General features: G+C 47.2%; 1 protein-coding gene across 2 annotated transcripts; it reads left to right on the top strand.

Annotated features, from left to right (window-relative positions):
- Positions 1-40,648: 40,648 nt before the first annotated feature.
- On the top strand, positions 40,649-46,349 carry IRX6 (iroquois homeobox 6). 2 transcript variants are annotated; one of them, XM_029925703.1, is made up of 6 exons: positions 40,649-41,232; positions 42,197-42,454; positions 43,145-43,254; positions 43,372-43,682; positions 44,543-45,163; positions 46,117-46,349. In XM_029925703.1, exons 1-6 carry the CDS (start codon positions 41,188-41,190, stop codon positions 46,119-46,121), a joined length of 1,350 nt encoding a protein of 449 aa, XP_029781563.1. In that variant the 5' UTR covers positions 40,649-41,187; the 3' UTR covers positions 46,122-46,349. The 2 variants fall into 2 exon arrangements, with proteins under 2 accessions (XP_029781563.1, XP_029781562.1); XM_029925702.1 differs by having other exon boundaries at positions 46,114-46,349.
- Positions 46,350-71,668: the final 25,319 nt, after the last annotated feature.

The raw sequence follows: 71,668 nt of genomic DNA, 5'->3' as shown, positions 1-71,668 counted from the left end.
ATGGTTTGTGGGTTCAAGCCCCTCTTAGGGCTCTGTGCTGACCGCTAGCGCAAAGCCTGGAGCCTGTCTTCAGATCCTGTGACTCCTTCTCTCTCTGTCCCTCCCCTGCTCACACTGTCTCCCTCTCTCTCTCTCTCTCTCTCTCTCTCTCTCTCTCTCTCTCAAAAATAAAGAAAAACATTAAAGAAAAAAAGTACTAAAGGAGCAACAGGATGCCCAGAGTGGGGAGGGCACCCCCAGAGGGGCTGAGACAAGGGAGGCAGCAAATCATCGTTTGTTTCCTGGGGGAAAATGTGAATTGGCTGAATTTATCCTAAATTGACCAACTGCTGCTCCCGCATCTGGAAGCAACAGAGAAACGGGCGGGTTGTCCAACACCTGAAGCTGGAGACCCCCTCACAGTCCGTGGGGAGAAGAAAAGCTATCAGGCTGCGGCACACCTCACTCACACCTGACCCGCTGAAACTTGACCAAATACCGACATTTTTTAAGATCAAGGTTTAAAAGTTCTGGAAGAAAATGGTAGACTATTTCTTTATCACCTTGGCAGGGCAACGATCTGCCTAACTGTGACTCAAAACTAAGATGTTATAAAAGAAAAGATTGACAATTTTGATTAAATCACAAAAATTTCCGCAAGTTCTGAAAAAAGAAAGAAAGCAAAACACAAGTAACAACTAGGACTAGATAAGAATAAGAGAAAAATAGACAAGAGTAGTATAAGGGATTTTATTAAAAGTACTTTGAGGGACGCCTGGGTGGCTCAGTTGGTTGAGCGTCCGACTTTGGCTCAGGTCATGAACTTCGCATTTGTTGAGTCTCAGCCTGGCATCAGGCTCTGTGCTGACAGCTCAGAGCCTGGAGCTTACTTCAGATTCTGTGTTTACCTCTCTCCCTCTGGCCCTCCTCTGTTGCGCTCTCTCTCTCTCTCTCTCTCTCTCTCGTTCTCTCTCTCTCTCTCTCAAAAATAATAAACACTAAAACTTTTTTTTATAAAATAAAAATTAAGGAGGCATGAAACTTTTGATTCTGACCAAGACAGTAACTGGTACCAGACTTTCCCTCCCATGATAAACAACTAGAAAACTGAGAAGGAAAAAAAAAAGACCTGAATCAACTGTCTTCAGACATTGAAGAAATGGCAAAGTAGACTGAGTGATCTTTGGGTAGAGTTGCCAGATTTAGTAGAAGAAATACACAGGGCCCTGCTAAATATGAATGTTAGGTAAACAATGAATAATTTTTAGTATGAATATTTCCCATCTGATATTTGAGACATATTTATGCTAAAAAAAAATTCACTGTTTATCTGAAATTTGAATTTAAATGGGTGTTCTGTATTTTCTGGCAACTCTAACTCTGAGAGAAGAAAGAGATAGGGGGTTAGCCTACCCTAGCTTTCTACCTGGAAGCCCTTTCTGGCCACAAAGTGGGAAGGAAAAACAAATTAATAATAAAATACATATGAAAAATCTCCAACTATATGGAAATTAAGGAACACACTCTAAGTAACCTATGAGTCAAGGAAAATATTAGAAGTAAACTTAGAAAATGTTTTGAATTAGGGGCGCCTGGGTGGCTCAGTCAGTTAAGCGTTGACTTCGGCTCAGGTCATGATCTCACAGTCCGTGGGTTCGAGCCCTACATCAGTCTTTGCCCTGACAGCTCAGAGCCTGGAGCCTGCTTCGGATTCTGTGTGTCCCTTTCTCTGGCCATCCCCCACTTGTGTTCTGTCCTGTCTGTCTCTCTCTTTCACTCTTTCTCTCTCTCTCAAAAATAAACATTAAATTTTTTTAAAAATAAAATGTTTTGAATTAATTGACAATAAGCGTACAACAGGTAAAAGTCTGTGGCCTTCAGTTGAATCAGAATTTAGAGGGAAGTGTTTAGCTTTATCTGCCTAGATTAGAAAAGCACAGGGGTACCTCCCTGGGTGGCTCAGGTGGTTAAGAGTCTGACTCTTGATTTCGGCTCAGGTCATGAGTGCATGGTTCACGGGCTTGAGCCCCATAGCAGGCTCTGTACTGGCAGTGCATGGCTGCTTTGGATTCTCTCGCCCCGCCTCTCTCTCTGCCCCTCCCCCACTCACATGCACATGCACACCCTCTCGTTCTCTCTCTCAAAATAAATAAACTTAAAAAAGAAAAGCAGAAAGGTCTAAAGCTTATGTTAAGAAACGAGAGGAATAAATAAGACATTAATTCCAAAGGAAATGGAAGGAAATTGTGAACATCAGTAAAATAGAAATATACAAACCAAAAAGAAAATCAATGAAACCAAAAGTTGGTTCTTTGAAAAGATCAAAAAAAGTGATAAATTTTGGGTTAGGCTATTCAAAGCGAAAGGATTATAAGGGAAAGAGAGAAAGAGAGAGAGTAAGCAAAACAAATCACTAATATTGTGAATGAGAAAGGGTACATTCCTGTGGTTTGGTCAGACATTTAAAAACCAATAATGGAAAAATTTAATGACTTTATGATAATTTAGATGAAATGGAAAAATTGCTTGAACATATCACTTAATAAATAGACAAAAGAAAGAAAATCTAAAGGGCCTTTTATCCATTGAGGAAATTGAAATAATTTAAAATTGTCCCACAAAGGGGCTCAGTGGGCTAATCATGTTGATTTTGGCTCGGGTCGTGACCCCACAGTGTGTGAGTTCAAGCCCCACTTCGGGCTCTACACTGGCAGTGAGGAGCTTGCTTAGCATTCTTCTCCCTCTCTCTCTGCCCCTCCTTTGCTTCCATTCTCTCTCTCTCTCTCTCTCTCTCTCTCTCTCTCTCTCTCTCTCTCTCTCTCTTTCAAAAGTAAATAAACTTAAAAAAAAATAAAATAAAACTGTCCCATAGAAGAATTCTAGACCCAAGTAACTTTAATGATTCTCCCAAACATGAAAGGAGGAAATAATACAATTCCACACAAACTCCTTCAGGAAATAAAGAGGAATTACTTTCCCACTCAGTTTATGAGATTGGCATTAGCCTGACACTAAGACCGTTCAACAAAACTAGGTCACAGCACTCCTAAGGAACAAGAACACAGACATTCTTTTTTTTTTTTTAATTTATTTTTGAGAGACAGAGAGAGACAGCATGAGCAGGGGAGGGTCAGAGAAAGAGGGAGACACAGAATCTGAAGCAGGCTCCAGGCTCTGAGCTAGCTGTTAGCACACAGCCCGATTCCGGGCTCCAACCCACGGACCATGAGATCATGACCTGTGCCAAAGTCAGAAGCCAGACGCTTAACCGACTGAGCTACCCAGGCGCCCCAAGAACACAGAAATTCTTAACCAAATGTTAGCAACCAAACTCAGCAATAAATAAAAAAGGATAATTCAATGTGACCAAGTAGAGTTTACTCTAGGATTGCAAAATTGGTTTAACATTTGAAAAATCAACTAACTCAGCATATTAACAAAATGAAGGAACAAGTCAGATGTTCACTTCAATAGAGTCAGAGAAAACATTTGAGAAAATTCAGTGCCCATTCGTAATTAAAATTCTCTGCAGACTAGGAACAGAAGAAAACTATTTGTTTATTTATTTTTATTTTTTTATTTTATTCTTTTTCTTAAAATTTTAATGTTTACTTTTGAGAGAGAGAGAGAGAGAGAGAGTAAGTAGGGGAGGGGCAGAGAGAGAGGGAGACAGAGAATCCGAAGTAAGCTCCAGGATCTGAGCTGTCAGCACAGAGCCCGACTCGGGGCTTGAACCCATGAACTATGAGGTGATGACCTGAGTTGAATTCAGATGCTTAACTGACTGAGCCACCCAGGTGCCCCTTGTGAAGTTTTTCTTAATAAAATGACTATTTTAAAAAATTTAAGTTTATTTATTTATTTTGAGAGAGAGAGAGAGAGAGAGAGAGATGGTAAGGGGCAGAGAGAACGAAGAGGGAGAGAATCCCAAGCAGGCTCCACACTGTCAGCACGGAGCTTGCTGTGGGGCTTGAGCCCACAAAGCCTGAGCTCATGACCTGAGCTGAAATCAAGAGCTGGATACTTAACCAGCTGAGCCACCCAGGCTCCCCTAAAGTGACTATTTTTAACCTGACATCTCGTGATGTCTGTTTGGCCGGCAAAGCATTACCCTCAACGGAGCACTGGAATGGTCAGCTGAATTTAAGACCTAATCAAACTATTAATTTGCTGTGTGACCTCAGGCAAGTGCATTCCCCTCTCTGGGCTTCAGCATCCTGAATAAAAGGAGACAGTGGACTGTGTCACAGGTTTTTGAATTTTCCTGTGGAGCCTCTTGCTCCCATGAGGTTGTTCTTGCAGAAACTGCTAGTGCAGTTAGGGAGGGGGAGGAGGGTGGAACGGGAAGAATCAAAGTGACCCCTCCGCACCCCCCCTCAACAACTCTGCTTTTATCTGCTTGGTTCTACTGCAGGCTTGCATCTCAAAGTATTGTCTTTTGTTTGTTTTGTTTGATTTCCTGCTGTTAGATCCTTCATATGGGCCACTTTTCACTCCCCCAGTTGATACTAATGCAGAAAAAGATCCCTAGTTTGGGGGTACATTTTTCTGCTGTAAAGACTAAAGAAGGGGGTGGGGGGAGGAGAGAAGCCAGAGGGTGATTCGGATAGAAGAAGGTGTTCACAGAGCGGCTGTGTCCTCCGCTGCGGGAGGGAGATGAAGATGCTTCCGAACACAGACTGAGAGCAGGGATAAGTGGGCTCAGCCCACAGCTAACTCCCCAGTGTAGGCCCTCCCTGGTACCCCCAGTATCTGCCACCCACGCAGACCCTGAATTGAGGGTTGAGAACCTGTGTGCACCGGAACATGAAGGGAAAGTTTCACCCCACATCCAGGTGGCCCTGATCTGAACCAGTTGGAGATATGCCCTTAGCCAGGGCGGAAGTCAACTAGGAGTTGGTATTGAACTTCCCTGTAAGACCTAAATTTAACAGGGCTCCCTGTACCAGATACTGTTGATATTCTGTGAGTCGATCTAATTGAATCATTACATGAATTTACCCCTTGACGAAGGGAATGTAAAACGAGAGGCATGAGGTTCTGCTTCCAAAATTTTGGTTTGTTAGATTGCACATGTTTCGTTTCCCCGTCAATATACAAAGGTGCCTAAGAAAACATGCAGTTTTTCCTGAAGTAGTTTTCTCTGAGTGCTTTTCCTACAGAGCAGTCACCTCATTATCCAGGTCTCTGCTTCCACATGTGAACATTATTAAGTAAACTTTAAATAGCCTCAAAAGTTCTTCCCAGCTCTGAAGTTTCCCAAACTTCAAGAATGCTGTTACTTTGTTACTTTGCTAGAATATATCTTTCAATTTTAAAATTTATGAATAGAGAAGCAGCACACTGAAACAAAAAAGTAAAACGAAACACTGAGAGAAGACCAGGCAACAGATTAATGCCCTTAATATGTAAAGAACACTGAAAAATAAATGAGAAAAATACGAATGTAATATAAAAACATTGTCAAAAGCCAGGAACAAGTCACTAACAAAAAGAGCCATGCAAATGACTCATAGATATAGGAAAACGTTTGGCTTCACTATACAATAAAGAAAAAATTCTTTAAGTAATTTGTTTTTTAACTATGGAAAGGCTGCATATTAGATGAGTTAAGAGTATAGAGTCAGATAAGCCTGGGTTCAGATCACTGTGTGACTTGAGACATACAATGTAATCTCTCTGAATGTTGGTTTCCTTCTTTTTATTTATTTTTTTAGGTTTATTTTAAGTGATCTCTACACCCAGCGTGGGGCTTGAGCTCACAATTCTGAGATCCAGTTTCGTGCTCCACTGACCAAACCAGCCAGATGCCCAAAGTTTCCTTTTATTAAAAGTAGACCCAACAAGGGGTGCCTGGGGGGCTCAGTTGGTTAAGTATTCAACTTCGGCTCAGGTCATGGTCTCATGGTTTTTGAGTTCAAGCCCCGTGTCGGGCTCTGTGCTGACAGCTCAGAGCCTGGATCCTGCTTCCGATTCTGTGTCTCCCTCTCTGTCTGCTCTTCTCTGCTCATGCTCTATCTCTCTCTCCTTCAAAAATAAATAAATGTTTAAGAAAAAGAAAAAAGTAAACTCATTAAAAAAAAAAAAACACTGGGGCTCCTGGAGGGCTCAGTCATTGAAGCATTGGACTTTTGGTTTTGACTCAGTTATGATCTCATGGTTTGTGGGTTCCAGCCCCGTGTGGGGCTCTCTGCAAGCAGTGTGGAGGCTGCTTGAGATTCTCTCTCTCTCTCTCTCTCTCTCTCTCTCTGTCCCTCCTCCAGTCGCTCTCTTTGTCTCTTAAAATAAATAAATAAACCTCAAAATAAAATTAAAAAATAAATAAAACAGACCCAATAATTAAAAAATTTTTATGTTTTATTTATTTTTGAGAGAGAGAAAGAGAAAGAGTGACAGCACGAGCAGGGGAGGGTCAGAGAGAGAGGGAGACACAGAATCAGAAGCAGGCTCCAGGCTCTGAGCTAGCTGTCAGCACAGAGCCCAAAGGAGGCTCAAACCCACGGACCGTGAGATCTGACCTGAGCTGAAGCCGGACGCTGAACCAACTGAGCCACCCAGGCGCCCCCAGACCCAATAATTAAATGTATTTTGTTGAGCCGTTAGTCTGACAGTACCAGAAACATTTAGTTATAGCTAAAAGAGAAGGATTTAAAAATAATGATAATGCTCAATGTTTGAAAAGGTATTGGGAAATCTGTCAATTTCCAATAGTGCTAGTCCACAGAGAAATTTCCCAATGTTCAAAAACCTGAAAAATGTATATAAACTGTATACCTAACAATGTCATTTGCAAATATGAATCTTGAAATATTATCAGTGATATGTAGTAGTCGTTATGACATGGGTATTAATTACAACAATGTTTATAATGTATAAAATTTGGAAACCAAACTAAATATTCAAACAATATGAAATTGGTTACATAAGTCATAGTCTATCCATAACACAAATTTTCCATGCAACCATTAAAAATCACATTGAAAAATGTTATATTACATGGGAAAAGATTCACAACGTACTAAGTGATAAAGGCAAATTACATATCAGTAAGCCCAAATTGGCCTCAATTTTATTTTTTTTTTAATGTTTATTTTTGAGAGAGAGAGAGAGCATGAGGAGGAGAGGGGCAGAGAGAAGGTGACACAGAATTGGAAGGCTCCAGGCACTGAGCTGTCAGCATAGAGTCATACGCAGGGCTCGAACTCATGAACGGTGAGATCATGATCTGAGCTGAAATTGGACATTTAACCAACTGAGCCACCCAGGCACCCCTGATCTCAATTTTGTTAAGAAAAAAATGGAAAAAGATCTGGAGAGATAAATAAAAAATATAGTTATAAGTTTTAGGTAGAAGACTATTTCCTTTTTGTGCTTTTCTGCATACTTCAAATTCACTATGTTGATATTAATATACTTACATAAATCAGATGGAAAGAGGGAAAGAAGGAAAGGAAGAAAGTAAAGAAAGGAGGGAGGAGGGAAAAAGGAAGGAAGAAAGGAAAGAAGGGAGGGAGGGAGGTAAAGAGCGAGGGAGGGAAGGAAGAAGGAAGGAAGGAAGGAAGGAGGGAGGGAGGAAGGGAGGGAGGGAGGGAGGGAGGGAGGGAAGGTAGGAGGGAGGGAGGGAGGGAGAAAGAACTTAGTATCCAGAGGTGTTATGCAAGTAAGTTTTGGTTCTCTGCATAGCATACTTCCCTGGAATTTAATGACTTAAAAAAGCACCCAAGTTATTATTGCATGTGGTTTTATGTGTCAGCAATTCTAGCAGAGCTCAGATGGGAGATGTCTCTGTTCCGTGTGCCCTCGACCCGGGGCCCCTCCATGGTATTCAGCTGGCAGCTGTATGGTCTGGAGGGACAGAGGAGTGTGAGTGTGAGTGTGAGTGTGAGTGAACACTCCCACGCCCCTTGGCGGCGTAGTTGGAAGGCTGGTGCAGCCCGACCTGCCCGTCTGCATGGAAAGCCCAGTTTCTCCCCATGTCCTCCTCCGGCTGGCTACTCGGACTTTTCACAGAGCAGCTCAAGACTCCAAGAAGGAGGGAGGAGAGACCATCAGTCCACATGAAACCCGCACCCACCCAGAACCAGCCCGGGGGCAAGCACATCATCCATCTGACTAGTTCCAGACCAACCCAGATGCAAAGCGAGGGGAAATGGACCAGTCTCTGGTGGGAAAACACCCCCAGATTCCCAGCCGTCCTCAGTGCCCCGCAACTGCCTATTGCAACAGCAGGGAAAAAACCACATCATACGTGGAGAAGGAACTTAGGCTTCGGATTCCTGTCCTTCCTCTTTTAACCAAGCAGATGACCGCTAAATAAGCTCACTCTTATCTGTAAAATGAAAGTGGTTCCTGCAACTCCCACGTCTTCGTGTCACGAAGCCCCACGCAGCTCCTATCAGACCAGACTTTGCAGTCGGAAAGCCACAGGCCTGTGGGTGCGGAGGACCCTCATCACGTTCTAGCGATCGCTCTGATGTTCCGGAAGAGTATTTGCAAACTGTGAGTCTCACGGTCCATGTTACAGGAGGCCATTGCATCAGGAGAAAACTCCAAATTCCTGCCTGGGCCCAGCGCATTCCTACCCACAGCAGCTGACTGAGCTGAGCAACGGTTGTTGTCCAACGTGGAGACAGGGCTCCCGCTTGGCCAAGACCCCAGCTCTCAGGAAATGCACGCGTGTACTAGAGCCTGGCCCACTTTACCCCCGGTCCTTGATGGCCCCCTGGGCGTTTTCACCAGAGACACCTGAAATGTAACATGCCGACGTCATTCATGCATCGCAGGAAAGGATACAAGCCGCCTTATTACTGTATCGTAGTTATTTTCAGCATCGGCCCCAATATCTAAGTGTGGACCCCTTCCACCGAGCCATCTAGGACTTGCTTGATGAGTGTAGTGATGGGGATCCAGGGATAAAGGGCCGGAAGACGCGACTGGAAAAGGCTGGCCTCCCGCTATTTTGAGGAGCCTTTGACATCTAGGAACCAGAAAATCCATCCCCATGGAGATGGTCCTATGAGTGGAGTGGGGGTTCCTGGACGCCGCCCGCCATGGCCGGCACGAGCCACCGCGACATGTGAGATGCCGGGCCTGCCTGGGACTCTCTCCACAGACCTGGACTGCGGGTCTTCATCTATTTGGGAAAGCTTCAGGGTAGTTTCCCTCCCAGATGTTAAACATTAAATGGCAGAGCTGACAGAGACTGGTGCAGTGTGACTTTGACTTTTGCACTCGCCGCATGATGTTCTGCTAGGGGGAGTCCTTGGGGAAGTGGGTCCTTAAAGGCGTATTCGCCAGCCCCCCCTCCCATTCTCCCAAGAAAAGCCCATGACCCTCTCAACAACCAGCAAGCACAACTGCTTTTAATTTCAATGGATTGTTTTTTTATCATTAATTTTGGCAGTAGAAAAATACGCCTTTGATATCAAAGAAGGCAGGCCTACTAGAATTATTATTAGATTAGTAATAGTGGTGGTAATAAATTGGACTGAGCGAGAGTTGATGTAATGGACCCTCCCGGCCCTGAGCACAGGACTGTCAGCCCTACTTAGCTCCATCTTCCCTCTGCCCTGGGTTAGAAGTCCTTGTGTGTCTGCCTCTCTCCCTGCCCAAGTTGTCAGCACCAGCAGGACACGGGCCTCATCAGGTTCACTTTTTTACCTCCCAGCCCTCCATGGCACAAAGCATACAGGGGCGCTTAATCAATGCATCACAGAAAATGTTCAGGAAAGCCTCAGTTAGCTGGAAACCTTGTTAGGCTGCATTTTATAAATGACTCTCTACTCGAAGGAGGGCAAGGCGAAGGAGAAGGAAAAGCCTGAGGATTCGATGCTTTCTCCTGTTTTTGTTTCTGTCTCCAAAGCACAGACAAGGGCTGGCCCGGGGTCTGCTCTCACACAGCTCCCTCTCCACACTGCAGACTTCCCCACCCCAGGCCTGGAGAGTAAGTCAGAATGAAGAGTCTCCCGTCTCTCCTGGTCACTGAATCATGATGGGCAGAGGCAGGGGGAGAGTTTTAGACACTGGACGAACGTTATCCTCAGGCCCAAGCATTCATTCATCCGTTCATTCAATAAGTGGTCATCCAGCCCCTACTAGGTACACAGCCCTAGGCAGGGAAGATGTAACTAACCCTGAGTGCCCCCCTTGCCCTCCCCCAGTGGAGAAGTCAGGCAGACAATAAACAAGCAAACTATAAACATGCGCTACACCAAGTGACTCTCAGAGTCACAAAGAAAACTAAACCAGCTTCAGGGCACAGGGTGGGGAGATGCGTTCCTTGGGATGGGAGAAGGCACTAAGGCAGGGCGCTCTGGGAGGGAGTGAAAGGCAAGAGAAGGGGAAGAGAGCTCTGGGCAGGGGGGGACAGGCACGTGGGCTGTGGGGGAGTGCGTGGGAGTTTGAAGGAGACCTGTACATTAGCCAGGCTGCCCTGAGGACTTCGGAGTTTACCTGAATGAGATGGATTTTGTGCAGAGGTGTGATGTGATCTGATTTGCATCGAAAACCACCACTCTGGCTTCTGCATGGAGGACAGAGGGGGACAGACCAAGGGGGCCCAAGTGAGAAGGTAAAGCCAGGTGGGAGGTTCCTGCAAGATCCAGGCTGCATGTGGTGGTGAGCTGGGGGCTTGGACAGGATGGGAAGTGGTCAGCTTCCAGACAGACTTCCGTGGTAGAGCCAGCAGGATTTGTTGATGTGGCGGGTGTGGGGGGAGGCTGTTGGGAGGGTGCAGGGGGAGACACAGAGTCAGGGATGATGGCAAGGTTTGGACCCAAGCACCTGGAGACCCAGTGTGGGACGTGGAGGTTCGGGGCAGGACAGGGGGGTCTCACCTGTGATTCGAGGCCCCTTCCCTTATAAAATGATGAGGCTATTCTTGACCTTGAGGGGCTGCTTGTTGAATAAACAGATGTGGGTAGAGGCAGATTTAAAACCTAGCAGTGTATCCCTTCATCATTTTTGTTGAGAGTCTGTGCCACATTCTTTCAGGATTTCTTAACCGATTGTTCTAGAGTCCTAGTTTTAGAATCTCAGCCCAGGCGGTGGGGGGGGGGGGGACAATCAGAATTACAAGGGGAATGTTTTCATGACACAGGTGCCAGGAGCAGCCCTCACTTGTGAAGGGGAGTCCCCTGCCTTGAGCAGGGGACTTGGGTCGGTCACAAGAGTCTTCGGGTACACTCAGGTGTGCTCCAATCCAGCCCTGGCGGTGTGGAAGGAAGCACGCAGACATGCGGAGATAAGAGCCACATAGGAGAGGCCGTGTCCGGTCCGGGAAGGATCTCTGAACTTGGGGGTTGAAACCTGAGCTGAAAGAAATATCATTATGTTAATCATTAATGTAATTTACTAAGTATGATTTCTATTTCTCCAGAAAAGAAAATTTGGAGGGAGATGAAGCAATTGAGTACTTTTATTGTTTCTATATTAAAAGTGAAGTTAAGGGGTATCTGGGTGGCTCAGTTGGTTAAGCGTCTGACTTCAGCTCAGGTCATGATCTCTCAGTTTGTTGAGTTCAAGTCCTGCATCAGGCTCTGGTGGCGACCCCAGAGCCTGCTTTCGATTCTCAGTCCTCCTCTCTCTCTGCCCCTCCTTGCCTTGCACATGCACACTCTCTCTCTCTCTCTCTCTCTCTCAAAAAGAAACACTAAAAGAAAGTGATCTGAAAGTGACTTTATAAGGGGAAGAATATTTTTATAATTTCACTGTTTTGTGTTTTATTATTACACAATAGACTGTATATTAGAATTGAATAGAAAAATTAAAATTTCTGGATATTCAGTAATGGTCAACTCTTTCAAAAGTATAAAATGACACAGGCTTAAAAATTACATATATACATCTACATACACATATATGCATATGCACGTATTACATGTACATATGTGTACATGTGTGCACACACACATATATAACATATATACATATCTGTAATATACACACACACCAGTGAATCTGAAAAATAGCAGAAATAATTCACACTCCAATCAGCCATATGGTCTGTGGTCTGTGTTTTGTTTTATTTGGTTTTTAAATTTGGGAAGTAAAGATTTACCAACCACCACTCCTGTCAGAAGGCGATGGTACTCTCTTATCTTTGCTGTGAAGTTCTGAATTACCTAACTCTACCACTAGGGGGTAGCATCTTCCATTACTTTCTTCATCTCTCATTTCTACCTGGATTATGGGCACATAGGACACATGGTTTTAAGACCATGGAGGAAAGAGGGGCAGATGTATCTTATATACCAGGACATTTAGTGGGTCTCTTTATCATCTCCATTTGAAAAACCAGCAAAGTGATGCTCAGAAAGGTTAAGTGATTTATAGGAGGCCACACAGCTGGGATTTTGCAGAGCCAATGCTGAAACTCAGTCCTAACTGCAGGAACCAATTTGCTAACCACAATGCTAAATATCTCTCTTTGTCCAATGAGATTATTTCAATCTACTGTCGAAAGAGTTTTAAGGAATCAATGGGTCCCACAACTTAGTGATTCTTCAACAGTGTTTATAAACTGCAAAGTGCTATACAGATAGAAGAAGTTTTATTGGTAATAAAATTGTCTCTTGTCTGTTCCAAATTGCCCTACACCATGACAGCCACCTCGAGAATGAAGAGCTCTGCTTTTCCTTTTCTTCTTTTAGGGCCCTGCTGCTGGTGCCCAGCACCCACTGGGCACCCCACACATGCTCACTGAACTGATCTTCTGAATTTGTCTGCTCTATGAAATCAGAGAAGCCACAATTAATTTGGTGGCACTGTATTATTAATGTTCCTGAGATTGATATCGGTGTTGAATGCCAGAGAAGCATTCCAGCTGCCTGTCCTCTTGAATAGGCGAGGAGAGGGAGATGAAACAGTTCCGAGTTTCCCCAGCGAGGCCCTGCCGAGCACTGATTCATGACTTCTGTTCAGACTCCGTGCGGGAGCGAGCGGCAGACGCCAGGCGCGTCTTCCCGCCAATAGCATCTATGACAACCACTGACGCCATGGGGTGTCTCCCGGATGCCAGGCGCCATGCCCAGCGTCTCCCAGGCACGGACTTACTTAGTCTCGCTCCCTACCCTATGGGACAGGAGCTACCAAATCCAATCCTCATTTTACAGCTGAGGTTCGGAGAGGTTAAGTAACGTGCCCGTGATCAAACAGTCGTAAGGCATCCAGCTGGGTTTCAAAGCCTAAATTGTTAATCAGGATGTTTTCTGACATCTGAACATTAAGAATGAGTCAATACGCAGTACTGGACCCGTTCACCAAATTCTGGAAACACAACCCAAAGCAACGTGCAACCCCTTAAAGCCGAGGCAGGGCGAACTGATAGCACAATCAGTCAAACAAACGCTCTCTCTCTCTCATTCTCTCACACACAGACACATGCACACGCACATGCGCACACACAATCTCTTTTCCCGCCAGACACAGGTATTTCTTCTATCTCTGCTGGACAATTTGATACACTGAGTCCAGAGCTTTTCGCGGGGACACCAGGACAGTTACATCACCATCAGGCAGGCAATCACAGTGACTTCAACAAATAACAAATTAAAAACCTTGGGACGTCATTTGGGTGGCCGGGGTGCAAAAGTATGTCAGGAAGCATCTACCATTGAGTTAGTCCTCAGCGCTTTCGGGAAACAATGCCCAGGTAATTATTTTAAATGAGCATTAATTATGTTATTATTAGAAATGGGGAGAAAATGCAATTTCCTTCTGTCACTTCTTGATATCTTAACTAGAAGAATATTTGCCATGCTATTATAGCAAGCCGCCGTTCGCATAGTGGTGCCCAGGCAATAACAAGGAGACATGTACATTTTCATATGAATATATCATGCCTAACTAATGAGATTGCTCATTTCATAACTTCAGTTCCATTTTTATTATTTCATAAAACTGGAAGTCCTTATCCATTTTATGAAAAACACCAAACCTTTGTGAAATTCATTAAATAAGCATAAAAAATTCATTAAACAAGTGAATTCCATTCAGGGCTGCTTTGATGCAAATGCCCTTTAAGCAATGTAAAACCCCGTATTGATTTAACCTTTCATGTTCTGATATTTCCATGTGGATATAAAAAAAAAATTCTTTATTCAGGGAATGAAATTAAGTGCTGATCCTTTGATCTCCAGCAGGGCAAGATAGATTGGTCAATTTAAGTAGTGCTGCTGATCAGCAAACAACTGAATTTAAAAGTATTAAGGCATGTCGATATTTTAAGTATTGTCACCTGCACATCAAGTAAAGGGGGGAGATTATTATTCCAGCTCAATTAAGTTTGTGTTTGCTGTCAAGCTGACCTTGGAAGGGCTAGCCCATTGGGCCGTGGCTTCGCGCCCTTGAAAGTTGACAGGGCAGCAGTGCCAAGATGTAAGACACCAACAATAGCCTGAATATGTTGAGTTGTGTGGTCAGAGCAACCACAAAATAATTAGCCCAGAGACACAGTCCCCTTGGGTTGTGTCCCCTCGTTAGCAGGGGACAGCCAGGAGAGCAAACACTAGTTCAGAGGAGGAGAAAGGGGTTGGCCCTTCACCCAAGGAATCTTCCGGGAGCCCTCATTAGGCAAAGAGCATAAGGCAGGCTTTAAACTTTGAGGCTGCGCGAGGGTTCCTGGATTTCATCTAGCCACTCTTCATTCATTCATTCACTCACTCACTCAACAAGACGTATTAGGTATCTATGCTTTGCCAAGTATTGTGCTTGGTGCTGGGAGGATAAAGTAAGAATGACAGCAGGGGGCCCAGGTCTCCTATAGTGCACAGACTGTGAGAGGAGTTTACTATGAAGAAGTTGGTCTGTAAAAATAAATAGATAGATAGATAGATAGATAGATAGATAGATAAATAAAAACCTGGTCCATGGTGTTAGGTGCCCAAATCGAATCTCAGCTCGTCTGTTTACTAGCTGTGTTCTGTGGCCTTAGAGAAGTGACTCAGCCTCTCTGGGCATCAGCTGTCTTGTGTTGCCACCTCATGGGGCCGATGGCCCAACTAAATGAGATGTTGCAAATAAAATCCCTCCGCAGAGTGGATGGCAAGCAGAGAGTGCCTGGGAAGGGGTCATCATTACTGTTATTTTTATCCGAGTTTCTCACTTGACAGATAGAGAATCTGAGACGTGGAAAACAGAGGTCACACAAGACTGCATGGCAAGCTGGGAATCGAGGAGACTTTTCCAAATCGACAGTGGCCCCCCCACAACCCCTAAGCTATAAGCTCTATCTTCCAATGGACTCCTGACTCCAACTGACTTTTGTACCAGTAAAATCCAGGGCCGGATCTGCTTCAGGTGAGGCATGATCCAGGAGCACAGTGATGTCACCAGATCCAGCTTCTCTCTTCACTTTTCTGCTCCATTTGCTGAGTGATGCAAGCATTTCCTCTCCCAGTCCCTCTCCCTGTGTCTTTGTACATGGCCCTGAGCGGAAGAAAGAGAATCTTTGTGTCCACACTCCCAGACGAAAACTGAAAACCGATATGATCAGACCAGTTAAAGTCACACGTTCACTCCTGAATCAATAACGAACCAGTAGATGGAAGGCGCTGATTGGCTTAGGCTGGTCTCACTCACGTTTCATGTTGGGCCGGGGATGCTATGTGCCCCATCCAGAGCCACAGAAATCAGGGGCTCCTGGGAAAGTAGGGGATGGCAGGAAAATGCACACTGGAGATATAACCACAAATGTGCTCACACACATGCAAAAGCCACACACCACTGCAAGGTGGGGATCCTACCACACCCAACTGGTATTCATGAAAACACCGGCATGAGAAAGAGTGAAATCTACATTCTCAGCAACACGCACTGGAATGTGAGCTTCAGAAGGGCAAGGATCATATTTTTGCCCTGTTCCCCAGCCTCCCCCCAGGGAATGGCCCCGTGTGTTGGGAGCCACTCTGTCGTGGTTATGAGCATCAGAAGACTTGGCCAAAGTCGGAATCCAAGCCCTACCACTTACACACGTGGACTCTCATGTGAATATGGAAAGAAATTCAGGATCTGTCTATGGAGTATTGTGAGCATCTGGTGAAGGACTATCTGTAAATCCCATAAAAGAAATCTGGCAAATGGGAAGCATTAAGTAATGTTATGTATTATTATTACCCGTAGGAACTGCCAGCCCCCAGTCTGGCCCTCAGTGATATTTCACATGAACATGCCTCCAGTCTACCCTGTACTCTCTTGACCAGCACCGCTGTCACTGATGTGCCCCTTCTCCTCACAACCCAGAGCAAGCCACTTCCCTGTGAACCCTTTCCCAAGCCCCGTGCTAGAAGCATCCCGCTCTGCTTTACAATCCCTCAGAACTTTCTCTGCCGTCTCTTTGGGAGCCCTTGACACACCATATTGCTGTTTGCCTCTTACTTTGCTGGAAGCACTCAGGGAATGTTGGAGGCAATGAGTTCTTTTCTGCCTATAGATCAACCGGATCGTGATACTTCAGTAAAACACATGTGGCGACAGAGAAGGGATTCAGTCTCCGGTGTTGGAATCAGGGCGCAGATGTATCTAAATGTGCAGGCCTTCCTTGGTTGCAAAGGCTAAAACCCCAACTCAAACTAGTTAGCAAGGGGTATGGAAAGAAAATAATAGTATGCTTCTCAAAATGGGAAAGTGATTTTTTTTAAGTTTATTTATTCTGAGAGGGACAGAGACAGTGCAAGTTGGGGATGGGGGGGCGGGATGAGCAAGCAGAGAAAGAGGAAGAGAGAGAATCCCAAGCAGTTTCCATAATTCCAGTGCAAAGACCGATGCGGGGCTCGAACCCACGAAGTTATGAGATCATGACCTGAGCGGAAACCAAGAGCTGGACGCTTCACCCACTGAGCAGAGCCACCCAGATGTCCGGGACGGTGATATTCTGGATGAGAAGATGCTCACAGATTCAGAGACTGTTAAGATTTTGTAATACCAAAGGACTCGGGAATGTGTAGAGGCGCTATGCCGAGCAGAAGGTAACAGGGGTGAGTTCACTAGGGCCCCCAGAGTCCCCAGCCCTGGAGGAAATCACACACAGATTCCTGACCAGGTATAAGGAGCTCCATTTGGCATTTCCACACGGAATGAACTGGGGTCAAGGTGAAAACCCTTCTGTCCCTCATCTTCCCTGACTCTTCTGTAGCCTCTTGCCCCTTCCCTGCTAACACACAGCATCGCATTCCTGAATTGAGAGAGCAAGTGAAAAATGAAGGATAATTTTCCAGGACCAAGCCCTAGAAACTGAGCTCTTAGCAAGTGTTTACTGAAATGACTCAATGAGACAAGTGCCGTTACCTCCCTCACTCGATCGATGGAGAAACTGAGACCTAAGGAGCAATTAACTGACTTGTTCTGAGTGAACAGTTCATGCGGCGCCTGGGTGGCTCAGGTGGTTAAGCTCCGACTTCCGCTCAGGTCATGATCTCGCGGTTCGTGGGTTCAAGCCCCGCGTCGGGCTCTGTGCTGACAGCTCAGAGCCTGGAGCCTGCTTCGATTCTGTGTCTCCCTCTCTCTGTGCTCCTCCCCTGCTCATGCTCTGTCTCTCTCTCAGAAAAAAATAAACATTAAAACGAATAGACTTTGTGACTCTGTTTACATGATTCCAGACCCCCAACCCCTCCACCTGCAAGCTATGGCGCCCTGTTGATGGCATACCACCGAAGGGAGGGGAGATAGATGGACATGGGAGGGTTCTGGTTGCAGGCGGTCCTCGTTCACAGTAAAGTCTGGACAACTAGATCCCGGGGTTTACTCTCTCCTCCTCAGCCTTATCCTCAGCAGGTAGAATTCATTCTCTCACCGCAGAGAGAATCCCCCTTGGGATGGAATACGGCTGAGTCCCACTTTCTGCATTTCGTATCTGTGGTTCTATCCGGTGTCCGGGTCTGGTCCGCTGGGGTCAGGGGGCTGGTGTTCTGCACGAGTCGGGGTGCCTGGGGCACATGGCTGGAGTGGGGTAGAACTCTGTGGAGGCACCAAGCCCATAGCACCAGGAAGTCCGAACAGTAGCTGAAGCCCCAGCTTCTCTAACTGAAGGCAAACCAAAAGGATGAAATATACATGGCAAGCATCCAATATTTCAAAAAAAAGTGATGAGGTGCAAATAGTCACTAGGGCTCTTTTTCATCTTTAAATCTGCTTAGTAATATGTGTTCCTGCTCACTGCCAGAAAGAATAAAGCAAGAGATGGTAAAGACAGAACTGCGTGGAGATATATATATATATATATATATATATATACATGGCTTATGCAGGTGGCCAAGCATGCTGCAAAGGTATCGGCCAACAGAGTGAGCCGTCTGCTCCGAATCTTAATAACTATAGCATGCAAAGCCCTCGACGGTGTTATGAGTCCCTCTCTGCCCTTCCTGAGCTGGGTGACTTTGGACAAGTCGCTCCCCCTCTCTGAGCCTTCACTTCTTCCTCTGTGATTGGGGGCAAGGGAAGCTAATAGGCTGTGGTTTTAAAATTAGGTTCGGCTGAGCCCTTAGGCACCCCTCAGAAGGTCTTGTCGGAGAAGGGTGGGGGCTCAGTGGGTGGGATCCAAGCCCCACCCCCACCCCGGCGAGCCTCACCTTAACCAGACTACCCTGCTTCTATCTCTTTTATAATCAGGATTCTGCATAATATTTTGAGGGAAGGAACAGATCTGAGGCTCAAAGGAAAATGAAAACCACTTTGCCACCCCTTCCCCCACCTCCCATGATGGGAAAGGGAGCATGAGACCCATCACAAAGAAAGGGCTTGGCTTTCTTCTTGGGCGGGACCTCACCCTCCACTTCCTTTCTGCCCTTCCTGTTCTTGTTCCCCTTAGAAACTCCAGAGGCCTCGCGGTGAGACAGGGCATCATTTTCCTTCCTGGCTAAACAGTTTCATGTGCGGTCTCTCGGTGTCCATGAGATTGAAATAGAGCTTGTAGAGACCTGGGCAAAAAAAAAAAAAAAAAAACCATCTATTCATTTGCATTAATAACAACTGCTGACAAATAGTACCTTTCGAATCTTGCTGATACATTACGCCTTCCGTGATGGACATTTGACGGCAAAAGCCCTTGGCAGTACTTGAAGGCATTTAACTTAAAACCATTATTAGATTTTTGTTTAGCGCTCCCTCGACACTCCCCCCATCCAAAAATAAGGCCTTCAGGTACCTCTGAGATATTTAAGTACGCTGTCTACAGAGACCACCCTCACACCAAAGGCAAATACTTTAAAAGTCGCTTTGTAATATTAAAAGAGAGAGGGAGTGCGCGAGAACGCGCGGGAGAGAGAACCGGGTGGATTTTCCATGATTACTAATTTAGCAGACTCTCTGTTATGTTTTATTGATAGTTCTAAACATAAATTTGCCTTTGGTATACTTTGCTGCCGATGCCTGAAATAAGACAGGTAAGAACACATAATCCTATGCCTGCGGCTTTTCAGAATGTTGTACAAAGGCTCTTTGTGGGAACCCAAGCAAGAGATATTTAAATGGAGGAGTGCGGGGCTGCAAATTTGGGCGGAAAGAGAAGTCGCTGGCTGCTCACTGGTAGCGCTCTCAAAACCCCAGCGTTCGTGCAGTTTTAAATACCACATTTCTTCTAGTTTATTCTCGAATTAGGAATCCTGATCTCGCCCACATTTTATTATTTGCGATTGAAGAATCGTGCACATGAGGCCCCAAGTTCGCAGGAGAAAAAGAATACATATTGCACCACTTAAGAGGGTGGTTATTTATAACTCCAGCCTGCCGAGGATCCCAGCATTGAATGTGTGACGAGAGGCCTTTCCATGCTCAGAGAAACACAAAACTGCGCACAGAGCCCATAAAGAACAATCCCTTTCAAGGATCTGCTGTCCGGCTCCCCCTCCCCAACTTCTTCTTCCTTTTTAAATCATGAGGTGCTACGCGATCATCAGATGTATATATTTTATCTTCCAAATACGAATGGGTTTGGACACAGGGTGAACGGTGGAGGAGGTCAAGACGCCATTATAGGCACTAGTTTATAAAGAGACGACCTCAATGAAAATAATGTATCCGCGAGGAACGCTACTGTGAGCCGTTTGACAGCGTTGTTGCCGGGCGCTGTCAACACTCCAGCATTATCTCCACCCTGGTGGATAAACGCTGTTTTCACAAATGACATATTCAAAATCAAACCGGTTGTTTTTTTTCCCCAACTTGCGAGCAGCTGGCCATGGAGGCAGTGAGGAAGGCCTCGTTTTGTGGTCCATCGAGGCCCTTCCGAAGGGCAAACGTCTGTTCTCCTGGCCCGGTTCTGCAGACAGCAATATGGGGCAGGAGCAGAAAGATACAAAGCCATCTCTTAGTATTATTTTAAAGGAGACAAAGTATCTAATAGTGGCTCTAGGCAAACACACTCTCAGAGACAGATCCCTTAACTCCCTGGTATCCTGGAGCACAAAGCATTTTAATAAAAAAAAGATTTTGGCTGCCGTACGGGTCTGAATCACGGGGCCTCTTTCATAGATAAAGGTCCTCAAAGAGAGCCAGCCTGTAGCGTATCTGATGTTAAATTGAGCTCCAGGGCCTCTCCTCCAACCTCTCCTCCCCAAACTCCACCTCAGGCCCTGGGAGGCCAAGTGGAAGGCAAAGAAGAGGCCTTCTCTCCGCCTCCCTCCCAGCCAGGGCTCGCTTCCCCCACGCAGGTGAGCCCCGGAGCGTCCCCAGGCCCCCCGCCCAGTCTCAGCCCAGCCCGGCCCAGCCTTCCCCGCCACATGTGGGCAGCAGGCTCCTGCGTCCAGCGCTAGGCTTTTCTGCACAAGGACTTGTGAGTTCTTGTCAGCACCTTCTCTCCAGCTTTTTAAGTGCCTCGTAGTCTGAGACAGAGGGCCTGAGTTCCAGGGGCGCTGGCTGCTCTGCCCCTGACTCCGGTCACTGTTTCCTGTGCCGCTACTACGTGCAAGGTGTGGGTCTGAGGACGGTGAGATCAGACCACGAGGTCCAAAGGGAGCAGATAAAATACAGTCTGGTCATAGGTCCATTATTCATATACTTGGGTTTTTTAAAATGTATTTTTGAGAGAGATGGAGAGGGATAGTGGGGAAGGGACTGAGAGGGAGACTGAAGATCCAAAGACAGCTCTGTGCTGGTAGCATAGAGCCCCATGTAGGGCTTAAATTCACAAACACTGAGATCATGACCTGAGCAGACGTCAGACACTTAACCTACCGAGCCACCCAGGCGCCCCTATACTTGTTTGTGAAAATGCCTCTATGTGTCATGCCCTTTTCTACATGATGGGGTATCCTAACAATGAATGAACGCAATTCTTACTTTCGTGGAAAGCACCTAACAGAACGCACGTAATACACGTAACATCAGGGGCTATGAGATAAAGAGGGCTTGAGTTTTGGTTTTTGTTTCTTTGTTTCAAGGAGACCCTTCTGGTGGAAAACACAGTGCTATTTTGCAAGGAAATTTTGGTCACTGGGGTATAGGGGGTTCCTCTGAGAAAAGTCAAGAAAAAAACATGCTATGAGACACACTTAAGAGTAAGTCCTCCTGGGGGGCCTGACAGGCTGAATCAGAAGATTCACAGGATGTGACTCTTGATGCGACATAGGGTGTAGAGCCCCACACTGGGTGTAGAGATTACTAAAAATATTAATCGTTCCGTCCATTAGGCACCCGACTCTTGATTTCAGCTCAGGTCATAATCTCACAGTCCATGAGACGGAGCTCCATATGGGGCTCCGCACTGACAATGCAGAGCCTGCTTGGGATTCTCTCTCTTCTTCTCTCTGCCTTCCCCTGCTTGTACTCTCTCTCTCAAAATAAATAAACTTTAAAATAAATAAACAAACAAACTCCAAAGAAAAAGTGTAAGTCCTTTTACCCCAAAGTGCCCTTTGTTTGCTGGATACTGTGCTGTTTGAAGGTTGGGGCTAAATCATTAATTCCACCTGCCAGGGAGGTAAGAGAGATGGAGGGGAGAGTGGAGACAGAGCAAGAAGGTAGGCTGGAGTCAGGTCGCCTCTGCAGCCCGTGAATACACTACGTAACTTCATAATTTTAACAATTACTAGTGTTTTCACTGGTCATTGGAATCACTTTGGGAACAGATCTAGGGCCAGGGAGAGCAGAGTGAGGGACCCAGAGGGGAGCGCTTACGGAGGTGTCCAGTCTCAGGGTCCTGGAAGTGCCAGCAGCCCCAGACTGTGGGGCCTCCCTTAAACTGTGTACACTACGTGGCTCATTTGCCTTCCTCTGGTCCCAACCCTATCAGGGAGCTTTTACAAATACCCATCATTGGGCCACACCGCAGAGGTTCTGACTGCATTGATGAGCCTGGGTATTGAGATACTTTGAAGCTCCCGACATGATTATAACACGTGTCCAGTCTTGAGAACCGCTGAGACAGCGGAGGTCCCCAAGCAGGGCACAGGGAGCAGAACTGCTGATGATCAAATAGCAACGCTGAAAGCAGTGGGGGATGGTTCCATTCCTCGCATACGCTGGGCTCGGTCCTGGGCAGCTCGGCCAGTTTGAGATTTCCCTCTTCGGATGATGCAGGTCGGTCCTGATCACAGCGGCCTTTGGGAGGACTTCCACACCCTAGCTCACTTAATTCTGGTGACAGCTCTGAAAAGTAGCTATGACCATCTTCATTTATGAAGAGGAAACCAAGGCCCAGAGAGGTTAAGACCCGTGTCTAAGATACACGGAAAGGAAATGGGATGAGCGTATGCTCTTAACCTTCCACCCAGATACAGAGACTCTCTCCTAGGCAACTGGCCACCTATAATGAGTGGTAAACGTGGCTCAGAATCTGTGCTCTGGGAGCAGTAGTACTTAGAAAAGGTCCGTGGTGCTTGGCCTAGGAGGAAATCAAGCCCCTGTTTGGCTTTGTACCTCTAGTCATCAGAATTAGCGAGTGTCTAGTTTGGGAACCAGGTCTGATCAAGGTCAGGTTTCTGGCTGCATCTGGCTCCAGGAGGGGACCAGCCAATGACAAGTAAGGCACCTGGCAAGCTAGGTCCATGCAGATTGTCCATTCTCCAAAGCACTCAGGCAGTGGCAGCCCCACGTAGGGGCACTTGCAGAACCATTTGCCCGCGTCCTTGCCATGACAGACCCTTTGGCTAACAGTCACAGGCCATGCAGGGGAGGCACCCTGAAGGGATAGTGCTTGGTTTCCTCAAAGGCACAGAGGATGAAGGGGCCGGAGCAAGAGCAACCCCAGTAAGGGTGTCTTTCAAAGTCAACATCACCACTACAGAGAACGTGATGTCCCAAGACCTCACTACACTTGAGTTGAAACTGGAATGAACTGATGCTGGAATCATCAAGAGTTGTGTTCTCCATGCTGCCAGCACGTAGCCAGAGAAATACCCGCCCCTCCTATCTCTGCTGACAGCATCACTCTCCTGCTCAAGAGCTTTCCAGGCTCTCCACTGTCTACTAAGCCAAGTACAAGTTCAGGCTCTTCACATACCAGCTACATGAACTTGGACAAGGCCTCAACCTCCTGTAACCATAGTTTCACTGTTTATAACATGGAGATACTAACACTAGCAACTACTTGTGGCTGATCGATTATGAGGTGACTTTGCACCAGCTTCCATTCAGAGGAAGAACTTATTTCCACATTCCTTGAATCTGGGCTGGCCAAATGAAACAGGGACTGTGTGCCAACTCCAAACATAGGCCTCAGAAGCTTTGTATTTTTCTGTTACCACCTCAGAATCCTATCTCTTGCATGTGAGCAAGCCAAACTAGTCTGCTAAAGGGATATGAACGCATTCAACAGAACCCATCCAGCTTAGGCCTTCTTAGACTACATCTGTAAACCTCTCAAGAATCATGATAAATAATAAAGGATTGTTATTTTAAGCTATCCACTTTTGGAACAGTTTGTTACACACTGATAACTGACTGATACACTATTACATAGCATTTCATGCTTCTCAAGTGAGATAATATATCTAAAGTGTTTAGAGCAGTATAAGTACTCAACAAACACCAATTAATACTAGTAATCATACTAATTATAATAGTATCAGCTGCAGAAAGTACTCTAAACTCTTACAATGTTCAGTGTATCCTGTTTTTCTCACGGTATGCTATACCTGGATTTAAACCACACTGAGATATTTTCCAAACACACTTTGCATATCTCACATCTTAAACTTGATTATACCCTTTTTCTTGTCTGGAGTGTTCTTTACTGCAATTACACCCCCAAATCATCTCTTACCTTGAATATTTAGCTGAAATGTTACCAGGTCCAAAAAACTTTCCATGGTGACCATCAATAGAACCCATTTCTCATTTTTTCTGTGTATCCTTAACACTCGCATGATTTATCATATGATCATACTTTGAATTATCTTGGAGTTATGTCTGTCTCTCCTGTATGACTGTAGGCTTTCTGAAGACAAATCTTAAGTCGTTTTCATCTCTGTTCTTCCTCAGTGGGCCTAAATCAGGAATGGCCAAAATGAAAATGTAGGATACCCGTTGGCTCTAGCCAGTTGGTAGTCTTCCTGGAGCACTAAGTTGAAAATGGTGTCCACAATTAGTATCAAATTATGCACCAAATGGGAAAGAGACCCCTTTCAGAGCAGGGACTCAGATGTTTGCTCGTGTCATTCACTGTAGAAACTTCCTATTTGAAACAAACAAAAATGACACCATGCCACCATTCCTCTAGTATGTGTAATTGTTAGCTCATCTTACCCTCACAACAACCCTGTTGTATTATTTTCTTATTTCAGTAGAGGTTAACTGACATCACTCAGTTAGCAAGAGGCAGAACCCAAACATGAGTGTGGATCTCCTGCCTCTAAACTCAAGGCTTTTACTGCGGGATACGAATTGTCCTAATTGACATCATAGCCCCGAGTTTATATTTTGATGCACCATGGAAATTCACTTCAATTATGTAAATTGGGATATTTATCTAAAACACAGAAAAGGACACTATAGGCCAAAGCATGGGGCACATGTGCATGTGTGTACACAGCAGAGAGCCATAAAAACAATCAAACGACTTGCATTTAGCTCTTTCCTACCATAATGTCCTGCCATAATTCTTGGTGTGGCCAAGCAGGCGGGCGCCATTGTTATCACTGTAATAACATTGTAAGGTTGCGATTTAATGAGTGATTTACTCAGTGCAAAAGGAAGATAATATTTCTCGATAGCAGTCTTGGCTGGGGGATCCAGATGTTTTGGTAAATCCAACTTTCTGGTTAATAAAAAGGGACTACTTGGAATATTATATAATAGTGAGGAACAATGAATTAGAAGGACTTACAAGAATGTCAACAGGTCACAAAAACAGAATGCTTCCTGAAAAAAGGAAGAAAAGTGGGGCACCTGAGTGGCTCACTCGGTTACGCATCTGACTCTTGATTTCAGCTCAGGTCATCATCCCAGGGTTGTGAGATCGAGCCCCATGTTGGGCTCCATGCTGAGCATGGAGCCTGCTAGGATTCTCTCCCTCCCTCTCTCTCTGCTCCTCCCCTGCTTGCTTGCACATTCTCTTGGGGGAAAACAAAAAGAAGAAGAAGAAGAAGGTCAGATCTTCAATACAGTCCAGTTCACAAAAATCAAAATCACACACACAGAGCCACACACACCTTTGATAGATAGCACCATTATGCTTATCAGAGGAAGGGGAGTGGAGATGGAAATCACCCAAAAAGGAAAAAATAAAGTCAAGCAAGAAGGAGCTTGACTCAAGCAATGGTGATAATTGGCTAAGAAGTAAAAAAAGTGAGTAATACAAATCCATGGCAGAGGTCCAAATCTTATTAAAAAATAAATTAATTGAGGCACCTGGGTGGCTCAGTCAGTTAAGTACCTGACTTTGGCTCAGGTCATGATCTCCCTGCCCATGAGTTCAAGTTCTACATTGGCCTCTGTGCTGATAGCTCAGGGTCTGAAACCTGCCTCAGATTCTTTGTCTCCCTCTCTTTCTTCCTGCCCCTCCCTTATTCACTCTGTCTCTCTCTCTCTCTCTCAAAAGTAAATAAACATTACTAGAAATCTTTTAAAAATTAATTAATTAAAATCTCTGTATAAAATACAGGGTGCCTGGGTGGCTCCGTTGGTTGTGTCCAATTTCAGCTCAGGTCATTCATGGCTCATGGGTTCGAACCCCACGTCGGGCTCTGTGCCGGGCTCTGTGCTGACAGCTCAGAGCCTGGAGCCTGCTTCAGATTCTGTGTCTCCCTTTTTCTCTGCCCCTTCCCACTCAGTCTCTGTCTCTCCTTCAAAAATAAATAAATGTTAAAAAATTGTATAAACTAATGGATTTGAAATATACAAATATTTCAACTACCATCGCAAGTATTTCCCCCCAAAAGTACTTTACTGTGGACAATAATTATCTCTGCCTGCCATTCCATAAATACACGTAAAGCAATTTTTATGGTCCAGGTGTTGGGAGTACAGAATAACGTAGAATCTCAAGGAAGTGCTAATATTTATCAGGCACCTACTGAATGCTAAGCTCTGCCCAAGGGGTGTCACACATATTATAATTAATTCTCAAAACCTAATAGCAATTATTTCCCTCTTTTTAAACATAAAGAAGTTAAGGCCAACAGGTTAAGAATTTTGCCCAAAGGCATGGCAAGAAAATGGCAGAGCTGGCGTTTGGGCTCTTCCCTCTGTCCACAAAGCCCAAGCTCTTCCCATGACATCACGCCACATACATGCCAGTGTTTTGGCAAAGTGGGAGTGTAGACACGAGACGTATATTCTTGTCTTTATGTCGCTCAGTGGAATTATGATATGCACCGAATGGACTATAAGCTCTCTGAAGGCACACACCGCCTTCCCTACAGAGTAAGCGTTCAGCACGATGCCAGGCTTCTCATTCTTGTCAAACGAGAAAAGTAACTAACGGCACTGAAAATAGAAGTATACTTGCTTGGCTGTCCTCTCTACTGAATAGCTTTCCAAAGAATGTTATTGTTTTTACCCTTTTATATAGAGGCCGGGAGGTTGTCTAGACAAGCATCTCATAACACAATTCACCACAGACCAGCCTGGGCCAGAGAAGGTTCTCGCCCACCCCCCAGAATGGGAAATTACGCGTGTTCTTCTGCTTACAGAGAAGGATTTGAATCCAGTTACCACCTCCCAGCTTCCGAATCTCGAGCATCATCGCCATCACCATGCTACCACTACACTCTCGTCCTCACTACCACCACTGTTCACTGAATGTATTCTGTGTGCCAAAGCCAGAGCTAAGCATTTTTCATGCGTCCCTCTCCTTTCACAACCTTGTAACTCAATGCTAGTATCAATCCTGTTTTACAGATAAACAAATAGAGACTCAGATTACTTGCCCGAGATCACATAGATCATAAGCAACAAAATAGTATATTAGTTAGGATGCTTCAGTTGCAAACATCTCCCAAACTTCAAAGGCTTAACTTGTGCAAGGTTTGCTACAGGGCTGAGGATTTCAGAGCCAACTGCTCTCTAGGTGGTGACTCCGACATCTGATGGCTCTCCCATGTCAGCACGAGTTCTGCACATTTGTGGGCACAGAAAAATGGGCATCTCCTACAGAGACTTCTCATCTCCTCTGCCTATAGGAGACTCACATTATTCCTATTTCGGTGGCCCAGTCTAACTGTAAGGAGGTTTGGAAGTGTTCTGCATAGCCAACATGCCCAGGAAGGAAAGAAGAAGCGTGTATAGGTGAGCACTAGAAACTCTACCACAGATAAGGACTCCAAAGCCCTCTTAGTCCCTGGAGAGACTTGCGTCCCGCATGAATGTTTTTTTGGCTTCTTAAACACTTTCGTGGGCTGTAGGGACAATTATCATGTGCTGTGCCTTGACCTGTGCTCAGACCCTTACAAGACCATTTGCGTGCATTTCACCCCCACAATAACACCACGAGATGGGCACTGATATCCCAGGTTTATAGATGAGGTAACCCTGGTTCAGAGAGGCAAGGTGACTTTCCCAAGCCAGAGCTGGGACCCAAAGTAATGTGTTTCTACCTCCAAAACCAAACTCCATCTACCAAGATCACAAAATAGTTGCCTTCACTCATGCGTTACTTTACAAAATCCACGCAAATATGTTTTGGATCTTGCACTCATGACAATCCTATGAAGTTGGTAGGAACGCCTCCACTTCACAGGGGATAACACTGGAGCTCGGCAAGTTTAAGTACATTGCTCAAGAGGCCATGGAGCCAACTCCATCCATGGACAGAGATGAAACACCTTCAAGGCAAAGAGTTCCAAGCCCAGGAGATGGAAAGGTAATAGGGCCCCCAACCTCATCTTGGCAGCCCAATCTCTGGAGGGAGAGAAGGTAAGAGAAATTCCAATCCTTGCAGAGTTCATGCTCTTAAACACTTATAAAAGCTTTAAGATCCAGACAAAATCCAGACCTAAGTGCAAAGGTTACTGGAGTTGGGATTTTATTGCCAGATGTAAATCCATCTTCTCTAAGACCTGCTTCAGGTCCCTTGTGTCTCACTTGAAATATTTCATGTGCACTGAATGGATTTGTTGGCTCCCTGTTGCCTTCGTAAATTATGAAGTCCAAGTTTCTTAGGGCCTAGATCCAGAAGGGGTAGCTCTAACTGCCCTGTTCCCAGCACTGAATGGAGCACAGCTTGGCTTCATTTGTGGGGTTGCCCTAATTGACTCTTTGATCCACCATGTTGGGTTGAGGGGGGAGGGGGACTGCTTGGCTCACAATAGGTCCCCCTGACCCAGAGCTGATTGGTCCAGCCACAAAGATACTGGACTAGAAATGGACCAATTAAATATTCTCTCTTCCCCCACCCCTCTTTCTTAGGAATATGGCACTTATTAAAAGAAATAATGTTGGAGGCCAAGACTTCTTAATGGCAGCCCCTGGAGGGAAATTCCCCCAAGCCTCTTGCTCTCAATGTCTAAATGTGTCTCCTCATGTTTGGATGTCTATATCCTACTTCCCTTTTACCTTTCAGCCCCACTTCACTGAGACAGCATCCATCTGTCGCAGTAACCAAAAGAATCTTGACTAACAGGTGTTAACCCACCTTTAAGACAAAAACACCCCATCTTCAGCCTTCCCATCACCCATCACTATTTGTCTGTATTTTCTGTATTTCGCCCTCAAATCCAGCAACTTCACCTATTTTCTTTTAGAACCCTGTGAAATGGTACAGGGGGGTGGGTGAGACAGAGAAGCAGCCGAGAGTATGGGCCTGGGCAAGAAATAGGTTTCTAGAAGTTTCTACATCTCATCAGCATAGTTTTGCATCACACTGCCAGAACCCAGTGGCACCAATCACCAACCTCCTGCTTCGTCTACCCCTGATCGCTTTCTCTGGCTGCACCCCATTCGTTCCCTCCCATCTCTCTTATTAAGATCCCCAGATACTCCTTGCACAGTTCTGCATATGCCATTTCCTCTCTTACCTGAAATGCCCCCTCCTCCTCCCATTAAAAACTCGGCTTGTCTGCCACAGCCAGATTATTTCTTGATCTTCTGCACACAGCTACAAGGAGCGGTTAGTTAAGATTCGTTACCCCCATTGCTCATTATACTAACTCTCTTCCTTTGCACTTAACATGTTGTGTTCTTATTATCTGATTTATTTCACGTCTGTGCCCCCCATTGGACTACGTGTTATACACCCTCCTTAGGATGAATGCCACCAAATTAGCTATCATTGGCTCTGTACAAAGCGGACTTATGGGGTTTGTTTCCTTTTTTTTTTTTTTTTAGCCCTCCCTAAAGACATGCAGCCTCATGGGAGAAAAGTCTACAAAGATCAAGCTCTTAAATGTTGAAGTAGGATGTATCAGAAATGCTGCCCAGTGAGCGTGCCTGGCCCTGCACCGAACGAAAGGGGAAAGTGTACGGATACGGGGAGAGGTGAGCAAGCAGGAGAGAGTGAGCCGTGTAAAAGGAAAGCTAACAAAGAAGAAAAGAAGGCCAATCTCAGAGGATCCTCCTTCTGCTGTGAGCCAGCTCTGAGCGCACACGGGTCTTTTCAGACATGGTCCTCCCTCAAGAAGGCCCCTGGGTGTTTAGAGGAAAAAATATACAGATCTTCTCTACACTGAGAAGTACTACCCAGGTGGCAAAACAGGAGAAATATCTACATGCCTGTTGAGGGATGCACCATAGATCATTAAGTGAGCCCAATGGTGCTCATTGTACGCGACAGGGCTAACGCTTCTGGGTGGTGGCGAGGTACCAGGGTTTACATAGGAATTTATTAAATCCTCAGAAGGAAACTATGTGGTAGGCTTCTTATCCCCATTTTACTGATGGGAAGGTTGAAGACCAAGGACTGAGACACCTGTTCCAGATAATAGGGCTGGTAAGGGGCGGAGCTACAACGCAGGCAGCTTGTGTTTCATCGCCACATGGCACAGGCCCTCAGTCACGGTGCTATAGGGTCATTCATCACGTGTGGGGGGGTGTGTGCTGTGTAGACAGAGAGAGCGGGGAGGGACGGAGAGAGGGGCTGCGAGAGGTTGTATATACAGCTTATGTTTGTATGGCTTGTATTAACGTAGGACATTTCTGGAAGGCAGCCAGGAAACTGTTAGGCGTCCACGCCTCTGGAGAGCGAGGATGAAATAATCAGATGACTTGTGTGTCTCTTGCACCCCCACCACTCTGTCTTAGGAATTCATTCAGCTGTAAGTAATAGAAAACTCAATTAACAGAGACTTAAACAAAACCAGTTTATTTGTCTGACATAAACGAGAAGCCGGGAGCCGGGGGTTTATTGGCTCCCTGATACCAGGCCTACTTCTGTGCGATCGCCTCAGCCTTCTGCTCCTGGAAACTCCTCGTCCTTGCTTCATTATTCATTTACTTACTTGCATCTTCATCGACCATTTCTCTATTGTACCCGCCTGCCTTGCGCATTGTCCCTCTTGTGCTCCACCGCGTCAGTGCGATGAGGATGCGGTTTTGTCGGTTTACAGCGGCCTCCCAGCACCTTAGAATCCCACTTGGTGCAGAGTAAACACTCGGTAAACATGCGTGGAACCAATGAATGAAGGAATGTTGCCTCTTCGATCATCACATCCGTGTTCACTGACTCAAAAGGCGGGGCGGGGCCTCCCTGCTTGGGACCTCTTTTATCATAAAAATAAGCGCTCTCCCAGAATCCTCCACACAGATTTCCTCTAAGCCTTTTTTAAAAAAAAATTTTTTTTTAATGTTTTTGAGACAGAGAGACACAGAGCAGGAGAGGCGGAGGGAGAGGGAGACACAGAATCGGAAGCAGGCTCCAGGCTCTGAGCTGTCAGCACAGAGCCTGATACAGGGCTCGAAGACACGGGGCTCAAACCCACGGACCGTGAGATCACGACCTGAGTTGAAGTCAGAGACTCAACCGACTGAGCCACACGGGCGTCCCATCCTCTAAGCCTTCTTAACCAAAATTGGTTCACGTGGTATACTCTTCTCCCTGCTCCCCACCCTCACCCCCAGCAAAAGATGCTAGAAAGCCAGGAGCAAGTGCCATGACTCCACACGGCCACCCCAGACAACATCAGGAGCTGAAGGAAGAGGCAGCAGGTGGATATCAGTCAGACAATCCATCATTTCTCCCACAGGTAGTTTGGCTTTTTACCAGGTTCATATTCTCCTTTTATGATATATTTTTCTTGAAATACAAACATCCAGGCCTTGCTGCAGGCCTGCTCAGAATCTCATGGGGTGAGGCTGAGGATGTGTGGGTTTTTAAAGATGCTCAAAAGATTCTGATGCACCATCCATGACAAAGAGAACTTTCCAGAGAGTCTTAGAAGGCATCAGGGGAATTTTAGAGTCCTGGAAAAGGAAGTGTGACCCGATTCCCATAAAGATGTAAGCCCGAGAGTCCTTTGTAGATCACTGTGCTCAAGCTCTCCATTTCTCAGGTGGGTACACTGAGGCTCCAGAGGCAGATAGACGTGCCCAAACCCCTCCTGGGTGATCAGTGGGAGATTCAGGCTAGGTCCCAGCACTGTCTCCTAACAGTGTTTGCTCTCGTCAGCTCTTGGCCACCTTATTCTCCATCATCAGTGTTTAAAGCTAAGAGTAGGACCCTCCCATTACTTACATTTAACTTTTACAGAAAAACAACGTATCAATTTTTCCTTTCGCTGTTAACTGCATAATCTAGAGTAATAAATTAGTCCCAAAGCAAAAAGATGTCCTTAATCCCCACGCTGCTGTTCCATATCCCTGCAGTGTTTATAATGTAAAAGGAGTTTTAGTGGTTAACATCTACTCTCAGCCTTTCCCTCTATATATGTATAAATTTATATTTCATAATTATAGTTGCAGGCTTCCCCTCTGCTCTGCCCCTGCCCTTGAGCTGGAGAGTGGTACAGGAAATGGTTTATGTTCTCTGGTCTACACTGACAGTCTAATCCTGCTCATGTATTTCATGCTGTCTCTGTCAAGTCCATTTTCCCTCCACCACAAGATAGTGGGTTCAATGCTCCCATCTCCACGGACTCAAAGCACTTTGTGCCTGGAGCAAAGCTAGGCACCCTTCTGAAAGATCTCACGAGCCAGCTTTGGGACAGACGCTTTCAGAAAAGAAGGCAAGAAGACTCACGCCAAGGTCCTGTTGATGGATTGATTATTGTTGATGGTCTGCATTGTTGTCGGCATCATGCCTGTGTGATTGCTGTGAACATGGTGACTTCCTCTTCTGAGCTCGTGGTCAGAGCCAACCGGAGCCACCAGAAAACAGAGGCGTGTGGGGCTTAAAAATCCTAGGGGAAATCCAATCCCAAAACCAAAATGAAAGAACAAGGCGTCACCATCCCAGAGATGGCAAGACCTGCCAGGCCATACTTCCCAAAGCCTGTATGGAGCACCAAGGTCAGACTTGATGTTTTCTTGCAAAAGGTCCTGGGCCCTCGGGGCACCTGGGTGGCTCAGCCCATTGAGCACCAGACTTCGGCTCAGGTCATGATCTCAGCCTGTGAGTTCAAGCCCCTGCATCGGGCTCTGTGCTAACAGCTCAGCACCTGGAGCCTGCTTCGGATTCTGTGTCTCCCTCTCTCTCTGCCCCTCTCCTGCTCGCACTCTGACTCTGTCTCTCTCAAAAATAAATGAACATTAAAAAAATTTTTTTAATTAAAATAAAAAAAGGTCCTGGGGCCCATAAATTGACCAGCAGCCATTCAAAGACCCAATGGCTCTTAGGGGGTTATCTCAAATGCTAATCAGCTATGTCACCTCAGCCAGTGGCTTCATCCCTCTGACCCCCAGTTGCTCATCTGTGGAAAGAGAATAAGAAAACCTACCTATTTAATCCCCAGTGTGGTTGAGAAAATGAGAGACAGCATGTTACGAATGTATAATGCGTTAGCCAGTAATGTGGGTAGATTTGAACCAACTGAGTCACTGAAATCCTAAAGTTCCAGCCCAGCTGTGTTCCATCCCTTTATCCCCATGAATCGGTATCTCTGAGCCGTAGTCTCCTAGTTGTTCAGACATTATATACATGACCCTACTCTCAGCTGTGAAAAACAGCAACTGAGAATTCTACGTGTTAGTGTCCAAAAGACCAAGACACCTATCTGGCTGCCTTGATTTTGTTGTTGTTGTTGTTCATGTCTCTGCAGATACGTGGTATTGTATAACAAGCATCAAAGGGTAAGGGGACCCAACCACACAAATAGACAAGAAACGAAGCAGCTCAGATCAGCTACATGTTAAGAAAGGTGGTTATTTCTTGAAACGGTATTATGTCCACAATGAAGTATCTGAAAGGTGTGGTTCTCTCAGCACTTTGCAGCCAGCAACCTGAGTCCCACTATGCCAGGCAAGGTAAACGCACAGGCTCCAGCCTCTATAACATGAAACAAGTGAAATCTAATTTCAGCTGGTCATTAAACTCTAAACCCCACGGGTTCAGAGATTTTAGTTGCCTCGTTGACCACGAAATGCACATTTCTCTAGCAACAATTGATTTCAAGGTGTCATGAAGTCCTTTAACTCCTTAGAAGGTAGCCTGCATGTAGGCAGGAAAGTTTTTAGTTCAGTGCTGAACCCTCGCCTCCTAGAATCATGCCCAGGATTTAATACACATTCAGTATGTGTCTGTTGAATAAATGATAGACGCTGCTCTTCTTCGACAGGCCTGTGTGCTACGCGGAAGGGACAGGACCCTCGGAGTTGCTTCTGTCCTCACTGGAGCCCCGTTCGGTGTGTGCACAGAGATATGCTACCAGTTACATAGTACGTTAGGACTGTGGATTATCAGGAGCACAAGATTGCTTAGGACCACGGCCATGTGTCAAGGACAACCAGTGTGATGGGGGCCATGCCGTAGCATTGACTCCAACATATCAGGATCATCTCGATTGCCCTTGAAAATCCTCCTGTAGCCAGAATTGCAACAGAACATTGCAATAGAAAAATTTTCACTCCCAAATTCCGTAACTTCTGTCACTATGAAAAATGTTATAGAAGGAGATTTTTCTTACGAAACGGCAACATGCAAAAGTAATCAGCGCTGGAAGACTCAAAGAGAGATGAAGAAAACAAGAGGAACAGATCCAATTGCTCTGGTTTTATGAATAGACTTTTTCCACCACCCCACTCATTTGTAAGAGCCTCATGAGATCTTTTCTTACGGCAGGTTATGAATCATCCTCATGATATCTTCAAATGGATGATCAATACTATATTTTCCCATAAAATGTTTGGTTTGAAATCCGATTTTAAGTGCATTAGAGTGTTTGTGCACCGAATCGGTGAATGCTATAATAAATTGTCATCAAATATGAAAGAAATATAGCATAGATTAATTGCCGGATTTATTTATGAGTCTATAAAATACCTTGTGAAAGTCCTGGCACATTTTTGGGATACCAGTTTGAACCTTCAGGAAAGTTAAAAGCATTAAAAGAGACTGTAAAGAGATTTATTGCCAGAATGTTTTTAATTGCAGAACCAAGCAGACATGCAGGTATTAGAACGGTTTTGCCCTTAATGGGCATGTCTCATGTGTTTCTCTTTTTTTTTCCCCCTTTAAAAATGATATACTTCCCATATTTTTATTGATTTGTGAATATTTGCCGTAAATTACCGTGGCCGGCATGTGACATCACAAATGGTCTCAGCTTCCCTAAAGTGGGGGCCCCAGGTGGCACGAGAAAGAAGGCTCCTGGCCGGTTCTAATGTTCACCGTTAAAAGTAGGAGAAGCCGCAGTGAAAGAGAAAACTGGGAAACGTCACTATGAGGACAAGCATGCATGTGGCTTGAAGCAGCACATGGTTTAATTGAAGCCTTAAAAGTCTCCAGGAATGAAAATCCTTTAGGGGGAAGAAAAACCAAAGCTTGTCCTTATCTCCTGCCTGGTTGCGGTGTCCCAGTCAGAGAGCTGTGTGCCAGTTCTGCACAGTCCCTGGCTGTCATCGGAGTCAGCATTGCGGCGGCAGCCTTTCTCATTTGTCCGGGCCACGAGTCTATCCCCTAACTGTACACTCAAGACCACCCCTAGGCCCTGTCACAGAAGGGGAAAGGCCGTGGCACCTTAGCCCAGCGGATCCTAACATGTGATCCTTTTCAGATGCTTATTTCTTACATGCATTTCTTTCCCTTAGACCTTGTCTTCAACAGCTATTCTCTGGGGTGCCTGGATGGCTCAGTCAGTTAAGCTTCCAACTCTGGCTCAGGTCACCATCTCCTGGTTCAAGGGTTCAAGCCCTGCATTGGGCACTCTGCTGTCAGCACGGAGCCTGCTTAGGATCTTCTGTGCCCTCCTCTCTCTGCCCTACCCTCCACCCCATCTCAAAAGTAAATAAAAACATTAAAAAAAATTTAAGCTGTTCTCTGGTTTTCTAACCCACCCATCTGTTGTTTACTTTCCATTTTAACTCCTTGAAAACACAAGAAGCCTCAAGCTTATCATTAGAATGATGTTACCATCCACAGGATAAAAATAATCAAGACTTTCTATATATAAAACATGCTTTGCAATCAAGAAGTTAATGCACCCCCCCCCACTGAGGCAAAAGCAAAGCTTAAAAAAATAATATATATTCTTACATATATATATATATATATATATATGTGTGTGTGTATATATATATATATTCCGCCCTGACAGTAGTTATAACTAAATTCCATTCTTTTTTTTCTTCTTTTTAAATCAGTGTGGATATAGACCTGAACTTGGCTGGATTTTCTGGAGTGTTTTTGTGGTTATTTTGGTTTATATCCTTTTCAGTCACAGCTGAGTGTGCTTGCTGTTTTCCATTTTAATTAATGATCCACATCAAATTTCGAAAACTCCCACAATATTCTGTAAGTGCTTTCATAAATACAGGCTGAGAGAAAAGCATGTAGTAAAGATTCAGAATTTGTTTGCGTGTAGCACACCTCTTTAGGCATTTTCCCTGCTAAATCACACCACGTTACCCCAGGACACGACAGATGAATTCTCAGAGTCCGGCTGGAGTTCACTGCATCTCCTGGCTGTGTCTGCCTTTATGTGTGTTTGAAATATGGTCTTGTGGAAAGACCCAAAGTCGGGGGGTCTGAATTCCCTTCCCCCTCTCAGTCATCATCTACTGGCTTATGTGATCTTGGATTTGCTTCTCACTTCTCCAATCTCCTTACCCTAAGCCTTATAATAGATAAAGCTGAGACGTTTAGGACAGCTCCCAAGCATGCTACGAATGCAAAGGAATTTTATTATCTACAAGCTATGACTTTTGACTATGCTCAGGTGTGGACCTGGCTTGTGGACACACCAGGACCTCTGCATTGAGTGTCATTGCTTCTTAACTTTATTCAGAAATTCATTCTATTTGCCACCTTCTTGACAAATGACCTCACCACCCTCATCTGGGAATTATTGCCTTTTTATTTTTTCCTCCTGGTGCCAAGGTTGCTGTTGACAATATGTATTCAGGCCAGGCAGGGGCTCCCTGCATTTCCCAATCAGATGCCATGCACATTTCTTCCGTCAGAACAATTAGTGTTCATTTCGGCTTTCCTCCGGTAGACCTGCGGTGACTGATCAGTATAAATTATAGATGCATCTGTCCAGATGCACCTCCTCATTCATGCATAGATTTGAGAACATTTCATCCTTCTCCGTTCAAAAACAGTCACTAAAAAAAAAAAAAATCCATACCGAAAAAATAGAACATAGCACATTTTTGTCCACGTTGTTGTGTCCATACACTTACACATCCCATCTGTGATTCGAGGCGTTTGAACTTGATTTGGGGCATTTCCGGGTTGTTATTCACCCCCGCCCCTTGTAAAAATCTGCTGTCTTTACAAAATATTAGGAAATGACAGATGCTTAACCCCAAATAATCCAATAAGATCTGTGTGTGTGCGAGTATGGGCTGCATTTGAGTTTATTGTCAAAAACATATCCTTTTTAAGAGTTTTTATTTTAATGTCAGTTAACACACAGTGTAATAGTAGTTTCAGGCATGCTGTAAGGTGATTCAACAGTCCTATACATCACCCGGTGCTCCTCACAAGTGCCTTCCTCAATGCCCACCTCACCTGTGTCCCCCTCCCCCAGCCACCTCCCCCCTGCTAACCACTGGTTTGTTCTCTGTAGTTAAGAGTCTGTTTTCTCGCTCCAAGATACATCCTTTTCCCTGTCTGCTCAGGACCTTCAGTGAATTTAAAGCAAAGCACCATGAACTTCAAATAAACAGAGCGGATGAGGGCTCTCCCTGCTCCAAACAGGCTTTTGACTATTTATTCCTATTTGTTTTAATGAGCAGCTAAAGGAAATACTGGGCCATACTGCGTAGCACAACAAAAGAATCTGTACCGTTTGTATGAAATACTTTGGGCGGAATGCCCCCTCCCTTAGCTATAACAGGGGGGATCTGCATTTCATAGGTTTGCCTCCTTGCTTCGGTTGAAATTCACACACATACACACAATTGGACATTTTTCCCCAAACTAAATTAAACAGTGCTAAACAAAGCAATGAAAAGCCAGAGCCTTCAGCTGCCAGAGTGAGTGTCTGTCACCCTTGCGGGAGGAGAGCATTTTCCATGGCCACTTCCCTGAATCAGGCTCTGTTTTGGTGTGAGGCTCTGAAAATCATGGGCTGAGAATGCACTGCCTAAGAACTATTTGTTGGGGGCCCGACCTAATGCTGGCAGTGGTCACAATCAAATCGCAGGGGTATCTGGTAGGCTTGCAGGGGGTGTAGCAATAGAAAGAAATAAGAAATCCAGGGCCCCCATGCCAGGAAGTGGCAACCTCCATGCCCAAGGTACTCTGATACTGTAAAGTAACTTTAAGACAATAGAAAGATGCCAAATCAAAGACCAGCTTTTTTTGTTTGTTTGTCTTCTCTACATAAGAAGAAAAGCACGGAGGGACCTTCATCGCCTTACCTTCCAATTTACTTCACCACTGTTCTTCCTCTTTTTTTTTTTTTTTTATTTTTCTCTTGAAAACTCTTGTTGGTTTTCTCTAATCCTAGAGAGCAAAGACAAGAGATAGGCCTGGAGGCCTAGCATACAGCATTGATATCGCAAAGGTCTTATAAATCAGCTAAAAATCAATGCATTCTATATGGGAGCTTCTCCTTCGCAACCAGATCGCCAGGGGACAGAACTAATGCTTTTTCTTCACCACCATCCCCGTTTTCCTGTCATTAAAAAAAAAAAAAATCTGCTTAGGAACGAATGGGCAATCAAAGTTGCTGAGTAAGTATTTCAACTATCTAATTTTATTACTTTACAATTGACATACCTTCCCTCTGGAAATGTTTGCAATTAATTAATTAGCAGTAATCCTTCCCAGGGGACTAATTGAATGAATTTTCTCCAATGCTTACTTAAAAAAAAAAAAAAAAAGCCTAGATGTATCCAAGCTGCAAATGTGTGGATGGCTCCAAAGTGCATTTTGAAAAATCAAGGGATCTATCTATTACGTGGAATTGTTATCACTAAATCAATCTGGCGATGGCTATAATTCTTTTTCTAACTGGGAGTTTACCGGGTTGAACGCAAGGTTTCTCCAAGGTAACGGACACTCGGCAGCCTGGCAACCTGGCTGGGCTGGGCTCGTTAGTATTTAGAATGGAGCCTGTTCTCAAAATAATCATCCCAGGCTGAGGAGTCTGTGGTTGGCGGCTTCCTTCCTGCATTGCCGTTTAGCAGAATCTGTTTGGGGAGGTGGGCGAGCTGATGTTGTTCCAAAGAGGTAGTAGCTTTGGGGCTTAACAGCTCCCTTGGCAAGAGTCCAGAGGAAAGCAAAATCCCAGGTTGTCCCTAATATCTGAGCCACAGGCTCTTGCGTTTCAGCTAGAAAATAAAACTGGGCCCTTGAACCAACCCCCTGGATTCCTCAGGGAAGGTGCAGAGAGGACCTGGGAGCGCGTTTTTTGTAACCCTGTGAGTGATAGGGAGACTTTCTGAGGTTTCTGGCCTGCAAGCCCCAAAGCCTGAGTTCCACTCGGATATACATCCCCCACCCAGAGGACCTCCCTGCATTAGACTGGACGCCCCTCCCCCTCCGCTATTCTTCCCCCACCTACCCCTCCACCCCCTAACGTCGCGGGTTGGAGGCCCTTGGTGAGTAAGCTCCTGGCCTGGGGGTCCTGGCCTAGGGGATTGAGCCTTTGAGTGTGCTGAATCTACAGTGCTCACGAACTGGCAGCCGCTGGTCCCCGGCCAGGCCTGGAGCACGAAGCCCCCTCCCGGGCACGAACGAGCTCCTCCGTCCATCAGCGCCCCTTTAAGGACCCCTGGGATAGAGAGGGGTGGTCAGGTCCCTGGGCCCAACCCGGCGTCGCGGCGGAGCGCTGGACTTGGGCCTGTCCTGGCGCGCTGAACCGCGGCTCGCCAGCGCCACCCCCAGCGGAGCGCAGCGGCTGCAGCTCGTCCCCCGCACCTTCCTGGGGCTCCCCGGCTCCCCCGTGGACACAGCGGTCAGTGCGCAGGAAGCAACCAAGCGTTGCCTTCGGAGGAGATGCCCAGGGGTGTTCGCCAGCTGTCTGCGGATGCCAAGGGTCAGACTTAGCGGGTTTCCGGGCCGAGTCCAAGCGCAACAGAATCTTGGCCTCGAGGGGGCGCTATTCGCTCTGTTCGAAGGCCAGAGGTTGCACTGAAGCCCCTGGGTCGAGACCCAGGCAAAGACCAAGCCTCAGAGAGCCTGAAATCTAACTAGAGTCCTGGGGAGGCCGAGGTGGGGCCCAGATTCCGAAGCACAAAGACGGGCAGGCCAGTGGGCACCACCGCCGCTTTCCTGCGGCGGCCCCAACCAGGGCAAGACCTCTGGCGAGAACAGAAACTTTCCTGCAGCGAAGGGGCGGGGGAGCCAGGCTGGAGGCTAGTCCCCCGAGCCGTCGCCTTCCTCCACCTGCCTGCTTTCAACCTCCGCCCTACCTTTGCCCACCCCAGTTCCCTCCCCTCCCCCGCGCGCCTCTGTTCGCTTAGACTCATCTCTCTCCTCTCCCCTCCTCCTTCTCCCTCTAGCTTTTCTCCCCCACTTTTCTCCTCTTTTTTTTTCCTCCTATCTCTTCTTTTGTATTCTCTCCCCCCTCGCCGCCCGGCTTGCTTCTCTCCTCCTCCGGGCCGCAGGGGAGGAGGTAAACGCGCAGCGCCCGGGGCCTGCGCGGCACAGAGGGAGGCGTTTCTCCTACTTCTCCCGGGTAATTTGGAGAGACTGTGTGTGTGCGCGCGCGCGCGTGCGCGCGTGAGTTTAAGGCGAAAAGGGGTAGGATCCAGCGCCAAACAGAGAGGGTCAGGGTCTTTGACGTTCCTCACCATCTGCACAAACCTCCCGGAACAAGTGTGAGCGTGGGTGAGAGTGTGTGCGCGCGCACGGGCTGGCTGCGCTTGGCACGCTTGGTGGCCCGGGGCCCCAGGGCCCGGGGGCCCGCCTGGCGGCCCGGGATTACCGTGACGTCACATTGAGCCTCTGGCCACCTTGGACTGGGACACCTCTGAAGCCTCACAGCCCGGCGCCGCGCCTCACCTTGCCTCGCCACCGCGCGACTTTGGGAACCTGCATCCTCTCCCTTTCCTTGCCCATCCATGGGCCCTTCTGTCTTCCGGACCACGCGGGCCGGAGGGGCGCCTTCTGGAGCGCAGGGCTCGGCAGCTGGACTGCCCTCGGCTCTGCCTCCAGTCGTGCCAAGCGTGCAGAGGACCGGGCACTGGGCACCAGCAGCCGTGTAAAGCACGGAAGCGGCGCACGGCTGGAGGCTCAGAATCGCCGGGCTAAGGCGGGAACTCGCAAGGGAAGAAGGAGGAGGGCCAGGGCCAGCCACCATGTCCTTCCCGCACTTTGGACACCCTTACGGCAGCGCTCCCCAGGTAAGAAGTGCCTCCACGGGAGATGGGGGCTGGCTCAGAGGAGGGGGTGCCCAGTGCACGCGCCTGCCGCCGATCGCCCTCCTTTCGTAGAGTCTCCAGGGAAGCCAGAGGGAGCAGAAACCAGGGAATGTACCACAGTCCCCTCCTACACCCCCAACCTCTGGCCGACAACCTTCCACTCCCCCCCCCCTGCCCCAACCCGGTGCAAGCTGGAAAATCGTGTGACCCAAAACTTGGGCACTAACCATGCACTATGCAGGTGGGTGGGATCTCTGAGATCTAGCCTTCTGGTGACCCGAGGGTCCATCTCACCGTTTTTCAGTTGTTTGCTTGTTGACTTCTCTTCTTATTCTCTCTCTTCTTTGACTGGGTCCAAGCTCTCCGCTTCTGGTTCCTTTGATTTTCCAGATTACGGTCGGTGTTGTGCAGTGACAAGGATTTCCTGGGTAAATTCTGGGGACACCCACCACTGTTCTCCAGTTTCTGCCTAGCTTGTGGGGTCTAGTCCCAACGTGACCTCTGACCTGCTTCCTGATCCTGGACAAGTCTCCCCGGTGCTCATGCCCTATCTATAAAAAGGGAGCCAGACTGAGACCTGATGGTGGTCTCTAAGGCTACCTTCTAGCTCTGCCTTTGTAAGATCCTGTGATGGGGGGCAGAGGAGGGGTGGGCGAGGGAAGAAGATGAGTTTGGCTTCTGTAATTCGGGTTTCAGAACGTGCCATCGCCTGGACCACTGGGACCCCTGGGACTCCGGAGCCTTAGCAACGTTTTAGAAGTATCTATAAGGGCAGTTGGATAAATCAGGTGTTCAGATAATTCCCATCTCAGCAGAAGGCTCGCTCAGCTCTGGGTGGCACTTAGTTAATGTTGAATGAGGGAGTGCTCCGGCTCTTCTGCCGCTGGCTCCCGCCAGCCTGAGGCGCCGCGCTCTGACCTCCCGTGCGCCTCTCTCACCCCCATAGTTTCTGGTGTCTGCAAGTTCCAGCGCCACTTGCTGCGAATCCGCCCCGCGCTCCGTCCCAGACGTGGCCTCGGGCTCCACCCCGGCGGCTGCTCTCTGCTGTGCACCCTACGACGGTCGGCTGCTGGGCAGTGCGCGGCCCGAGCTGGGCGCGGCCTTGGGCATCTACGGAGCCCCGTACGCGGCCGCCGCAGCTGCCCAGAGCTACCCAGGCTACCTGCCCTACAGCCCAGAGCCGCCCGCGCTGTACGGGGCGCTGGTGAGTACACTGGTAGAGCCTGGGTCTGTGCGCCAAAACCCATCCGGCCTGGTGGCAGGAACATTACAGCCGCGGGTGAAATCCAGTGGGACATCTCCGGGGAGAATGTAGGAAGGAGGTGAACTAGGAGGAAGGGAAATGGGTGGGATTGTAAATAGGGGGGGGGGGAACACATCTTTACAGCATGTTTAGGCTTTGCCCAACTCCATTCTGATTACAAGACATCTGATTACAAAACATTCATTTGTGAGGGGGGAAGCCTCAGTTTACAGATGAGGAAACTGAAATGAAGAGGGTTCAAATACCTTGCCCAAAGTCACAAAAATACAAAGGGTTAGAGAATAGCTCCTGAAGGGGGGAGGGAGTTCCCCAGCTGGTGGGGAGGGGGTGGGGAGGAGTCACAGGTAGTAACAGTAATAATTAGGGCTTGTCGTTAACCACTGCTTATTCTGCCAGGAATTCCGCCCAGTGCTCGTCTTCACTGCCCTAGAGGTACCGTTGTTATTCCCAGTGACCAAGGGGAAACCAAGGCACAGAGTAAATGACTGTGCCCAGGATCTCATAGCCAGTAGGCGTGGCAAGACTGGGACCTGAACCCAGCTGGACTCCAGAGGTCATACCCTTAGCAACTATACCGCCTCTTCTCCAAACCTAGTCCTGAATTCTCTCTTCCCACCCCACCCCCACCAGAATTCACAGTACGAATTTAAAGAGGCCACAGGGAACTTTACACCTGGTCTGGCACAAGCGGGAGCCTATTACCCCTATGAGCCGACTCTGGGGCAGTACCAGTATGACCGGTAAGGCATGGGGTGCCTCGGTAGCTGCGTTACCAGTCCTTCCCCCTCTCCCGCCTTAGGGCCCATCTGGGAACAGACCCAGAACTGTGAGCCAGGATCTTCCCCCCCACCCCCCAGGTATGGAGCAGTGGAGTTGAATGGCACTGGACGCCGGAAGAACGCCACCCGGGAGACCACGAGCACGCTCAAGGCCTGGCTGAACGAGCACCGCAAGAACCCCTACCCCACCAAGGGCGAGAAGATCATGCTGGCCATCATCACCAAGATGACCCTCACCCAGGTGTCCACCTGGTTCGCCAACGCACGCCGGCGCCTCAAGAAGGAGAACAAGATGACGTGGGCGCCCAAGAACAAAGGCGGGGAGGAGAGGAGGGCTGAGAGTGGAGCAGAGGAGGCCCTGGGCTGCCTAAATGGGGGCGATGCCAAAGGTACCCGGGACATTGACCACCCCACCTTTCAGTTTTCCCAGCTGGAGAGCAGGCTGGTGGCACTTAAACGGGCTGCCTTGTAGAACAGCTTTTTTGGAGGCGCTCCCTTACTTACCCTTGCACTTGCCTTCCTCCCCTCCGCCTCCCCACTCACACCTCTGGGCCTTTGCTCACCTCGTTCCCTCTGCCTGGGATTCCCTACATAACTGGCTTCTGCTTGACTTCTAAAGTGCGGGCTGGACAAAGGCTCCCTTGGCCACCCGACTTCCCTTAGCTCCCCAGTTACTTTCTATCACGTCGGCCTGTTGTATTTCCTCTGCCCGTATTTATCACGATGAGAAGGTGCTCGGGATCTGTCTGCCCCTTCCAGAACATCAGCTCCTCCAGAAAGTGCCTTACTGACGGCTGTATTCGGTAAATTCCTAATACCCAAGTGCCTCAAGGACGTCTGGCCTATAGATGGCACCCCATAAATATTTGCTGAGTTAAACAATACACACCAGCTACCTGTGGGTGCTGAAATTGGAGGAAAAACTGTCCCCTTGGGTGTTGGCTGGTTGAATGGTTTCACGGTGGAGAAACTGAGATCCCGGTCTTAGGCAGGCAAAAGCCTAATTTCTTTGCATCGGAGAGGAGTCTTCCAAGGACTGGGGGCAGGACTAGGGCCTAAATTCTTTCCCAGGGGCCAGCAGGAGCGCTGGGGCAACTGTAAGAGACGGTTAGGCCAGCCTGGTGAATACACGCCTGGAGTGCAGTGCCTTCTCGCTAAAAGCTTCTCCCGGGTGGGCACCACCCCCCCCTCTCCCGCGGATTTCCCTTGGGGCCTGGGGCTTTTCTCACTCCGTCCTGATTTCCTGCAGATGCTTCTGCAAGCCAGGAGGCTCGAGGGCTCCGGCTGAGTGACCTGGAGGACCTGGAGGAAGAGGAGGAGGAGGAGGAGGAGGCCGAGGAAGTGGAGGCGGTGGCCACAGCTAAGGACAGGCTGGCTGAGTTCCATAAAGACGCTCAGGCGCTGCCCGCGCCCTACGCCGCCGCCGCAGCCCGAGAGGCCCGGCTGGAGCGGCGGGAGGGCGGCCTGGCGGCGCGCTCCTTCTCATTCATTGAGCCCCCCGGGTCGGGAGAAGCTGACTTCCTCCGGGCGGAGCCCGGGGGCCCGACGTTGACCATGCACTACGCGTGCAGCAGCGAGAAACCGCGCATCTGGTCCCTGGCGCGCACTGCGGCGGCCAGCGCTGTCGAAGGTGTAACACCCACCCCTCCCAGGCCACGAAGTCCTGAGTGCCATCTGATTCCAGGACAGCCTCCGGGTTCCGGCGGGCGACCCGCGGTCCCCAGGGACTCGGTGTGCGAAGAGTCTTCCCGCGTAGCCAAAGCCTTCGGAAACCAGCCGTTCGCCCTGCAGCGGCTGCCGGTGAACTGTGCGCCCTGCCCGCGGCGGAGGGAGCCTGCGGGGCGGTGCCAGTACCCGTCCGGAGCAGAAGGTAGTGGGTCCCTAGGCGCTGGGTGTGTCTGCCCGAAAGACAGTGCTGCCCAAGGGGCTGGCCAGCCACTATTCCGCCTCTCTGTCTGCCTCTGGGGCGCGGCCACGTTGGGACCTGTAGCGTGATTGTCCCACAGCGCTCCGTGAAACAGCAGTTTAGAAATAAAAGTGCTAGTTCCTCCTCCTTTTAAAACTTAGTAGTAAGAAGTCAGAGTGAGACAGTAACTTAAACCTACACTTAGCAAGTCACTGGAGAGATAGACAACCTAGACCTCTGCACCCGGTGTTTAATGTTCTGCCAAATGTGCCAGGTGGGCTACATTATGGCCTTCTGGCACAGACACCCTTGTCCCCTGCCCGCCTCCTGCTGGAGGCCAGCTGCCCCCCTGCTGTGCTTGCACCGGGAGTTTGCTAGGGCTGGGCAGGAACCAGGGCTTTCCAAGAAGGCTGAGGGGACAGTCCAGATACATGCTCTTGGTTTAAGGCCAGAGCTGAAGTCCAACCAGAGCCCAGCCTTCGGCCCACTAAACCCCCTGGGGAGTGTAGCCAAAGGTTGGTGCTGTCCCTGGAGAGCACTCGCCCCCAAGAGCTTGGTCGAAGCCGGGTGTGACTGCCAATCAGTGTCTCGTGCCCCTGGCTGGTTCTCTGGCTGTGCCTGGCAGAAGGGAATCGCACCCCACAAAGGGACATTCCCCAAGCATCAGGCAGCCTCCAGCAATTACTGTCAGACTCCGCTCTTTGTAGTAATTTTTCTCAGGATTAGCTACTGGCTTAGAAAATTGGGTTACACTGTTATTTGAATTTGCACATAACGGGGTCCGAATGTTCCTTCTAGCAAGCAAATTGCCTCTAGACCTTTGATTCCCTTTGGATGAGACACCACCGACCTTCGATTTCCCGGGAAACGGCACCAAGCGGCCTTCGGGTTTTAATCAACCTTTCCTCTCTCAGCAGGTTAGCGCAATGGCTGCGATTTGCAGGAGAATCTTGAAAATACGCCCTACTCTTTGAACTCACCTCCACGCTCGGAAGCTGGGAGACCTTGCCAGGGACTGGGGGCTCTCGCTTCGCCTAAGAGACAGACACACAGAAACCCTTATACCGGCTCTTCTTGCACGCGGAGCCTGGAGTGGCAGGTGGCCCCTGCATCTCGTCAGACCCGCTGGAGGAGGTGGGGGCGCAGGGCACCTGAGGGGGGCGGGTGGGACAGCCGGGCAAGTCTGCCCTGGACACCCACTCGGGATGCCGAGTCGGCCTCCCTCCTCTTGGATTCAGGGTCTGCAGCAACTCCTTCTCTCGCTCACCCCCACCCAGCCCCCTTTCACTGTGTAACTTCAGCGCTGACCTGGTCCCTAAGGGCCACCTTTGTCTTCTCCCCGTCCCTATTCCTTGTGTCCTCAAAAATAATCAGATCAAACCCAACCCGTGTGGCGTGTCTGTGCCAGGGGCGCTTGGAGAGGCCAGGATGGAGGGGGGATGGAATGTGGCCAGGGATCTGGGGACAGGGCAGCGTGAGCTGCAGCCCTCAGTCCCTTTCACAGCAAAGAGGGAGCCTGGCGAGGTTAAGGCAGAGGCCGAGGCGTCTAACTCCCAGTCTGCCTAAGCTACAGTGTACCTAACTCATGGAGCAGGGGTGACTCCCTGCGCTTCCTCGAGCCCGGCTGTAGGGGGGCAGCGATGGTGAGGTCGGAGGTGCGGGAGCCGTCAGGATATTTGGAAGCTGCGTTTGTTTCCTGGCTCGTACTTGGATTTTAGTGTATTGAGAGGAGGTGCAATGGGGACCACCTTGGCTGTCCCTAGTGGCTCGCAGCTGGGATCCCCGCTCTCCTCCCATCCGACAAATGGCAAAGTGTGACAGCTTGCTGGGTCCCTAGGAGGCCAGAGGAGATAATCTTTCCGTTTAATCCAGGGTAGGCAATCACTTCCGGTACAGGCCAACCAATGGGAGCCGACGGGCAAGGAAAGGGACTTGGTGCCCCGCGGCGTGCCGCGTCTGGAGTTGCGGCTGAGGGAGGAGAGATGGAAAGTAGCTGGCGCCCGGCCTGAGTGGCCTGGTGGCCTTGGCTGGAACCAGCCAGTGTGCGCTGGCCGCTGCTCACGGGGAGAGAGGGAGGTGAACCCGGGACTGGGCCCTAAAGGGGAGCTGCGGGGAGCTGATGTGGGCGGGAAGTCAGGAGAAGGGGAGCCATGGTGTGCGCGCAAGGACCTGATACTGGGGAGCTGCGTCTAGACCGCTGGGCTCCAGCCCCGGCCAAGGCCGGATGGCGGCTTCCAAATCAGCGCCTGGCACTGAATTCTGGGGCGGGAAGCAGCGCCCCCCCTCACTGCATCACCTCATCCAAAGCGGGTGGGGGGAAGATTGTCAAACTTCTCCGAGGCTGCAGAGAAAGAGCGGTTGGAAGAACTGGGAACAGGAGGCAGGCCCCCTCCCAGCCCCCACCTTGTCTTCTTTTTTTATAAAATGACCACCGGGGTCGGAAGGGGCTTTAGAGATCATAAATAACAAAGGACAAACCTCTTCCCCAGATGAGCAAACTGAGGCCAAATGGAAGGGCAGGGGACTGGCTCAGGGTCACATGGAATCAGTGGTGGAGAGCGGACCCCCAGCTTTCCACCAAGGCCAATGCCTCTGGCCGGTACATGATCCTTTCCCTCGATTACCCCCGCCCCACCGTGATCCCTTCCCTGCTTTCGCTTTGCTTCTGGGCAACAGCTGCTCCTACCCCCAGCCTCCCCAGGGACCTCCAGTCGCCCTCACTGACCCGCGGCTTAGGGTCCGGGAAATTAAACTGCGAAAAGATAAACATTATTTCCAGTCGGCTTTGCGGGATTAACGCTTGTAATAAAGAGCATTAGCTGGAGGTTTCTTTCAAGGCGCTCTCGACCCCACCCCCTCCTGGGGGGCCAGGTAGACCCCTCCAGAGGCTGCAAAGTCCGCAGAAGCATCTTCCTAGGGCCTCCAGCTGGGCATAGGCTCCGTGAGCCATTTTGTGGAGGGGAGAGGGACCCTTAGCGCCACACCGATACACCCCGAGACAGAACTGAAGGCCAGAGAGCAGAGAGGCACTAAGTCCCAGGTCCTGTGGCTGATCCCTTGTGCAGGATTCCCGCACCCCCCCCACACACACACACCGGGAGAAGGGAGGCCTCCCCTACACTCTGCTTGCAGCCATCAGCCTTTTTTGCAACAGGGAGGGCCACCTGGATTGGCCTGCTTCCCACTCAGGAACTCAGGAAGTTGTCTCCCCAGCTCCTACCTGTGAGGCCTAGTTTCTCCTCACCTCCCCCAACCCAGAGCGCCAGACTGAAGCCCAGGGCTGCCCAGGATCCCAGCGTGGATCTGGATCGGATCCTGGCTGAAGACAGTGGGTGTAGGAAGGGCGACAAAGAGTGGCTGGAATCCCAGAAAGAGCTTTCGTTTCTCTAAACCTTGGCTACTTGGCCGTGGCTGTGGACAAGCCCTTTCCCCTCTCAGTCTCCCCAGCTGTAATATACCAGAATGATCTAGTTCTGCATCCTGGCGCACCGTCTGCTCCAGCGCGGGGGTGGGGGTGGGGGGTGTAAGCTCCAGGAGTCCGAGTGAAGAGGCCTGAGAAAGGTACCTCTGAGCCTCCAATCATCCCAGCCTTGGGCCCCCTATGGCAATCTGTTTCCACCGTCGCGGCCCCCACCAAAAGCCTCCCACAAATCTCCCAATATAATCTCCCAGAATCATATTTTGAATACTGGTTTGATTAAATATGAGAGCAAGGGGAGGGAGGACGCAGCCCTGCTCCCTCGGCTGAGCCTGCTGGTGCCCATGGACACTACCCATGTGAGCTGTGCAAGGCAGCTTCAGTAAACAAAGAAAGATAATGCTCTCAGGTGTGGATGGTCTCTAGGAGCTGGACCTCCAAACCTCCTTGGTGGCTGCTGGATCTCCTCCCTCGGCTGGGGAGCCCCCACCATGGCGAGGTTGAGAGAAGAGGCTGGACCAAGGGAGCCTAGAACAGGAACGGTTTCTTTCTTTATTGATTCCTCTCCTCTGGGAGTTACTGCATGGCCACCGGACTCACTAGATAATCTCTATGATCACATAGGTTCTAAGATCCTATGACCTTGGCAATGATAAGAGCTTCGGGACCGTTAGCATGTATCAGACTCAATGCCATGCCCTTTAAACACTCTGACTCATGCATTCACAACAGTGCTGGAGAACATTATATTACACTTACTAGTACGCCCATCTAAGGAAGGAGGAAACAGAAGCTCAGAGAGATGAAGTAACTCAATGTCGGTTATTCAGCTAATGAAGTAAAGAAGTTAAACTCTGGGGCGCCTGGAGGGCTCAGTTGGTTAAGCATCTGACTTAGGCTCAGGTTACGATCTCAGTCCATGAGTTCGAACCCCGCGTCAGACTCTGTGCTGACTGCTTTGGATTCTGTGTTTCCCTCTGTCTCTGCCCCTCCACTGCTCACACTGTCTCTCTCTCTCAAAACTAAATAAACATTAAAAAAAAATTTTTAAAGAAGTTAAACTCTTAATACAACTTATTCTTAACTGTTAAGCTCTACTGCTAATGCATTCTAATTACTATTATTATTATTATTATTATTATTACTACTACTACTACTATTTTAAGTAGGCTCCATGCCCACTATGGGGCTTGAACTCACACTCCTGAGACCAAAAGTCCCATGCTGTACCGTCTGAGCCAACCAGGCACCCTGCAACTCTATTATTTTAAGATTCTTTTACTCCATTATGAATAAGAGCTTGTGTTTCTGAGATTCTAAATGTCTATGATTCTATTACCTCATGCCACTGGAACACCTTCCTTCTCCGGAATGTCCAATTGGATAGGACTCTGGAGGCTTCCTGGGCACAGCTCACATATCCTGGCTGAGAGCATCCATTGCCTTTCCCCCTGTTACACGTCCTCATGTCCCTGGGACATAGCTGTCAGAGATACCCCAGGTCAGTGTTGGGCAAAATGTAGCCCCCAGATCTCTACCATGAGTATCAGTCCACCGCTAAGGAATCATGGACGGGAGATCTGTCTTTGTAACAAGCACCCTAGGTGGTCAGATGGGCCTCTAACCTGAGTGGGTAACAGTGGCCGAGCCCTGAGCTCAGCATGAGTGCTTAGAGTCCCTGCAGCTACCCGCACCCACGCCCTCACTGCCACCATCCTGAAGCTCAAGGCCTTCAGTGATTGGAGGGGGAAGAGGCCTTTCCCAGCTGTCTGAAGACCCCCTAGGATTCCAGGGTGGGAGCATCATAGGTATGTCAAGCATCGTCACTTGTACCTCGGCATGGAAAAGAATTCCCCAAACACGAACACGTAGTCCAGAATCCCTACGTACTTGGGAAAAGCCAACATCAAGGAGGGAAGACTATATTTCAGGCAAATAAAAGATCCAATGGAGGGGGTGGGCCTCTTGCTGTCTTCTGACATAAGCACTTGCAGTCTTGGCATTAGAAAGGTATTCCTTTTTTGGAACCAGTTTCTTGTCCATGTAACTTCTGAAATTTGTCTCTGACCTTCTGGGCCCCCTCTCCCTCTCTTCCTGTCTATGGAGCTGGTTTGGCCCTTATTCTGAGATCGGAGTAAGGATGGAGTCTAATGGGGGCGCCTGAGTGTCTGACTCTTGATTTCAGCTCAGGTCATAATCCCGGATTCGTGGGATCCATCCCGTGTGGAACTCCATGCTGAACATGGGGCCTGCTTAAGATTCTCTCTCTTCCTCTGCCCCTCCCCTACCCATGCTCACACACACACACTCTCTCTCTCTCTCAAGAAAAAAGAAATGGGGTCTAATGGCTGTTTCCCAGTTATATGGCAGAGGACCTTCCAGCTATGTGAGTTTCTTCATTAAATGTAGAGTTGGAGATGGGGGAGAAACAGTGACCCAAATCCTTGGACAAGGCACCAAACGTCTCTGAGAACAAGCTTTCTGGAATCATTATACACCAGATGGCTCTTTCATGATTTTTCTAGTTCTTTCACTTCATTGTTTTGGGAACAAGGACTTAGATCAGTGTTTCCTGAGTTTTGGTTGGTGGCACACCAACTCTCTGATTTCTGCCAAGAGTTGGAGAGACGTTAAAACCAAGCTGGCACCAGGTTGGAAAATGTTCAACTCCTTTGATCTCGCCCCACCCCCACATTCTCTTCACTTCTGGCACTTCTAGTCACCAACTGTGTGTGAGGTTTCTCTACACCTAGCGATATTCTGTGACATCAGCTGGGTATCCCACAGTTCACTTCAATTCTGACACTGTCTACCTAAAGATCACATCAGATCCTGTAGGCGAAGGCTCAGTCCCACAAGACTGCCCTCATTTTAGGGGCCAGTCATAAGTAGTGGAGCCTCAAGTTACCCACAACATCTGGCGACAGAGCTACCAATCAGGGGTTCCCACAAACCCGTCTTTAGGCTCAGTTAATCTACCAGAGCAGCTCACAGAACTCATAGAAATATTTATGTTTACCAGTTTATTGAAGGATATGATAAAGGGTACAGATGGACAGCCAGACGAAGAGGTAATGGGATGAGGTCTGGGATGGCCCAGAGCACAGAACTCCTTTTTTAAAAATATTTATTTTTTTTGGGAGAGTGCAAGCAGAGGGAGGGGCACAGAGGGGGACAGAGGATCCCAAGTGGGCTCTGCATGGACAGTCTGACAGCAGAGATACCGATATGAGGCTCGAACCCACAAACTGCAGGATCATGACCCAAACTGAAGCTGCATGCTCAACCAACGGAGACACGCAGAGACCCCACAGATCACAGGAACTTCTGTCACCATGGAGGTGGGGCGTGTCACCTTGCCTGTATCCAGATGTGTTCACTTGCCTGGAAGCCCTCCGGACCCCATACTTTTGGGATATTTATGGAACCTTCATCACATGAGCATGATAGATAGTTAACTCCATTTTAGCCCCTCGCTTTCTTTGGAGAACGAGAAGTGTGGCTGAAAATTCCAACGTTCTACTCACGACCAGTCTCCACCCAGGAGCCTCATTAAAATAAAAGACGTTCTTATCACCCAGGAAGTTCCAAGGGATTTAGGAACTCTGTGTCAGGAACTGAGGTCAAAGACAAAATACTAGAACAAAAGATATTCTTAGAATGTGTTCCTATCACTTAGGAAATTCCGTGGGTTTTAGGAGCTTTGTGCTAGGAATCGACATATATACATATAATATTTATATATATTTATATGTAGTATTTACTTATATATTTATATATAATATATTATGTAATATATGATAAAGTATATTTATGTTTATATATTTTATATTTTATGTTTATATATACACACTATATGTATATATACACTATATATACTATACACTATTATATACACTATAATATAATACACTATATATAAACTATATATACTATATAAATTATATATATACTATATATTATATATATACACCATATATATTTATATTATATAAAATAAATAATGTGTATATATTGTATGGTGTATTATCCCATATATATATGATCTGTTACCTTTGTGGAATCAGAGGATTGAAAGAGAATTGAAAAATGGATCGTTTGGGTCATTCTGAGATCCAGCGTTATTTAATGCTGTGACCAGTGTTAGTGGTATGACAGTGGTGCACATCCCACTCCTTGGTGACTTAATCTGTATTCATGTGGAGAGTGACTATTACTTCTGAGATCTTGAGAGTCTGATGTCTTCCCTCATTGCCTGGGACTGTCTCCAAATTCCAACTTAGCTTTCTTTAAGATGTTAGAGAACCTTCCTAGAACAATGATGCCAACAGTGATAATGACAATGAGTCCAGAGCAATGGTTCCCAACCTTTGTGGCTCATAAAATAAGCCAGAAAGGTCTTTTGTTTTGTTTCGGTTTTTCATACCCAAACCTGGGCTATACCCCAGACCAATAAAATCCCAACAACAGCAGTCACTGATCATCCTGATGGATGGTTTGTCTCTGCTCCATGTGGTGGTAGAAGAGCTCAGCTGCAGCTCAAGGATCCACTTCCAAGGCGGATCTGGGGCTCTACCCGCTGCGGAGATTTCCACTGTCCCCAAAGGATGCCTGAAGTGCCTCACTTCATGGCAGCTAGGTTCCAAGAGCAAGTATTCCAAGAGGTCTGGGTGGAAGTCACAAGGTTTTTTATGACCTACCTTCAGAAACCCCGGAGGTCCCTTCCACTGTATTCTGTTGATCAAGCAAGTCACACTTGTCCAGAGTCACAGAGGAGGGGACATCAACTCTACCACTCAACGGGACGAGTAGCAAAGAATTTACAGCCATCTTTACTGGACTCGGGATCCCCAGTGAAGGTACAGTTTTAAATGCACATCCAGACTTTATCCTCCCACCTCACGTGAGGACTCAGAGTTCTATCCTAGTCAGCATGGGGTTCCCCCCCAAAAATTTTCCCACAGTTCTGGAGGCTAGAAAGTCCAAGATGAAGGTCTGGCTGATTCCATTCCGGTGAGAGCTCTCTCTACTGCAGAGCCCGGGATGGACAAGCCAGTTGGGGGTCAGGTGACTGGGAAGAGGAGGAAGCTGCTAACTCTCTGGCCAACAGTCTGGGCTGTCCCCTAGCCACGGAGGTTCTGGTTGCGACAGGCATCCTGACCGTCCATCCACATTCTCCCACCAGTGTCTTGCCTTGGCAATCAGTGTCTATAGTCCTGATGTCGGAGAAAAGGGCCATGCCATATATATTCAGAGCATTGGTCCATGCCTGACACTTCATATAATTCCATAATAGCTCTCACTCCATAAATAAGACTAAGTGGTAAGCAAGGGAAGTCACTTGGTCAAGTCCCGACACCCAAAATTGTGTTCCACTCTGGGTCTGTGTGACCTCCAAGCCCACGAGAAGGCAGAGGGAGGCTGAGAGCATTTCATCTAAGATCATACGGTATCAGCAAAGTGCCAAGAGCCCAGCCTCTGCAAACAGACCGCCTGGGTTCGCATCCCAGCTCTGCCATTTACTAGCTGTGTAACCTCAGGCAAGTGGTGTGACTGCCTGGATCTCTGTTCACTCAGTCCTGAGATGGGAGTGAGGGTAGTGGCCACCTCACAGGATGGCTATGAGGATTAGGCAGTTACCTTGTACGCATGAGCCTTGTGGCTAGTTCCTGGTAAACATTAGCTAAAATGCCCACTGAAACTTCTCTTCTGCCATTACCCCCCTCCCCAGCCTCCCCGGCCTCCCGGAGTAGCCTGGAATCACTGTTGTGTCCCCACCCCCAGCAGCCCTGCCTGCGTCGCTCATTAGGCCCAGTCCGTGTCGGAGCTCATGCATGTCCCTCTTACCTAGAGCAAAGACATGGGGTCATTCAGTCGGGTGTCCACTTAGGGAGAAACCTCACCAAGTAGATTTTATGAATTGCACACACTTCCCCTTATCAAGATTAATGGCACCATTGCCCACGGTCAGTCCTTCTGTGGTCACAGCTAATGACTTCAACCCTCAACACGTTTCCTCTGCATTTGCCTCAGAAAATCATTCTGAACAGCAAGACTGCTTTAATAGCCACTTGGTACTAATGATGCCTTTTAAGTGCATAAAGAGAATCTCTAAGTACCAAAAGGGAGGCCCATTGACTGGCGACAACAGCTATTGACATTGACATTCCAGGCAAGGTCAGAAAGCTCAGACCACTACCACGGAGACTGTTACCGTGGGCCTAACAGTGGGGATTTTTTTTTAGTACACTAGAAAATTCCTAATTATGCCCCATTGCTCCTCGAAACGCACTACCAGCCTTACTTTCTGAAATCTGTTATGTACATTTCAGAGCTCTCCAGCTTCTGCTACTTTTCATTTCGCCTTCAAGATCTGGACCCTATTCGAACTTGTACTGTAGTCCTTTGATATTTCTCTTTAAATAGACTCACGTTCATATTTTTTTAGGAGTGTATTTTTTTTATTTTTTATTTTTTATTGAGATAGAGAGAAACAGAGCATGAGCAGGGGAGGGTCAGAGAGAGAGGGAGGCACAGAATCTGAAGCAGGCTCCAGGCTCTGAGCCACCCAGGCACCCATTACGTTCATATTTTTAAGTAAATGTTTTTGAAAGGAAGCCTCGTCTTGCTATCCGCTCATTATTTCTCCCCTTCCCTTACTGTGAGGTCACCACGGACACTCAGTGGCTCACGAGGCAGCTTGGTAGGGTGATTGAGAAGGTGGAGGTGGGCCGAGCAAGCGGAGTTCATGTTCTGACCACACCACTTCTTACCCAGGTGGTGGCACCCCAGTGCCTTAAGCTCTCTGAGCCTCAGCACTTTCATAAATAAAACAGGGTAAAACTAGAACTTGGGGTGCCTGGGTGGCTCAGTCGGTTAAGCGTCTGACTCTTGATCTTAGCTCAGATCTTGATCTCAGGGTCGTGAGTTCAAGCTCTGAGTTGGGGCCCACGCTGAGTGTGAAGCCTGCTTAAACACAACAACAACTTAGCTCAGGGGGTGCTGGTGGGCACTAACTCTGTTGATGAATGTTAGGTATTTAGCCCAGAAGCTGGCACACGTGCCCCATAAACACCGGCTATCACTGTATTAACACGTTCCACTAAGGACAATCTTTCTGGGAAGTGTCAAACAGCCTCAGTTCGCCTCTCACATCTGTGCTGAGATCGTCATACAGATTACAGTCCGAGGTGTCCACGGTGAGGTCCCAATTCTATCAGCAAAGAGCCACTCCCCAAAGAGAATCCTGGCATGTGGTGTCACTCTCTGACCAAAGCTTTGGTTTGCTACCACACTTTTCTTGTCCTTGGCAACTGACCTCTCCCCCCACCCAGGCGTGTGCTCCTTTCCATTACCAGCTATGGTCTCCATGCCAAGCTCCCATCTCGGGGGCCACAAGATGTAGTGTATGCCATCCGCCATCTTGTCCAGTCCTTGGTCATTCATCTCATTATTTCCCAGAAGGCCTCTGATCCTCCAGTTCTGAAATGCATCTTAGTCTCACTTTCCGATAACTTTTTTGGTGGTGATCTCTTAGTGCTTTTAACATTGGTGGACTTTCCCTAACAGGGAGCATGCTGGGCTTTGCACACATGAGGCAGGAGGGAGTCTGGCATTGTTATATTTGTTGGAAGCTGAATTCTCAAACACACATCCAAACTGAAGCACAGATACTTCCCACCTCGTGTGGAGGCAGTGGTCCCTTCACTACGGGCGGAGGAGGCAGCCTGGGGTGGGCGGGGTAGGTCCTGGTTCAGTTCCTCGCACACTCTCCACGGCTCGTTCTAAGCTACTGTTCAGCCCCATTCCATAACTGTGACATTTGACATATGACACCCATGAGTTTCACTTGACCCCTTTGTCGGGTGCCATTAAATGGCCTGAAGTTAAAATGTTAATTATCATTAATCATTTTTTATGAAATGGCTTTGCCAAGCCATAAATTCAGCGGCGAGAGGCCTCTTGGGAAGCTGGTGGTTTATGGAATACTGACCGGCTGAGAAGGCACCTGCATTTGTGGATGTTTCTAGAAGTGTAAGTTACAAGAGAAAACTGAATCCCCACAGGTGGGACGTGGTGATTGTGACCAGGCACAGACGAGAAAGAGACGGTAGAATGAAATCCACCGGGAAGGAGACACTGGACATGGCCACAGGAGGGAAGAGTCACTTTTGTCCATTGTGCTCCCTGCCCCGAAGGGGGGTCAGCAGCCTCCTGAATGGTCCCCTTCTCCAGGCTAAAAGGTGCATATTACCATCGGCAAAAATTTTTCAGAGGTGCACACCAAATACAGATGTGTTTGTTTGTTCCTAAATTACATGTACGTACTCTGGTAGAAATGTGTAACATGTGAATATATAAAAATATTTATTTTAAAGAGACAGAAAGTGAGTGGAAACGCTAATGTGTTCATCTAGTATCCCAGAAGCTCATATCCAACCCCTCCCCATCCTGTCCCCAGAAAGCCCTGGGCACTTTAGCAGAAAGCAGCTCTAGAATCAACAAGGACTCCCCAGCCAAACCAACCCCCGATGGGCTGCCAGGTTCCAAGAGCGGGAAATAAGAACTCCAGGGTCAAATCTGACATCTGTGGAACACTGCACAGCCTCGCGAAAGTACAGATGTACGCCACCCTGGCATCGTTTTTCTAACACCTGCCGCTTCCTGGCTAAAGTCTTCCCATCTCCAAAGCGGCGCTGTGGTCTTGGCTTTAAACTCAAACAGAAGTGGTTTTACTTTTTGGGTTTAATCTAACCAGACAGATGGGGATCACAGTATGGATGAGCACTGAGAGTACATTTACCTCAACCCCACCCTGAAATGACCGTGGCTCTCACCTTCCTGACATATGTCAGGTCCCTGTTAATTTCAGACCATTAGAGGGGCACCGACGACTTTGCCATTCATCATTACTAAACCATTCGTGGTTACTAACTGGATATGCACACAGAAGTTCCTAGGTAAAGTTGATTTAGACCCACCTCTGTGTAGGGACCTCTCTGGACTTAATGTGTGGTTTCATTTTTCCCTGAGATTCTGGTACACATGCCCCTTAGAGAGCAAGACAGCAGTAAAACCCAGCTTACTTACATATATTTGTCTTTCTATTTGTTTTCAGCGGGTGTTGATACAAATTTAAATTTCCTCCTGTGGGGACGTGCTTTATAATTGAAAAAGCTCTTTCATATTCAAGGTCTCCCCAACCCCATGATGTAGGCATTAATATATGGGGTACATGTCCAGATCCCCCATCAGGACTCAGGCACTCTTTCTTGCTGTTAGTAGTGTTGGCTGCTGAAGGCTATCAGCTGTCAAGGTCAAGCCTCTCCCCCTCCCCCCACCCACCCCCCACCCCAGGGAACCTGTATTCAAACTCTGGCCTATTAGAGATGATTACAAAAGTTTGGCCACATTGCCCCAATTTGGGATAACTCTAAAAGTCCACCCCAGCTCCCCATGGGATCAGCTGACCTCTTGTTCTAACCACATCACAGTCCAACTTCTCCCTCTGCCTAATCCTGCTTCCCTCACTTCTCACCTGTCAAGAACATTCCTCAGTCAACTTTGGAGTCTAAGAGTCTGCTTCTCAGGGAACTCACCCTAAATAGTTTGCTCTTTTTATAGGCCAGGAAACTGAGGCCCAAGGAAGGGAAGTGATTTACTCAAGGCTCTACCAGTAGTAGAATCAGGAATTAGGACTAGAATTCAGGTTTCCTGACTCATGACCTTCTACAAGAAAGGAGAGCGATCTTTTTCCTGGCAGGGCTTGACAGGACTCTACCTGGGGCCTCAGGGATCCAGAAAAGCATCCACAATCTCATCTAGACCCCCAAGTCCTTCTAGACAGGATTTGCTCTCACTCCATATTTCTTTGAAAAATTAATTACACAAGTGATACATGAATGCACTCTTCTTTTTTTAAAAAGTAAAAACACTTGAATTAACACTGAAATCCCAATGTTGGTTTGGGTGAAGCTAGTTCCCAGCACAGATGAACACTAAAATCTCAGTGGCTTAGCAGAGTAGAAGTCTATTTCTTGCTTTCAGGAAATCCAACCTGGTGGTCCTGACCTGCGAGCCGCTCTCTCCCAGGCAGAGAGGTCCAGGAACTTAGCTTCTTCATCTGGGTCTCCGCCATCATGAAATGTACTTTCCAGGTTGCAGGGGAAGGAAAAGGCAAGGAGGGTTGCCTGTCCACTGGTCAGATTTTAATCACATAGCCACACTTAACTGCAAGAGAAATGCTCTGTAGCTGGGTTATCAGAAAGGAGAGGCGATAGGTTTGACCATGAGCCAGCTAGTTTTTGCTACAATCCCTTTGGACCACATGCCCCACCCCTCAAAAAATCCTGGTCTCTTCTTCCCTCGAAGTAGGCACTTCTGTCTGTTTGACATGATGTCTTCTAAGCCTTTTCATTGCATGACGTAAATACGTATATGTCCATACAGACTTGTGGAGATAGCATTGGTGCTTGCATGTGTCTTTCATAAAATGGCATCAACCTTATGATCAAGTTGTACCCGATCCTAAGTAGAAATGTAACTCATCCCTCTTAATTGCTCACCAGTGATTCAAAATGTGCATTTCTCAAGATGTATTTAGCCCATTCTCCAACTGATGAACATTGGTATACTTGTTTTCAACCCCCCCTGACCAAATTTAATCTTTAAAGATACCGGTGAACTAAATTATCTTATACACACCTACCTGGGCACATAGACAAGCATGTATATTTGGGTGGGATTTGAATAGTAGAATAGCTGGATGATGGGATGTGTTTTAACATTTTAACAGATGAAGTTGTCCCCTAAAGTGAGCCCTAATTGGCCATGGCCCCTCTCGCAGCATATGATACTACTCAAATCCCACACTCCGGAAGCGGTATTGACAGATTTTAAAGGTTGACCACACAGCTCCCACCACCAGGCTTGAATGCCCCCAACATTTAAAAAATATCTTTCTAAAAGCCAACCACACCCTGACATTGCAGACCTAACATGTGTGCCCACATTCAAATTGTGTCAAGCCGATAGCATTTCCTCCGCCAGCTTTCTACCTAAGAGCTACAGATTGTCAACTAATTTGAGGCACGGTTTTAAAATACTTGACAATTTTTGGCAGGGCTCTGGTCTGGAGATCCTGTGCCATTACAAACAGGAATCACAGGCAAAAATCAGCAACTACAAAAGGTGGGTAATCTGGAAGATATCAAGAGAAGTTATTATGATAGACTATGGGTGCACATGTAAATAGGAAGGAGGAAGCCATCAAAATTCAGTGAGTAGCAAGTGCAGTAACCGAAAACAGGCAAATGGATCCATTTCCCCAATAGGGGCCGAGGGGAAGGCTTCTAAGCAATACGGATGCTTGGGGAAAGCAATTCCTGGAAAAAAGCTGCTTTGGAGATCTATCGGTGAGGATTCTCTAGGCGTAAGCAACAGAAACCTATACTGGGTCACTCGAGCAAATAAGGAATTGATTGGAAGGTTTTGGAAGGACTCAGAGGATGGAGGGGAAGGTTGCAGAACCAGGCCTGAAAAAGTCACTCACCAGAGCAGCTCTGTACATCCAGACAGTAGGAGTTGCTCACAGCCCCTTTGGTTGGGCTGCCAGAGGAGCATGGCTGGTCTGTGGTCTGTTGCAGAGTGTCGGCTGAAGTCCCAGGGACACTTCATCCCTTCTGGACTTGCTTGAACCGTGTGTTCCTCTGCTGGCTCCTGCCTGGCTGAGGAAAGGCTGGGTTCCTTGATTATGATGTCCCACTACCTCTATCCTGCGGGACAAAGGTAAGCTCTCAAAGGGAAACTGGGGTGCAGTCTCGGCTGTCAAGAAGCAGAGGGCCCCCTGGAAGAGGTTGATACAGCACTGCTTATAGGGGTGCAGACTAAGGGAGCCAAGGAGGGGTGGTGTTGCACCCAGAGACCAGCAACAATGGAAAGTCATCACCACCCCCCACTGGAAGTCACTAGGAGGGAAGTTATCAGTAGGACAGGAGAGAGCTGTAGGGGAGGGGCTGCCTGAAGGAGTGGGGGTGGTAGGTAGAGGCATAAGCAAGCCACTGCTGATTACAGAAAACACCCATCCCTTCCTGGTCAGACCCTCTGGGCTCCTGCTAATCCTCCCCGGTGGAAAGCCAGAGAACATGAGAGCCTGGTGATGCAGACTGTGGAAGTCAACCTCCAGGGACACAGAGCAGGGCGAAGAATGGGAGCGTGACTATGGAGGGGTAGGGGTGAACTACCCAGCACAGGCGCCCTGTTCAGGAGAAGGGAGAATGGGTGCCCACCAGCCGGCACACAGCACAGCCCTCCTGCGAGAGGTCACAACAAGGCCAGAAGAATAGTTGAAGCAAGAGACAGGAGTTAGAAGAATAAGGCCCACAGTTTCCCAGCCTGGAGGTCGAGAAAAGCAACAGAACAACAGAGAAGAAACTGCAGGCCATATTAGATGAGAATTTCAACTGCATGCAAATAGATGACTTTGCTTCTTATTTTTAAAAGCCTGGCTTCATTAAGGTGATTGTATCCAATACATCGATGTGCCCTTTGTTTCCTCCTCGGGAGAAAATGAAACCAGGGTATAAAGATGTTTGAGGTGGTCCCAAGTGTCTTCAGCTGAGTACCTGCAACAGAGAATTAACTGTTTATCTTTGTCAATGTACCAAATATTGAGAACTCCAAGGCAGCAGTGTGGACCATTTTGTCACCGCCACCCCCATCTCTAAAGAATAATAGCTAATTGGAATCCTAGTGCAGTAATGGCCATAAAAGCAAGGCTCTTAGCTAAGATTGAGAGAAAGTACCACTTTAGCAATTACATTTCCTTTATTTGTCAAAGGAAGGGATCTCTGCCCAAAGATTCAGTCCTTGGCAAGCGTGGGCGAAATTACAGAAATGGAGTCCACGCTGATGGGTTGGGTGAAAAGGGCACATTGTGTTTCCCAGCCCATGTTACCCCATGTCCATTGAATGCTTTGTGTTTTGCAACATCTTTTCGTGTATGTTTTTTCGCTGGCCCTCCCGACTAGCCTACCTGCTGAACGTTAGTATCCCTCTTCCACAGCTGAAGAACCGAGGTTAACTATCCCAGGCTGGGTTGCCCCCCGGAAGCTAATTCTAAAGCAAGACTTGAATACAGGTGATTTATCTGGGAGGTGGTCCCAGAAGACGTCTTTGGTGGGGGGATGGGGAAATGAGACAGAGAAGCCAGGCAGGGAACTCAGGGTGTATTGACAGACTATCCCACTGGGAACCACTGGGAACAGAGGTGAAATAGGCCTTCGACGTGTCCCACTCAAGGGGGGGCAAGCTGGGGTATAAACCCTCCATCCCCCATTTGTTCTTCATGTCCAATTTGCACGCAGGGGGTACAAGTCCCAAGCACCCAGGCCTTGCCAACTTGTGGTCAAGAGAAAGCCCTCAGCCACTGGCAGCAGAACACAGCAGCATGTACACAGAAGGGCCAAGGTCAAGGGGAGGAGCCGGGCATTCCCCTGGCAGCAGCGTGCCCAACCCCTTTGTCCTGGCCTGCTTCTCAGCAAGGCCTCCTCAGCCTCCTCTGCAGCTAAGGTTGGCTTTCTGGTAACCAAAGAGAGGCTTCTGGGGAAAGATTCGTTTCCCGATAAAGGGAAAGAGATATATAAGGAGACCCTTCACCTCCTGCCTCCCTGTGTTTCCTGCATTTGGATAGAACATGGAAGGTACTCGGCATGGAGCAGTAGCACCCGATGTCCCCACAACTATGATCCCAGAGTCATTTATATTCTGAACGGACACTGCACCTGCACACGTCCAGACTTCATGGAATGTAAGCAGTGACCAGTCCTGTGGTTTAAGCCGCTATTGGTTGGGGTTTCTGCAACTTGCAGCAAGACGCATTCCTAACCAGCCTGAAATCTGAGTTTGTCTCTGAATCCAGAGTCTGCACTATTGTCCGCTTAACTCTGTTTCCTCGTCCTGCTGCATGATGTCAAATATGAAGGTAACCTTTGCCTTACATTTTTTAACAATAAAAATATGGGTGGTGGTTTAAGCAGATAGAAGCATCAAAACTTTTTAAATTGTGCAATTGAAATAATTCAAATAGAAGCACGTTTTTTAAAATAAGCTGATTGATGTTGTTGTTTCTCTTAAAGTTCTTTTCAGCCTTTCTGCCTCAGAATTTATCCCAGATATGATAGAATCCTTCTCCCCCAATGCACCCCCGTCATCACAGATCAGATGTAATACAGACCAGTCATTTGTGGTGGGCAGAAGGGACAGAGGGTGACTTCTAGAAGGAATTGAGAGTCCAGGGGCACCTGGGTGGTTCAGTCGGTTAAGCGTCCAACTTCGGCTCTAGTCATCACCTCACGGTTCTTGAGTTCGAGCCCCTCCCTGCACCACACTCAGAGCCTGAAGCCTGCTTCCGATTCTGTGTCCTGTTCTCTCTGTCCCTCCCCCATTCATGCTCTGTCTCTCTGTCTCTCAAAAATAAATGAACATTAAAAAGAGTTAAAAAAAAAAAGGAAGAAGAAATCAAGTCCAAGGTGAATAGAAAACAGACAGAAGTATAAACAAAGCCTCACCAATAAACAGTAAAGAATTGGCCACTTAAAGAATATAGGGCAAGCCTTGGCATGAGACGGGGTGGGCAGACAGAATGGGGAGTCTTGGATTTGAATAGAAGCTCATTCAGCTACAGACCCTGGGCCCTTGGATAAGTCACTGCTCAGTTCTCACCTCCGGGAAATCAAAGGCCTTATACGGTCTACCTCTGAGACACTGGGATTTCAGGAATGCCCTCATTTATCTTTATCTTCAGATTTGGCTTTTATAGATCTGTTTTCCTCAAAACCAAGTGCATCCGTAATTAGGGGCCTCTCCTACATCTTTATTCCAAATATTAGTTGGGGAAAAGGATCTAGAGACAAAACCAATTAATTAACGATGCCAGGAAAGGCATCCACACATTTAAAAATCTTTGGGTGTTACAAAAGCAAGCGGCATGTTAATATGACATTTACAAATCACCCCCAACCACTCTCTAATTAACTTATTGTGTGCCTTCTCTAAACTCACATACACAGAATTAGAGGAGAAACACTTATTTGTTCTGTTGCTAGGAAACCAATATCATTTGCATAGTGAAAAAAATCATTAGTATATTTAAGCTGAAATTCTATTTATAACAACCAGATTTAAAACATGAGATCAAAGTCTCAGCCTTATTTTTTTTCTCATTCTTAAGGAAGCAGCCCAAAGCAGCAGTGTGGTTGTACCTAATACATAATATTAGCAGGAAGTTCTGGAGTCTCGGCGGCTAATCACTGCTCCTGAGTTGCTCATTGGGACTAACCCGAGGAAGGTCAGGTTCATGCCGTGTACGTGGACAGGTGGCTTCGTCTGACACGACCCGTTGTGTATTTAACACATACCTGGACTCCAGATAATTCTCTTGCTGACTCTCCATTTAAAAGACTGAATTTTTTCCTCGCTTCTCTTAACGAATCCCTTCATTGATAGTTTCTGGAGATGGTGCAAAGAGCTCTGGATTCAGAGTCAGAAAACTCTGGATGTGAACCTCAGGGCACCGTCCCTGTGTTGGCTGGGTGACTGCAGGCAAGTGTCATTCCTCCTCTGAGCCTCGGGTTTTTTACCTGTAAAGGGAGCCTGCGATTACCAGCATTATTATGAGGAATAAAAGAGAAAATGGGTCAGGGGCACCTGTGGGACTCCATCGGCTAGGAGTCTGACTTCGGCTCAGGCCATGATCTCACGGTTTGTGAGTTTGAGTGTCAGGCTCTGTGCTGACAGCTCAGAGTCTGGAGCCTGCTTTGGATTCAATCTGTGTCTCCTTCTCTCTTTCTCCCTCCCCTGCTCACGTTGTCTCTCTCTCTCAAAAATAAATAAACATTACAAATTTAAAAAAAAATGGGTCAGAAAGAGATTTTCAAAGGAGATGATTTTTTCCAAGTTTACTGAGACATAAGTAACAAAACTAATATTTAAAGTCCACAACATGACTGTTTGATATAAGTACATATATTGTGAAAGGATTTTCCCTATTAAGTGAAGGAGCACACCCATCAGGTAGAGTTATTAACTTAAAATTTCTTAGACATTTTTTGGAGCAACTTGACAAAAGGATATCAAGATTCATATGGAAAAGCTGTCTTATAAGACAGCCCGGAAATTTCTAAAAATAAAAATAGTGAAGGGAAGAAGCATAACTAAGTATTAAAACATATTTAAAAGCTACAGTAATTCAAACAGTGTGGTTCTGGCCAAAGCCAGGTGGGCAGGTCAATGAAAGAGAATTAAAAGATGTCAAGCTAGGGGTGCCTGGTTGGCTTAGTCAGTAAAGCAGGTGACTCTTGATCTCAGGGTCATGAGTTCAAGCCCCTGGGTTGGCATGGAAACTACTTTAAAAAAAAAGTCCAGGGGCACCTGGGTGGCTCCAGGGGCGACTTCAGCTCAGGTGGTGATCTTGCAGTTCATAAGCTCAAGCCCCTTGTGGGGATCTGTGCTGACAGGTCAGAGCCTGGAACCTGCTTCAGATTCGGTCTCCCTCTCTTTCTGTCCCTCCCTACTCACACTTTGTCTTTTTCTCTCACAAAAATAAATAAACCTTAAAAACCTTAAAAAATAGCAAAAATTTAAAAAAAAATTTTTTTTTAAGTCCTGGTGCCTGGGTGGATCAGTCAGTTGAGCATCCAACTCTTGGTGGTGGCTCAGTCATGATCCCTTCATGTTATAGATCTGGCTCAGGGCTGAGCATGGAGCCTGCTTAAGATTCCCTGGCACCCTGCTTCTGACCCTCTCCTCTGCTCATGCTTTCTCTCTCTCTAAAACAAAAGTAAATACAAGCATAAAAAATAAAAAGTCATTACCAAAAAAAGTTAAGCTAAATATCCATGGGGATCTTATACATAATAAAAGTGCCATGTTAAGTTGATGGGGAAACTATGGCTTATTCAAAAAATAGTGCTGAGGAAACTGGCTAAATATTTGGAAAAAACAGGAAACTAATCATTAATGCTCTCCTTACTTTGATTACAGATGTCTCAAATATTTAGATATAAAATGTAAAACTGTAAAAGAACTTAAGGGAACCTGAATAATTTTGTTTTACCAAAAGGGCAATAGAAGTCTACTCTACATGTGGCATAGCACCCAGAAACCACTGAATAAAAGACAGATACATTTGAATATGTACAAATATTTTGTGTGCCCAAAAAGAGAAGACAAACTGCAAAAACATGAAGAGTAAAATACAGGAACATTTTGTGTTTTTAAGAAGAAATTTTAATGGATAATACAAACGCAAATAGCTGGTTAAAGTTACTGGAAACTTAGAAAATGCAGAGTAAACAATTAAACACCACTTTTTCTTCTCTACCTTGGCCAACATGAAAGGTTGGCTAACGCCCACCCTTCTTGCCTTTGAGATGCAGTAGGACATTCTCACAGTCTGTGGGGAAAGCATGTATTTTTTGCACCCTGACTTGGAGTGTCTGGTCATAGCTATCAAATTTTGAGCCAGAAGTAACCATTCCAGGAATTTTTCTCATGCATAAACTCCGACAACTGCACAAATATATCTATATGAGTACATTGCAGCATTGTTTGTAGCAGCAAAAAAAAAAAAAAAGGTGGCAATAACCTAAATATTAGGAAAGCTACTTAAGTGTATTTTAGTACACTTAGAAAATGGAATAGTGGGTGACAAGAAATAAAATGAGAAAAATGATCAGATAGAGGAAGATACCTCCTATATAATGTAATGCTCAACAGAATGCTCGCAAAGCTCTAGGAGACAGGTACGTTTACTCTGTTCCCATTTTACAGATTCGAAAAATAAGTCACAGGGGAGTATCTTGTCCAAGGTTATACTGCTGGTGAGTTGGTGAACCAGGACAGTCTGGCTCCAGAATGATGTTCTAAACGCCAGGCTGCACTGCCGTCTCCACAGAGCCTGGCGATATTATTAAGTGAACACAAATCAACACAAAAAGCAACTTCCTGATCAACACATAGAGAGTTGGAAGGGGAGGAGAAAGACATGGGGCATCCATGTAGGAAGTTCTGGAAGATATACAAAGCCACAGCTGGGGAGTGGGTGGAGAAAGAGATGAATCTACTTTTCACTTCTCATCAGTCTTGGTTTTGAATTTCTTAAGCCTTGTGCACGCATGCATGAATGAATGTTTGTTTAAGTAGTGGTTCTGGAAATTCTTCAGGGTGAGCTGGACACATGCCTCTACCCTTACTCTCTCTCCTCACAGCCTTCCCACCCCCCTCTTTCGTGTCTCGGTGCCTCTTGACCTCCACCTTCATTCCAGCACAGAGGAGGCATCGACTTGCTCATTCGCTTCTGTCACAGAACCACTTGCCACCCAGCAAAGTGCCCAACGATGCCAATGCCAGCTGAGTCCAAAACCATTTCTCAAAGGGCAATGCTCTCCACCCTGTGCTTTTCCTCCCTGAAGTTTATCTCCTTAATGCAAATGAGTACTCCCAAGTGCTCCTCAAGAGCTGAGCTATAATTCCTCCCCTTGGCTCTCCCAAGCACCTGACCTGACCGAGTGATTCATTGGGCACCCAGAGCGACAGCCCCAAAGGACAGTGTGCAGTGATGCAATGGCTTAACAACCAGCTGGCTCTCCAGGGCAGAGAAAGAAGGGAGCCATTTCTAGTGATTTCTAGTGTTGGCTAATTCCTGTGGTGTAAATACTCTCGTGACTGATTTCAAGTCCTCAGCATGCCTTCGCCACATGAGAAATTGGGAAGAGGTGCACAGTTGGAATAGAAGATACGTGAATGGCATTTCCACCACACACACACATACACACACACACACACACACAGTCACACACACACACAAATGCTGTAAATAATCTCCAGACCATCGTATTAAGACATGCTGAGGTCTCAGTATATATTGCTGCTGTTTTTAATGATTTAAGGAACTGAAAGGCTATTCAGTTTAATTTTTGATAATGGTTGCCTTTTACAACCAATGCACAAAATTCCTGAAAATTTAACCGTTACTTCTTGTGAGCGGTGTGAGGTGGCTCAAGTTGGGATGGGAGCAAGTTTACTGATTGTGAACAAAGATTGTTTCACTTTCAAGTTCTCTTTTGGATTTTCCATTCAGCTAGGATCAGATTAGACCACAACTGTTATGTCCTAAGGCCTCAGGAACCAAAAGTTCCAAGTTTCTTTTCCATTCTCTGCTCCATTATCACCTCCTCCAGAAAGCTTTCCTGACTTACACACTCATAGTGTCTCCCTGGCTTCTTCATGGCACTCATCCCTGTCCCAATATTAAGCCAATAATATTATTATTGGAGTTTCTATATATTGGTATAATATATATTATAATATGTATCTATTATTTATGTGATTCATTAATTATCTTCCCCTGACCCCCAACTAGACTGTAAATACTTAAAGAGGCACCTGGGTGGCTCATTGGGTTGAGCATCCAGCTTCAGCTCAGGTCATGATCTCACGGTTCGTGGGTTTGAGCCCCATGTCAGGCTCTGTGCCAACAGCTCAGAGCCTGGAGCCTGCTTTGGATTCTGTGTGTCCCTCTCTCTCTGACCCTATCCCGCTCTCACTCTGTATCTTTCTGTCTCAAAAATAAATAAACAATAAAAAATTAAAAATAAAAAACACAAAATGTAATGCAAGGGTAATAGGGACTGGTTTCAGCTCACATTTACCAAGTTCTGCTGGAGTAGGCACGGGACTCTACTAAGTGCCCTGGGAATGACTCAGAACGGCCGGGAATCCTTGTGGCAATCCCAAAGACACAAATGAGTTGATAGAGACAACAGAGATGCAATCAGCAGCCACCCAGCCCACAAGGAGCTCTCCCTGTGGAAGGCAGAACAACATCTCCATGAATTACGTCACCAGATCACACCTCTGCTGAACCAGGTACCAAATTGTGCTCCCTCGGGCGACACTCTTTCTTTCTCTGGGCCTCTACTCTAGCTCTGGAAATTCTCGTTCTGCCCCACTTGTGGGCCGTGTCTTCTGGTAGGGATTCCGAATAACTCGGTGCTCACAGCTGGAACACGGGTAGGAGGATTCTAACAATACAGACCGAGCAGGCTACCCGCTGCTGCTGCAGACTTGGGACAAGCCGCTGTACCCTGAGGGAGGGCAGGTGAGTCCAGCGATGATACACTTCAGACTCTGGGTCCAAGGTCTCTCCGCCAAAGCAGGGGCTCAGTTCCTGGTGTTTCTTTGCTGCTTTCTGTCCTAACTTTGGGCAGAAAGAATCCCCCCAAAGTGAAATCAACTGCATGTCATCAAGGAAAGAAGACGAAAACCCCATCAAGGCCCACAATCAAAATGTTTCCATGTCTCGAAGTGCAGCATATTTGAACTGACATGACATAAACGATGTCACTAATCTTTTTGCTGTTAAAACACTCTGAAGCAGTACAAATCAATCTCCAAAATAACTGCTGATATGTTAGACTGTGCTCATCAGTAACATCTAATTTCAGTTACAGAAGGGATGAAGGGTGCCTGCGTGGCTCAGTCAGTTAAGCGCCCGACTCTTGATTTCAGCTCAGGTCATGATCTCAGGGTTTGTGGGATCGACCCCATGTCAGGCTCAGCATTGACAATGCAGATCCTGCTTGAGATTCTCTCTCTCCCTCTCTTTTTTCCCCTCCCCTGCTTGCATGTGCATATTCTCTCTCTCTCTCTCTCCTTCTCTCTCTCTCTCTCTCTCCCTCTCTCTCTCTCTCTCAATCCCTCAAAAATAAATAGATAAACTTAAAAAAAACAATGAAGGGATGAATCCAAATACCTCTAATAGTAACTTCTTTAAACATTTTTATTGTGCTGCTCTTTTAACGCAAGTAAGATATCTTGTTCTCTGTGGAGTTCAATAGCTCCCTTGTTTACTTGAAAAAAGCATCAAGAAAATCTCACTGACTCTGACCCCATTGATTTTGCAGAGTAGGAGGTGTGCTAGGCGGGAGTCAGGAAATCTGGGTCCGCTCCACCCTCTGCCACTCATTCATTCTTTGACCTGGAAAAGATATTTTCTCTCCTTGGACTTTTCTGTCTTTGGAGTTTCTTCAGGTTAGAAACCAAGAAAGCTGCAATAGACATTTAGGAACTATAACATCCACCTATCTGTGGCTCAATATTCTTGCAACTGATGGGGGAGGGGATGAAGGTTGGACTGAGACACTTCTTGTATTTAAAAAGATAAACAAGTAACCAATAAAGTCATAACTACAAATGAGAGAGAGAGAGAGAGAGAGAGAGAGAGAGAAAGAGAGAGAGAGAAAGAGAGAAAGAGAGAGAGAGAGAGAGACTTCTGCACTTCAAAAGAAGGAACAGATTCTGCATTATTGACCTGAGTCTCCACCCTCCTGTGTCCATGCCCTTCGTCATATATGTATGGTAATTTGCCTTCACTTTGACTTTGGGCTCAGGCCTGTGATTTGCTTTGGAGGATGGAATGTTCCGAGCCATGGTGTGGACTGGAGGCTTGAAATGGGCTGCTGCCTGTGCTTGCAAAGATAGGCTTGCTTGTTTGCTTCTCTGTCATCATTCTGAAATCACATCCTGTCTGGCCTACCAGTCGCAGCCAAAGGACGAAAGGCACATGGAGCAGAGCCGCCTTGGCAGAATCTCTCTAGCAGACCTGCAGACCCACAAGCAGTGATAAATGATTGTCGTTTCAACCCACTGAGGTCTGGCCAAGCTTGTTACACAGCTTTGTTGGGGCAATAACTAACCAATACAAAAGGCGGGCATTTTTCTAGAAGGGGGCCTCTATTTTTCTATAAACAAAATACCTGATACACATTAAGCTTTACTTTATGGAAAAAACATAGACATTGAGACCCTTCCTATGCCAGAGGCAGCCTGAATTGGGTTGTCAGCTGTGTGATGTTGGGCCAGTTAACTTCTCTTGGACTCAGTTTCCACATCTGTAATATGGGATGTGTGTGTCATTAGATCTAGTGTGAGGATTAAGCACGAGAGCACATAGAAACATTTAGCACCGTGTCCATGCTCAACAACCACTCAACAAATAGTAGCTGTTAATTACCATTTTCTAAACTCCCCCAGAACTTAGGTGCAGTCACACATCTAGAGAAATCATGTCTGACTGGAGGCATTTTTCTTCCCAGCAGATATAAACATCTTTTTTTTTAAGGTTTATTTATTTTTGAGAGAGAGACACACACAGAGTGTGCATGGGGAAGGGTCAGAGAGAGAGGGAGACACAGAATTGGAAGCAGGCTCCAGGCTCTGAGCTGTCAGCTCGAACTTGTGAACCACGAGATCATGACCTGAGCTGAAGTCGGACGCTCAACCAACTGAGCCACCCAGGCACCCCTAAACTTTCTTTTTAAAACAAATGTATGTGATTGAAAAATGTAAATCTGTTTGAAGAGAGAAACAGATCCATGATAGTACAAGAGGCCCTTGAACATATGAATCATATGTGTGTGGAGTTTGGAAATCACTGAGTTGATAAGTAAATACTTCACTGATTAAAGCAGAAGTTCTGTTGACAGATGGAAATCAGAAATGATATCTGCTCTGTTGAAGCTTTCACTCATTCCGACTTTATTCATCTACTGATTGGCTCTGTTTTCCCCATCCCTGAATTTAGCTCCAAATAACTAAGTTTTTGGTGTTGTTGGTCTATAAGCATGAGAAATGCTTCTAAAAAAATCAGCATAACATTTCTCATTTCAACATGCAGGGCACTGACAACCAGCCCCTTTCAATAATCTGAAGGAAAAACAATACGCAGATTTGGTGTTCTCCAATTTGATTGAACCTGGCAGGGGCCATCTGCCCACATGCAGACATGTGGGGTGATACCCGTGACTCCAATAGGCTGGTAAATTAGGTCAAATGTATCTTCGTGTCTACAATTATCAATTTCAAATCCTGGAAAGATGTCTATGGAACAGAATCAGAGGGAAAAGGGACTCTGTCTCGTGTCTCCGTGCAAACAGCCATTGTTCAAGACCAATTAGCATTACTGGTAGTCCCTTCTTCCTGAAGCTTCCACT

The sequence above is a fragment of the Suricata suricatta genome, chromosome 16 (genome assembly GCF_006229205.1).
Source record: "Suricata suricatta isolate VVHF042 chromosome 16, meerkat_22Aug2017_6uvM2_HiC, whole genome shotgun sequence".
In the NCBI taxonomy this organism is placed as follows: Eukaryota; Metazoa; Chordata; class Mammalia; order Carnivora; family Herpestidae; genus Suricata; species Suricata suricatta.
The sequence above is the reverse complement of the archived record's forward strand: the minus strand, read 5'-3'. Positions and strand labels throughout refer to the sequence as shown.

Coding starts and splice junctions, on each gene's coding strand:
- IRX6 (XM_029925702.1), top strand. CDS start 41,188: ATGTCCTTCCCGCACTTTGGACACCCTTACGGCAGCGCTCCCCAG. Junction 43,255..43,371: donor GGGCAGTACCAGTATGACCG/GTAAGGCATGGG, acceptor CCCACCCCCCAG/GTATGGAGCAGTGGAGTTGA. Junction 43,683..44,542: donor AAATGGGGGCGATGCCAAAG/GTACCCGGGACA, acceptor GATTTCCTGCAG/ATGCTTCTGCAAGCCAGGAG.